At 36.2% G+C, this 72,089-nt stretch overlaps 2 protein-coding genes and 4 long non-coding RNA genes across 15 annotated transcripts; 2 read left to right on the top strand and 4 right to left on the bottom strand.

Moving 5' to 3' along the window:
• Nucleotides 1–14,878: 14,878 nt before the first annotated feature.
• Nucleotides 14,879–16,546, top strand: LOC118487645. The gene is made up of 3 exons (XR_004882371.1): nt 14,879–14,972; nt 16,146–16,386; nt 16,521–16,546. It is a non-coding gene; the product is annotated as an uncharacterized LOC118487645 (long non-coding RNA).
• A 10,755-nt stretch (nt 16,547–27,301) lies between these two features.
• On the bottom strand, nt 27,302–31,490 carry LOC110898697. Of its 3 annotated transcripts, none has more exons than XR_004882370.1 (6): nt 30,754–31,490; nt 30,614–30,687; nt 30,471–30,545; nt 28,331–29,906; nt 27,595–28,243; nt 27,302–27,509 (listed from the first exon to the last, which is right to left on the bottom strand). It is a non-coding gene; the product is annotated as an uncharacterized LOC110898697 (long non-coding RNA). The 3 variants fall into 3 exon arrangements; XR_004882369.1 differs by having other exon boundaries at nt 27,302–27,889; nt 28,091–28,243; nt 30,754–31,488; XR_004882368.1 differs by having other exon boundaries at nt 27,302–28,243; nt 30,754–31,488.
• An 897-nt stretch (nt 31,491–32,387) lies between these two features.
• On the bottom strand, nt 32,388–34,618 carry LOC110898695. 7 transcript variants are annotated; one of them, XR_002569548.2, is made up of 5 exons: nt 33,842–34,618; nt 33,314–33,729; nt 32,988–33,133; nt 32,755–32,880; nt 32,388–32,608 (listed from the first exon to the last, which is right to left on the bottom strand). It is a non-coding gene; the product is annotated as an uncharacterized LOC110898695 (long non-coding RNA). The 7 variants fall into 7 exon arrangements; XR_002569550.2 differs by having other exon boundaries at nt 32,988–33,374; nt 33,449–33,729; XR_002569546.2 differs by having other exon boundaries at nt 32,988–33,477; nt 33,563–33,729.
• Nucleotides 34,619–48,593: 13,975 nt separating this feature from the next.
• On the top strand, nt 48,594–48,983 carry LOC110901319 (cyclin-dependent protein kinase inhibitor SMR2-like). The gene has a single exon (XM_022148154.1). The coding sequence runs from the start codon at nt 48,594–48,596 to the stop codon at nt 48,981–48,983; it is 390 nt and encodes a 129-aa protein (XP_022003846.1).
• A 2,214-nt stretch (nt 48,984–51,197) lies between these two features.
• LOC110902988 lies at nt 51,198–54,026 on the bottom strand. 2 transcript variants are annotated; one of them, XR_004882367.1, is made up of 5 exons: nt 53,889–54,026; nt 52,881–53,809; nt 52,461–52,729; nt 52,240–52,320; nt 51,198–51,402 (listed from the first exon to the last, which is right to left on the bottom strand). It is a non-coding gene; the product is annotated as an uncharacterized LOC110902988 (long non-coding RNA). The 2 variants fall into 2 exon arrangements; XR_002571575.2 differs by having other exon boundaries at nt 51,198–52,320.
• A 113-nt stretch (nt 54,027–54,139) lies between these two features.
• On the bottom strand, nt 54,140–55,185 carry LOC118487496. The gene is made up of 3 exons (XM_035984387.1): nt 54,898–55,185; nt 54,699–54,764; nt 54,140–54,601 (listed from the first exon to the last, which is right to left on the bottom strand). The coding sequence occupies exons 1-3, from the start codon at nt 55,183–55,185 to the stop codon at nt 54,140–54,142; spliced, it is 816 nt and encodes a 271-aa protein (XP_035840280.1).
• Nucleotides 55,186–72,089: the final 16,904 nt, after the last annotated feature.

Raw genomic sequence — 72,089 nt, 5'->3', positions numbered from 1 at the left:
TCATAACCATTTTTGATTCGTCATAAGACTGAATTATTTGCGATTTATTGTAATGACAACCGTTAGTTACGACGGTTGCGTTTATGAGCTATAACTATGGAAATATGAAACCATAATGGTTATGAACGACTTACAGAAGTTGCTTCTTGATTATAGAGCAGAAGAGAATGCTTGGGAGCACTTAGAATGATCAGTAGTTGTGTGTTTTGAGTTGTGTGAATGTTATGTGCCAAACTTGGCTATTTATAGCCAATGTCAAGCAAGCATGATCATTACAAGCACTACAACAGGTCAAGGGTGATGGGTAGGTGTCCCCTGGAGTTATGGGTCAAGTGTAGGGTGCCCATGCCTCATACATTGGTGTTTGATCATTCAAAAGCTCCAAAAGCCAAGTAGTTACAACCATTCTGCATCTGGGCACTTTACGCGGCCCGCATGGGAGTTCCCATGCATTTTAATGCGGGTCGCCTAAAGGTTAAGAAATCAGGCGAATTAGTGAGGAGGCTCGCGGCCCGCCTCAACTAATCCTTAACCTTCACGCGGGTCGCCTAAGGTTAAGATTTCAGGATTTTTAAATCTTTTTGTAATAATTACAGAATCTGGCCATTAATAACGAAATCTTTCGTAATGATTCACCTGACCTTTCGGTTTTGAAGGGGTAACTTTGCGGTTTGGCCCTCGGTTATTTACCGATAGGGGCCTCGTGTTAATTACCCGCATTATTAAGTCCCCGGTTTATTTATTAATTATATTGGAAAGCCTTAACTTTCACTGTTGACGCTTTTAACCCTTCTTCTACGAATTTGATCGTAACTTTCCCGTTTCATATCGAAACTTCGCGAAATTCATATATATTATTTTAGTGAGGGTATAATACCGTTACAAAGTCTTTGGAACGTTAAAGGGTCACTCAGAGGTATTATTAAACATGTTGACACAGTTAACCCCTGTAGTTTGTAATCTCTCACTTTCTTCCGCGTTTTGTTTTTGTACGATCTATAATTTATTCGTTTGAAGGTTTAAGCATTATTTAGGGATACTATACAGTATATTTACCCTTTTGACATTTTTATAACCCTCGAATTTATATACTTTCAAGGTTTGTCAAAATTAGTCCTTTATTTATTATAGATGCCACGTGTAAACAAATGACACGTGTTAGCACATCATTGGACACAAAAATTCGAGGTGTTACACGATCTCCACTGAAGACCACTCACCGAATTAAATAGCATCATCTGCAAAAAGAAGGTGGGTAATGACCGCCCGTCACAAGGAGTAGAAATACCTTTCAAATACCCTGCTTCCTTGGCTTTAGAAATCATGCTCGATAGAGCCTCCATGACCGTTAGTATAACAACCCTCCTAAAATAATTCCGACACTCCTAAATATATCCTAAAATATTTAGAATGTCCCTATACATCCTAAAATACACCCCGTATACGTAAAATGGCCCTAAATACCTTTATTTTTATAAAAATTTAATAAAAATCAAATTTTATGGTCTCTGGCGGGCCGCGAATACCTCACCTTCGTCTTACGCGGGCCGCGAGCGAGTGGACATGAGGCAAGCCCTGGAGCCGCCACGTGTCCCCACTCGTGTCGAAGCTACCTGATGACCGGACAAGGCTAGGGCCTACACCCCCTATCTCGCGGGGCGCGTAAGCCCCTTGTGAGTTTTACGCGGGGCGCGAGGGACTGCCGAAGCAGCCCTATAAAAGGAGGCCATCGGCCTTCAGTTGCAATTCGTTCATTTTCTCGATCTCTCTCTATATTTCTGCTATAATAATAGTAATATCGGGTATTATACCCACTAAAATAGCAAAGTTCTGCCTCGTTGTAAGTATTTTAACCCCCGGTTACGTATTAGATACGCTGCCCGATTGATCTAGCGCTCCGTAACGGCTGTTAAGGCTCTGCCCGACGTAGTCGTTGGAGTTCTGTCTCGGGGAGGGTATAACTAATGTAAAATTGGGTTATTATACTAACGCGTGCGCATTATTTAAAATTTATAGATTATAGCCAGGAATCCACAGGAAATTACCTAAGATAGCAATGTGAGTAATCCTCCTTTTTGCAAACTGTTTTTACAAAACCTCAATTGTTTTTACATTATAGTTAGCAGGTGATTGAGTATTTGTGATTCTACAATTATCGTCGGTATGTAGGGGTTTTGTGTACAAAATTTGTTACTACACTATGAGTAGTAACATGACCACAAGTCGAGTTGACAGTACCGTGGGTGGTAATTAAAGTAGAAAAATAAACAAATGTAATTGCAAGATCGCCCTCAATAACTGTAAACTGATAAAACCTGTCGTGATTAAATTGGGATTCACTCACCAGTATTTCCCACTAACAAAATGTTTTTAAACGCGTTTCAGGTAACAAAATGTGAAAGCCGAATAGAAGCCAGCTGGACAGCACCGAAGGCTTGGAAAAGCGGCTATAAAAGTTACCTAAATAAAAAAGATGTTTTATTTCAATAAAATAGGGATTATCCCTATAAACCTGTTTGTAACGAAAACTTGGGTTTTATCCCAATATAATTATTATTATAAAATGTGGTGTTTTACTCTGATAAAATATTTCCTAACTACGATTGATGTAAATTCCGCTGCCAAATAATGATAAACACCGATACCACCATCTCTGAGTAGGCCGCGGTCGCCCGCCTCCCGAGGCAGGGGTCGGGGGTTGCGACAGTTAGGAATAGAAAAGGAGATAGGGGATCTCCCTATCTCAACCCCTTCTCGCAACAGAACTGGAAGGTAGGAGAACCGTTAACCAGGACGGAGGACCTAGCCGAATGCAGGATACCTTGAATCCATAAGCGCCACTGATTAGGAAATCCCATTTGAATGAGGATGCAATCCACAAACTTCCAGTTAACATTGTCAAAAGCCTTTTCAAAATCAATCTTAAAAAACGCCGCTTTAAGCTTTTTTTTCTTGATTCAAGTCATAGCTTCATTAACAATTAAAGGCCCGTCTAGAATAAACTTCCCTTTTTGAAAAGCCGACTGCGAATCGGAAATAACGCTGCTAATCACCTTTTGCATTCTGTTGGCTATCACCTTCGAGACAACTTTGCTGATAACACCAACCAAACTAATGGGTCTAAAATTGGTTAGAGAAACCGGATCCTTTATCTTAGGAACAAGCGTGATAAAAGACGAGGAGCTATCCCAGCTCAAGCACCCAACATCGTGGAAGCGATTAAAGATTTTCATGAAGTCGTCCTCGAAGATAGGCCAGAAATGTTTAATAAACTTGAAGTTAAGCCCGTCCGGGCCGGGAGCACGGTCACTACCACATTCAAAAACAGCCTCTTTAAATTCGGCTTTAGAGAAAAGTTGGGTAAGAAAAGTCTTATCCTCTTCCTTAATATGTTTCAAATTATCGAGCCAAGGGATCGGCCGATTATGTAAAGCCTCCTTGAATTTATCGCGAAAGAAAGAGAACACATGTTTCTTAACTTTAGAAGGTTTGTTCACCCAAGCACCATTCAAATCAAAACCATGAATTTTGTTAGAAGCTTTTCTTTTGTTAATCACCGAGTGAAAATACCTGGAGTTCTCGTCCCCATCAAAAGCCCATTTCACTCTAGACTGTTGTTTGAGGACCGTGATCTTTCTCTCTTCGACTTCTTTGACAGTTTTTTTATTCGCACCAGATCCACTCTTCTTCTTCACTAAGATCTCCCGATTCCATTTCGAGTTCCAACCGTTCAAGATCAGTAACCGCCGTAGAGAGCTGTTCGGATTCTTTTTGAGGAAATCATCCCTCCATTTTTTTAGAAACAGGCGGATCTGACTAAACTTTTTGGAGAAGGCAGAATCAGGAGGGTCGGACAACTAAAACCCTCAACAGCCGCATAAACCGCCACGTCGAAGCCCCTTATGCCGAACCAGGAGCTAAACACTCGGAATGGCCGGGCCCCATAATTAAAATCCATAGCTGAAAGGGTAGTTGGGCATTGGTCTGAAAAGAGGCCCGAATGAGCATGAACACAAGCGTCAGGCCACAATGAGAAGAAATCACTGTAAAGTTTGAATCCTTCCACAATGTGATCTTGTATTTCATTTCAAATCTTGTAATCGTTGACTTTTTGGATCAATAAAGTTGATTGGAATATTCACGCATTATTGTATTAATCATTTTATATGCTTACGTATACATATTTACCCAAAAACATGCTTATTTACAAGGTTTTAGTATAAAATAACACTAATATCAAACCTCAGGGGCCTAAATGAAAATTTCTGAATTTGGTCTCCATTGCGACACGCGAAGGAGGCTTAGTCCTCCCGCACGTGGCGCGGGGACGCCCAGTTTCAGACCTATTCTTCCAGTTTACGGAATTTCGCCATTTTCCCCAAAAATCTCAAAATTTAACTTGTTTACTTGATTTTAACCATTTATCTTGACCCTAAACATTTACCCAACATCAAACCACCGTAATTAACACTAATCTATTTGTTTTAACCACCAACCACCCATTAATTGCAACCGTCAACCACATTTGGGCGGTTAGACCATTTCGAATTGATCCGCCTATTTCTTTCACCCTGCTTCACCACTCTATAAATTGAAGCCATCCGCCCGTTCATTTTCCTTTTCCTAACATTTCCCCCATTATCGTTGCACACAATTATCCTTGTATCTCACGAATTTTGCGAATCAAAAGTTGAAGGTTTTACTCGAGTTCCTCACTTTAACTTTTCACCTTTGAGCCTCATTCTTCTTGCAAAACGTTGAATTTAGTCTAGAGAACAAAACCCATAAGCATGTTTTGGCTTACCCTACTGGAATCATTCCTAATTTTGCAAAGAAGAAGCTTGGATCTTGTTTGTGTTCATGTTTAAGTTATTTAAAAACCCTTTAACAAACCAAAAAATTAACCCAAGTCTAATGGTTAACTCCTTGTGTTAAGGTTGGATGTTTTGAGAGGTCATGGGTTCTAACTTCTAACCCCACCTCCTACATTATTTTTATTCCCTTTCTATTTACATATTTTTCATATTTAATGTTGTATAAATATATATAATACTAGATTAAAAACATGTAATCTTCCATTTATTTAAATTTTCTATTTTTATTTATTTATTTACTTAGTTAGCCATCTATACTATCTATTAAAGGAGATTAGAGGCTGATGTAATTTTGCCTATGTGTCAACTTATTAGCTATGCCACATTGGATCAGCTGATGTCATAAATCCGATATATATATATATATATATATATATATATATATATATCTATAAATCAAAATAATATAATATAATATATAATACATAATTCAAACTATAATTTCAAAATATGGCTCCAGTTTTAAATTTCAAAATATGGCTCCAGTTTCAAAACTTCAAAATTCAAACCATAATTTCAATATCCCTCTCTCTCTTAAAACATACACCTAAAACACACACACAAACTCCGATCGCTGTTCGTTCTTCAACCGGAACACCGCCCTAACCAGAGTCAACAACAGGTACGTGCTCTCCGATCGTAAACCCTAGAGCTTCTATAAACATCATCCAGCACTCTCAAAAGTTCATCAAACAAGGTTATCTGTTAGGGCACAGTTCAATAAATTTCTACAGTCCATCTGTTTAACAGCGGCGATGAAGAGAAGCACCAAATCTTTCGTGCACAAGGTTCTCCGATCACGAAAACGATTGTTTGCTGATCGATACGATGATGAAGATAAGTGTCTCAGAATTATATCTGTTTCTTTTTCGATACTCAAGTCAACAAGTTTAGTATTTATGATCACAATTTACAAATTGAAAGCTTTGATTTGGAGAAATCGAAGAAAGTGAGTGTAAATGGAACCAATGAGGTTGTTGGAATCGAATTGGTTCATGATAACGCGAGTAGAGTTAGGCGATTTGGAATTGTTTATACGAGGAAACGGAAGCGATGTGTGTCGGTAGATTCGGTTTAAAATTCGACGTTTTTGATGAAAGTTGTGGTTTAGATAAGGTGTATGAGAGGAAGAAGAAGAAGGTTAGAGTTAGTTTGGAGTCTGGTTTTGGTGGAAAATGTGTGTTGAAGAAAGGGCCTGATGTGTTTGCTGTTTTATGTGGTTGTGAACGTGATGAGAATGGTAGTGGTGTTTATCGGTTTTCGTGTTTTGTGAGCTTGGTGTTGAGGTACTTGAGGCTGGTTGAAGTTTTTTCAGGGAGACAGTTTTCATCGTTTTGGGAGTTGGAACCGAATTCGAGTGTTTACTTAACGATTGGTAGTCGGTTTGTGCAGGTATGCTGTGTTATTTATACATTTATGTTTAAGTTAATAGTTTATTATAGATGCATTTAGAAGAATGATTTGCTGATGATGTTTATTGCATAGAAGTTATGGTATTTGATGTCAAATGATTATATTGAGTTGCAATTTGTACGTGTGTTAGAAACATATGTTTAGTTAAGATGTCAGTTACAGTTAGCTATTGATTTTGTGCAAAAAGGCAAAACTTGTATCATGTTACAGAAAATACCCTGTGTAAAATCATAAGTGGTTAGAGAGTTTGAATCATGTATTGAAGGGTTTATATGTTATCTTAGTGATCATAAAAGTTAAGACTTTGGTTTTAAAAGGCGCATGCGGCTATTAGGATAGTGCTTTAGGGCGTTAAGGCGGGCACCTCATGTACTCCTGTGTCAAAGTGGTATAAATTGGGGTTTGTAGGAGAACGGTGTTTCAAAAACAACCAAAACGATGAAGAAATTATGAATGTTTTGCTTGATAAAAAGTGATGCGTGTGGGTGTGTATATGTTTTAGGTATATATTTTAAGCCCTTTTTACACCTTTTTTAGCCAAGTTTTAAATTTATAAAACACGATATTTACTAACACTACACACACATATGGGCAAGTGCACCCATCGTGAACGTAGTATAGTGTTGGTAAGATACCGAGGTCGTCCAAGGACACAAGAGCTTTTAGTACCGGTTTATCCTCAACGTCTAATCAAATCAAAATGTTAGAAAAGATTTTTAAACTAAGAAAATAAAACTAACTAAATGCTGAAAAATAAAAATAAAACAGATAGACAAGATGAATCACTTGGATCCGACTCGTGTATAGTGTAACCTTTGATTATTTTCGCACTTTTGCACTTGTTTAAGAGATTGTCTTAGTTATTGTAGTAGGCCCCTCTTTTGAAGGTGACGTTACCCTCAACCCAGTAGTTTGAGTCAGCAAGGATACAATCCTAAAGGGTCGGATTATTGAAAGATAATTAATTAAGTTATTAATGCAAATTATGGTAGGCCCCTCTTTTGAAGGTGACGTTACCCTCGACTAAGTAGTCTGAGTCAGCAGGGATACAGTCCTAAATAGCCGGGTTATAGTATTAATAGTAGTTAACTTATGAGGGGGTCAAAGAGTTTGGATCCCCGCCATCCAATACCTTTGGGTATTGAAGGAGATCCTACTAAATTTGACCCAGGTCCCTTGCAGGACCTCTAAACGCAGAACAAGGGCAAGACTCTTACCAAACTGTTCCCTTAACCCCCGACCAGGTAGCCAACATACCTCCATATAGACCGTGGAGATATGAATGGTGAAAATCTTTTATTTTATATAGACAGTAAAATAATGTCAAGACACCACGGACAAACAATAAGGAAGAATCACCTTCAACATAAGAAACTAGTTATTAAAGTCATTAATACAAAACCAAATAAAAAGTGCAAAAGATTAATAATAAAAAGTATTACACTAGACACTTGTCTTCACCGAGTGATGTAAGAGACTTAGGCAAACATGGCCTTTGATTGTCAAGAACTCTTACGATCAATCTTGGATCCCGAGACGACTCACACACTCTATGATAAACAATGGATGATGGTGGTGGATGATGGTGTTATGGTGGTGGTGGGTGGTGGGTTAAGTGTGAGAGAGGTGGTGTGCCAAGGGATGAGTTGAAATGGCTCCAAGCACTCCTATTTATAGGCTGAACACAAGCCTGGACACGACCCCGTGCCCGCTGGGCACGGCCCCGTGGCCGTCTGACACTCTCTCTCTTCATTAATTGTAATTCGCAATTACAATAAATGCGCCTGCAGTACTCTGACCACGCCCCCGTGTCCGCTGGGCACGGCCCTGTGGTGGGCAATAGAAGCTTCTATTAGTTTGTCTTTTCTGCTGCTTCTTGGGCACGGCCCCGTGCTCGCTGAGCACGGGCCGTGTTCAATCTTCTGCCTTCTCTGTTTTGCTTGGGAGGATGTTGTCGAGGGGTCGGCCAATCCACTTTTGTTCCTTTTCTTGTATTTATGTTAGATTTTGTTGTCTTTTTGCTTCTTTTGTTAATTTGAGCTCATTTAATCCTGAAAATACAAAAGGAAGACACAAAGACACTTTTTCCAACATTAGTACTAAAAAAGGGTTAGTTTTATGCCACAATTTATATAATTTATATGTTGCATTTTGCGCGTATCAAATACTCCCACACTTGAATCTTTGCTTGTCCTCAAGCAAAACTCTTTATAATGTGGCTTTATTCACTCCCAAATGGAATGGGTAGAAGAGAAGGTTTTCGGGCTTGTCATAGAGTGTCGGGATTTTCCATGATCGTTTAGGTTTTATTTTTATTTATTTACAATCCTATTCGTCATGATTTATTAAAAACATTTCATAAGATAAATTATTTATTAGGGCATAACATACCTTTTTAAAATTTTATTTATATACAAGTTCACATACCTCACGGGGGAAATCACTCACACTTGGCCGAAAGTGTATTTCTAGTGAATCACTCGAGAGCGGCGTGGAACTTATTTCTACCATAAGCTTGCCAAGCAATCAATCCTCCTCCTTTTTAATTTTATACCTTTGTAAATATCAAGAGGACTTTTTGGGTGAAAGGTTAGGCTTGGGTTAAAGGTGGGTGGTTGGGTTAGTGGTTAGTTGAAAAGGGCGAAAAGGCGTAAAAAGCGTTGGTTTTCGTAAAACATTTTGTTTTTGTGACTTTTTATTTTCAATGAAGTATTTATTTAAACAAGCTTTTGTTTGAGGAGCTTTGTTTGTTTATTTTCAACTTCATCACCATATTTTTTTTTTCAAGAGTCACACGAAAACCAAGCTTTGTTACTAAAATAAGGAAAAAAATGAAAAAAAGGGTTTTGGTGGGTAAAAGGATTTTGGGTTACGAAATGAAAAGGTTTAGGCTCAAAGGGGTTAACTAGGGGGAATTTTTGGGTGGGTAAAAAGAAAAATAAAAATAATGGTGTTGAAAGAAAAAGGGTTAGTCCTAATGCCTCCATCATTTACTTACTTGGGTTTAAGTTGGTAAGGACCGGGAATGAATTGTCGTGGCAAGTTCTAGAGTCGTAAGAACCAAGTGGCTATTCACACAAGAAACGAAAAATGAGCATTTAGTGTAAAGATATGTATTTGTATGCTTTATAAAGGCTCAAAACTCACTTTTGTGGGAATGGGTTTTTTACGTGATCAAGTATATATAATCAAATTTTAACTAAGTTTGTCATGCCGTTTCATAATTCTCTTATGTTGGTTCTTTTTATCACGACGCTATTGGTTGTAAATTTGTAAAAATATAACCTTGTTAGAATTAGAATTCCCAACTTAAACTTAGACAAGTAAAAAAATTGAAAATTTTTGAAAAATTTGGGGTGATTAGCGGTTCCAATAGAGTTTTGTGTAGGGCTTGTTATTAGGACTTGCAAAATTCAAGGTTTTAGCATCCCCCCCACACTTAAATTACACATTGTCCTCAATGTGTCCCAAAAATAAGTTTTTAGGTTAAATGAATGTGTAAAATAATGTTAAAAGCAAAATTTTATGTTACTGGCAGTCTGGACACGGCCCCGTGGTGACCGGGCACGGTCCCGTGTTCAGGTGCCAGTGACAAAAATTAAAGAAAAGAAACAGAAGCCTGGACACGGGGGCGTGTTCAGTGAACACGGCCCGTGTCCAGTTACCTGAACTGGGCGACTTTCTGCATGATGTTAAGCACGGGGCCGTGTTGGCTGGGCACGGCCCGTGCTGAGCTTACTGTAATGAAGAAATTGTTGTCGGATGGCCCCTGTTTTCGTGCATGGGCCATGTTTCTTGTTTCCCTTGCTATCCTTGACCATCCCGAGTGTGTTTTATTTTTCATAACACCATTCAAACCTTAAAACCATCCATTCATTAAAAACCATAGAGAGAACTACACAATGTTCCTAGAAAAGTAAAAAAGAAATAAAAACGAAAAATCTTATCTAAATAGGTCAGGAGGTACACAAAGTTATCATAAAGAGTTCTACTTCTTTGTTGAGAGAATTCCGGGAATAGCCTCCCGATGTAGGACTCTTGGCCGATGTTTTTCTTCCTAGATGTTGTTAAAGCCATTCTTCTATCTCTCTTGCGAGGAAGAAGGCGGCTTCATTTTCCTCAACATCTCGCGGAGGAGGGGGAACACCTACCGGGACTCCTTGTACTATCCCTTGCGGAGGTTCCGGGTGTATAGCGTACCATTCGGCGGGTATAATGACTTCGGGAACCACGTTCCATGCCCTTTGGGTTATTATAGGCACCAAAGGAGGAGAGGCGAGAAGGTTTAACCTCTGGTGCAAGAGGTTTACTTCTCGGAGACACCCTTTCAGTCCCACCGTTAGATGGTTGATACGGTCGACCAATGCTTCTTCCACCCCTGTCATTTCATCAATAGCTTCTCTTAGGGCGTAAACATAGTTTACAAGAGAGTCTTCCGCCGTTGACGATCTTCTCCTGTGTCGGTTATTTCTTGATGAAGACGTTCCGCTTGTCCTGCTTGCCATTTCTGAGGAAATAGACCGAAAAGGGCTCAATTTTTACGAAACAGTACCTCGGACACGGCCCCGTGCTCGATGAGCACGGCCCCGTGTCCAGTTGTCTGCAGGTTTTGAGATCAAGGAATCTTGGAGTTTTAAATTATTTTTATGGTTTTTATTCGAGTTTTAAGCACAGATAATTTAAAACAAAGTTACACAACTTACTTTGAGTAAGATCCCTTGGATAATAACCTTACAAACTTCACACCAAAGGTTGGAATCATGGAGTTTCCAAGCTTTAGTGGAGGAGATGTTATGAAAAATTGAAAGAGAAGGCAATGAATAAAAGTGGAAAAGACAAGAGGGTTCTTTGGAACCTTCTTTTAGAACTTACCTAGGATAGTATGAGTGAAGATCCCAGGAATCTTTGTCTTTTGAAGTGGTCAAAAATGAGCAGGAATCAGGCTGCATTTAAAGAAAACGACAGCGCGTTAGACACGGCCCCGTGTTGGTTGGACACGGCCCCGTGTGCAGTTAAAATCCTGACACATTTTGTCCGTATTCTGACAAAATCAGAAGAGAATCTTTTAGGTGGACACGGGGGCGTGCTGACCTGGACACGGCCCCGTGCTTGGAAGCTGTCTTATGGAGTTTGTCTATTCCTAAGGAACTTATCCGGATCGGGTGGTTCCTTACTGGATGGAACAACCCCAAAGTGCCTAAGATACCTTAATTGCTCTGGACTAAGACGAGAACGCAAGAGGTTGTCGGTGAGAGTAATTCCTATGTTTATTTTAGGTGGACAAGTCCAACCCTTTTCCGGGCTCTCGTTAAAGAAGGTATATGCCGAATCGCTCAGGTCTATGTATGCACCGAACGAAGTCGATGGAGAGTCCTTCATGGCACAATCGGCACAGGGACGACTATCGTCTATGTCTTTGCTAGAGTCGAAGGTATTATCGGGAACAACGAGGTTGTTTAAATGCGATCCCAACACTTATTCTTGGTTATGGTCTTGAGATGAATTTAGAAAATCCATCCTAAGTTCTTTTACCAATTAAGAATCAGATCTTCTAGTTGAAATAGTTCATCAAGAAGCATTTCTCCTAAATATCTGGTTGGGCGCTTTCGAGGGAGAGATAAGGATTATATTTACTTTCGCCCCTCTTAAGGATACAGGGAAAGGATGGGTCTATATAGTGGGGCTTATAGTTTAGAAAATAACATTCTAACTCTTTATGTCCGCCTCCACATAATTGACACCATGTACCATAAGAGTGCCGAAAGTAAAAAAAATCGTCATCACTCATGTTTGTGTCAGAATTTACCAACCGTCGGGATCTTACGTTTCTGTTTTCAGCAATGGAATCTTGGGCACGGGGGCGTGTTGAATGGACACGGCCCCGTGTTCAGCTTACTGTCTGACTTAAAACAGGATTGTCAGTTCCAAAGATTGGGCACGGGGCGTGTTCAGCAGGCACGGCCCGTGCTGAGCTCTGCAGAAGCTGAAAAATTAAGAAAATCCTAAAAAAAATAAAAAGAAAATAAAAAAATGATTAGGCCGTTGATTCCTAACTTTCTTAAAATCCTTGTGTCCCCGGCAACGGCGCCAAAAAACGTGATGCGTGTGGGTGTGTATATGTTTTAGGTATATATTTTAAGCCCTTTTTACACCTTTTTTAGCCAAGTTTTAAATTTATAAAACACGATATTTACTAACACTACACACACATATGGGCAAGTGCACCCATCGTGAACGTAGTATAGTGTTGGTAAGATACCGAGGTCGTCCAAGGACACAAGAGCTTTTAGTACCGGTTTATCCTCAACGTCTAATCAAATCAAAATGTTAGAAAAGATTTTTAAACTAATAAAATAAAACTAACTAAATGCTGAAAAATAAAAATAAAACAGATAGACAAGATTAATCACTTGGATCCGACTCGTGTATAGTGTAACCTTTGATTATTTTCGCACTTTTGCACTTGTTTAAGAGATTATCTTAGTTATTGTAGTAGGCCCCTCTTTTGAAGGTGACGTCACCCTCAACCCAGTAGTTTGAGTCAGCAAGGATACAATCCTAAAGGGTCGGATTATTGAAAGATAATTAATTAAGTTATTAATGCAAATTATGGTAGGCCCCTCTTTTGAAGGTGACGTTACCCTCGACTAAGTAGTCTGAGTCAGCAGGGATACAATCCTAAATAGCCGGGTTATAGTATTAATAGTAGTTAACTTATGAGGGGGTCAAAGAGTTTGGATCCCCGCCATCCAATACCTTTGGGTATTGAAGGAGATCCTACTAAATTTGACCCAGGTCCCTTGCAGGACCTCTAAACGCTGAACAAGGGCAAGACTCTTACCAAATCGTTCCCTTAACCCCCGACCAGGTAGCCAACATACCTCTATATAGACCGTGGAGATATGAATGGTGAAAAACTTTTATTTTATATAGACAGTAATGTCAAGACACCACGGACAAACGATAAGGAAGAATCACCTTCAACATAAGAAACTAGTTATTAAAGTCATTAATACAAAACCAAATAAAAAGTGCAAAAGATTAAAAATAAAAAGTATTACACTAGACACTTGTCTTCACCAAGTGATGTAAGAGACTTAGGCAAACATGGCCTTTGATTTTCAAGAACTCTTACGATCAATCTTGGATCCCGAGATGACTCACACACTCTATGATGGACAATGGATGATGGTGGTGGATGATGGTGTTATAGTGGTGGTGGGTGGTGGGTGAAGTGTGAGAGAGGTGGTGTGCCAAGGGATGAGTTGAAATGGCTCCAAGCACTCCTATTTATAGGCTGAACAGAAGCCTGGACACGGCCCCGTGCCCGCTGGGCACGGCCCGTGGCCGTCTGACACTCTCTCTCTTCATTAATTGTAATTCGCAATTACAATAAATGCGTCTGCAGTACTCTGACCACGCCCCTAGGTCCGCTGGGCACGGCCCCGTGGTGGGAAATAGAAGCTTCTATTAGTTTGTCTTTTATGCTGCTTCTTGGGCACGGCCCCGTGCTCGCTGAGCACGGGCCGTGTTCAGTCTTCTGCCTTCTCTGTTTTGCTTGGGAGGATGCTGTCGAGGGGTCGGGCAATCCACTTTTGTTCCTTTTCTTGTATTTATGTTAGATTTTGCTGTCTTTTTGCTTCTTTTGTTAATTTGAGCTCATTTAATCCTAAAATACAAAAGGAAGACAAAAACACACTTTTTCCAACATTAGTACTAAAAAAGGGTTAGTTTTATGCCATAATTGATATAATTTATATGTTGCATTTTGCGCGTATCAAAAAGGTTGATGTGTAAAACAAATGAGAGAGACACAACTTTTAGTTGTACATTAAGCTTATTTGGTTGTACAGGGACACAACGTTTTGCGTATGTTATGCACATGCTTCTTCAAACCAAGCATAAGACATTAAGGGGTTGTTTGTTTACCTCTTAATGGCTCCATTAAGAGGCAACCTCTGAATCAGTTAGATGTATAGGTGTTTGGTTCACCAAATAACCACCTTTTAGGGGCTGTTTGGCAACATTTGAATCAATAAGTGATGAATGAATAAGAGGTCTGAATGTGCAAGAGGCTCTGAACCAGTAAGTGGTTAACCAGTATAGTGCTGTTTGGTTGCACCTCTGAATGACTGTGTAAAATGACATTTTTACCCCTAATTACACACAACATAATCCACACATCAAACTTTTACAACATCACAACAATGTTTGGTTCTAGCAATCGTAAGTTTCGTCTCTCTTCATTTTAGCTATAAATTGTTTTTAGTTGATTAATATATGTAGTAAGGATTCATCTAATCACGTAAGGGGAAACAAAGTGAACTTTAACGTTACGGTGATCAAACAAAGACATAAGTATAAAAGTTTTCTTTTTCTAAACAGTTAAACGGGTTAACGGGTCAACCTGAACCCGACCGGTTTTAATGAGACTGCAAAACAGATTAGAGGCATACGATAGTTCAGTTCCAGAATACCAAGTAGATGTATTTCACTAATCTGCTATAGTCATATAAGACCTAAAGATAATAAATACATATATTTTTTGCAGATTTTTTTGTTGATATAGGAATCATTGCTAGCATTACGGAAAGCCGCCTTTCCCGAAGAAGAGCTCCACGGTCTAATTTCCGAACAGTGGAAGGAAATGGGCTAGCAAGCAAAAGATCCATCCACTGATTTTCGGTAAAAATCTATTAATATATTTATAATTTTATTTTTAAAATAAAAGTTACCAATGATCTGTATGTATTTTGATCATGTGGAGTTTTGTTATAGGCGCGGTGGATTTATCTCATTGGAGAACTTATTGGATTTCGCGAGGAATTTCCCTGTATGTCATTTGTTTCAACTCATAAAAATATAAAATAGCTTTTGATTTTATTGGTGGGCGTTAGATTACTTTATTTTTATGTAGAAATCATTTCAAGATCTTCTTAGAAAACAAGAAGGTGACAGGTCTATGTGGGAATATCCTTTTGCTGTAGCGGGTGTCAATATTACGTTCATGCTTATTCAGATGTTGGACCTTGAAGCAGGTCTGATAAATGTAAATTCCATATTTAATTAACACAAGAATGTTTAAAACCAAATTTTAAAGAGATTTGTATGTAGGGGTGAGCATTCTCCGAGAACCAATTATGGACCATATGAATGAAGTCGGGTATCGGTCCCAGATGAAATCGGGTCATCCGTCTTCCATCAATACCTGGACCTAAACCGACCCGAACCTGAAATGCATATAATAAAGGAACTAAAATCCAACCTTTTTATATGGCTACGGTTCGGTTTCAGGTAATTTTCGGTTCGGGTATTTTTCCAGTACAACCTATTTTTACTCACCTCTATTTGTTTGTGTTCTTGATTACGATATTAGTGAATTTTGATATGGGTATGTGCTATTTTAATATGAATTTTGAAAATGTTGTTTATCGTCAATTAAATTCAATGATGTTTGCCATCCTATTTACAATAATACAATCAATAATCAAGTTTAAAGATTGACTAATCTGTTCTCACTTCAGGTTCTGAGGGATGGTATTGGAATGAACAAGTAGCTTCAATCTTGGTTCCGGGAGATATTATTTGTATCAAATTCGGTGATATCATTCCTGCTGATGCATATCTTCTAGAAGGTGACCCGTTAAAGATCGACCAATCTGCACTTACTGGTGAATTACTTCCTGGGAATTACTTCCTGTGAACAAGAACCCTTACGATGAGGTGTTTTCCGGTTCAACAGCCCTTTGGTTTAAATTTTGATTACTTTTCTGTGGTGAATGTAAGTGGCAATGAATCTATGATGATAGAAAGGTTTAAGTATACTTTATCTAATATCTATGCCTTGGCATCTGGTAGGCAATGAAGATGTTTTGCATATAATATTTCCGAGCATGATAAGTAGTTTTCGATCGATGGATGGTTGTTGATGCAGGTGAACAAGTCTGTGCAGATTTTTAGGGCTAAACAAGAGCTTGCAGACACGCAAAAGGAACTGGCGACACTAAAAATCGCTCGAAAAAACAGTTTTCGAGCCATAATTTGCAGCAGAATGATGGGCGGTCTTCAACACATGAGACGCAAAAGAATGAAACCCGCGGTCAGCCATTAGCCATTGCCCCAGCCCCCAAATACCTCTGGTCCCAGCCGACCAAGCATCGTTAACTCAACCGCAAGCTTATTCTTGCGTTTTTGGTTTTTATTTTAATAATATTTCTTTTGTCTTGAAATAAGGTGGTAATATCGATGCTTTCTTATTAGAAAGACAGGTTGAGAAGATTAAGTTCAGTGGGTGTACTTGGTGAAACAGATGAACTCTCCCATTCAATGCTCACCGATTCTGCAAGCAAGAGAGCTCAGCTCCCTAAAAAGGTGATATAATGATCTCTAAAATGGGTTGGGTAGGTTGGGTCATGTCACACCCCAACCAATGGCAGAAACATCGGGATGAGACGAAGTGTGAAGATTGCTAGAGACATCATAACGCTATTTGCGACAATATTTAATAAACCGATTTCATTTCATAAAGTAGATTGTCAACATTACAAAAAAATTAAAATACAACAAGTTCAAAGAAGTATATAAAAACATAAGCAAAATTGATACAACGATTAAACCTAAACGTCTATATGTGTATCTAGGCATCAATGCTACTTCATTTCATAGCATCATCATCCTCAACCTGTAACATGTTTAAAATAAAGTTCAATGCAAAAGCAAGGGCGAGTATACAAGTTTAAGCATAAGTATAAGTATAAGTATAAAAGTTTAAAACGAATCCACATGGCAACTTAGTTTATACGAGATCAACCTATCGTGGCATGCAATATTTCTAGTCAACCTCTGTTTACGCAAGAAAGTTTAATTAATTCAACATGACCCAAGTTTAAGGGGGGCGGTGCGTTACTCCTATAGGTATAGGTAAAACGATTTGTAATGGCTAATAATTAGAAAGTTCTAAGGGTAATAAGATAAGTTAGGATTTGAATGCTTAAACGAGCTTGATTGTGAACGAGGTTCGTATGAAAGGAAGGAAATAGGAGCATGGGGCGAACAATTGACACTAAATGAACGCAAGTATACGAATGATATGGGCATTAGATAGATGAAAGTAGCATGTTAAGTATGAAGTCTCGTCATGGATAATCGGACATAATGTGTTTGTGAGTTGCTTAAAGCTTGTATTAGGTCCAAGAGGTCTGTAAAACACTGAATTTCCCATGGCACGTTTTACGAAATTTTGGTAACATGGTGAAAACACTTATATATAGGAAGTACCAGCGGCGTATCCACCATGTTTTGACCATGTTACGTCCGTTTCGTCTTCGGTGTCATGTTACGTTCCGTGTATTACCATACGCAGTAGCACACTCTATGGTTCTCATACGCCTATCACTATAATCCCGTGTGCACCCGTGATTATTTTGATCGTCGCATGATCCGCATAGCTTGTACTAGTTGTGTATGCATCGGGTATACATAAAAAAGTTTAGAATGTGTACGTACAAGAATATAGTATATAAGCAAGTCCATGTTTAAGTATGTGTGGGACCCACGCAAGCGAATCCCTCAGGTTACGCTCGCGTATAGGTACGAATGTATGAATCATGAGTAAGGATGAAAGTATGAGCATAAGTTTAAGTATGAATACGCATGTATGTATGAGCATAAACATAAAATGTGTAAGTAGTATGTGTACAAGCAGAAGCGTAAAACGTATAAGTAGTATGTGTATGAGTACAAGCATAAAACGTATGAACATAGGTGTAGGCATGAAAAATAAATATTGCGTATATAGTGTTCGTTGGGACATCACGGATCTAAGTGTAATAAACATTCAAAAGGTCGGGTACGTAAATACGAATGATATAAATGATGTTATCGTGAGGTATCGACCAAAATGTGTACGATGATATGCATGTATAGTTGTTTAAACGAAACGTTGAGTTTATTGAATCAAATTTAGATTGAGCTTGGTTTGAAAGGTAGAATATAGTTTGCATATGTAAGAGGATATAAAGTACTTATTGGTCATGCATATCGTATTTTGTAATGAATGGAAATGCTACCTTTGTTTTAAAAGAGTTTTCGAAATCCGAAGATGGTCGGTCCCCATGGAGTCTTCTTGCCCACGTGTTTTGAAAAATAGGTGTAGAAAAAGGTAAGTTCGTTTCATCAAAACAAGAAATTTTGGAGTTTTTGTGAATACGTTGATCCTTGGAAAAGGGATTTATCAAAGGTCTTAGTGTTCATTTTAAAGGGTTTTGACAAATGGTTCGTTGATGTTGGAAATATTCTTTGGTAAAACGATCTCATAATATCTATAAGATCCTATAGGTAATTGAGAAAGGTTGGTTTGGTTTCAATTAAGAATGGAAGTCTCTAGTATGACGATATAATGTGAGCAAGTTTTAGTGATTAAGTCGAATACGAAGTTCATGGGCAAGAGTTTCATTGGGCCGATTAAATTGATAGGTAGCATTTCGTAAGGTTTTGAAGTTTGCGTAATAAAATGTTTTAAGACATGATTAAGAATCTCGTGTATATGAATTGAGTACGTTTTGACAAATCAATGTATTTTGAAATTGGTATGAGTGGGTATTTTGAATAATGATAAACAATTTGGGTATAAAATATGATCGAGTTTGCATAATAAGATATTTTGAAGAGACGTTTTGGTAACGCTCACCTAGGTAAGGGAATCACCCCTAACTCGTTGGTGAGGTCATTTTTAAGAAAAGGGGAGTGGAGTTAATCGTCAAGGTAAGGAAATCACTCCAATCTCGATGATACCTCTCCACTAGTTGTTACAAGGAATATGAATTTAAATTATATGAAAATCATGCATATATAAATGTATCGAAAAGGTTCGATATGTTGTGCGTGTGAAAAGAGAAATCAAAGGTAAACTCGAGGTTGAAAGATTGCATCGTATAAAATGAACAATAGAAACACATGTTTGACCAAAGTTTGGAGTGTTCCAAAACGGAACTTTGACTAACCAAAGTGTCGAAAAGTCTTTTGAATTTGAGGGGCATGCTTTGGCCTAATAGGTAAAATACTCTCGCCGACAAGTCGGTTAACGGTATTTACCTTTCCGGTTACTACATGTCCCAAATCAATCGAAATTTCGAGACTTGGCGGGATTTATGAAAAAAAAATGCCAAGGAGTGGAACTAGTCGACAAGGTGCGGGTTTCACCCCTAACTTGACGATTTCGTATCCTAAGTGTGGTTGGTACTCGTCGGGTCAAAATTTAATTTCGACGTGTTGACGAGGGTCCACTAGAATTTGAAATTTGAATTTCTCCATCAAGGTGAGGATTTCACTCCTAACTTGGTGGTGAATTCCGTGTAAAAAGAAAGGTAGAAGGATTGAGAGTCATTCACCAAATTGTGGGTTTCACGCCTATTTTGGTGGACTCGTCTCGTTTGTGCAATATGTGTGTTGTCGGATTTAGAATAGTCGAGTAAAACGCGTGAGGAAAAGTGTATATTAAAGATTAAACAAACAAGTATAACATGTCAAGAATATCACAATAAAAGTGAAATGATGAAACGAATATTAATGCATAAAAAGTATGTCAAGAACACACATAAAGGATAAGACGATGAAACAGGTATTAACACATAATAAAAATAAGTATAGCATGTTAAGTGTTAACGCATAAGTGACACATATGCTTACAAGATCAAGAGAATAAATAAAAGCAAATAAGATAGCATGCAAGTAGTTTTTTAGTAAAACGTACGAATAAGGCTCTAGAACTATAGACTAGGTTAAAGCATTCCTACTTTTCCTAATTCCCTATAGTTATGGCTCTGATACCAATCTGTCACACCCCAACCAATGGCGGAAACATCGGGATGAGACGAAGTGTGAAGATTGCTAGAGACATCATAACGCTATTTGCGACAATATTTAATAAACCGATTTCATTTCATAAAGTAGATTGTCAACATTACAAAAAAATTAAAATACAACAAGTTCAAAGAAGTATATAAAAACATAAGCAAAATTGATACAACGATTAAACCTAAACGTCTATATGTGTATCTAGGCATCAACGCTACTTCATTTCATAGCATCATCATCCTCAACCTGTAACATGTTTAAAATAAAGTTCAATGCAAAAGCAAGGGCGAGTATACAAGTTTAAGCATAAGTATAAGTATAAGTATAAAAGTTTAAAACGAATCCACATGGCAACTTAGTTTATACGAGATCAACCTATCGTGGCATGCAATATTTCTAGTCAACCTCTGTTTACGCAAGAAAGTTTAATTAATTCAACATGACCCAAGTTTAAGGGGGGCGGTGCGTTACTCCTATAGCGCTATACATGTCGAAGGGAGGCTCGTGAGAGCTAATGACTAAAACATATCACATAAGTATGGTCCACGTAAGCATCAAGTATCATAACATAGTATTCATGTATAAGGATTGTTTTGTGCATTGCATAAAGAATAAGTTTAAGTGTAGTTTAATAGTAAAACATGTTACACCCCAAAAAGTGGTAAACATAAAAAGGGGGTTGCGAGTATACTCACAAATTTGCATATGCTTTCCGATTATCCAATGTGACGAAGTTGATGGGGTTAGAAAGTTGAATGTGTAGGGTTAAAGTTCTAGTATGCTTAGAGTCGAGATTCGGTATTTAAAACAACATAAAAGTAAGATATGAGAATAGCATGTGAAAATAATCATCTTCAACACTTAACCCTTGTATGACACTTAGTAACCACAAGGGTTATGATAATGTTTTCATGAGTTGAACACCCATAAGAATCACAATAAGGTTTAGGTCTTAAGTGATGTTCTACTACTTTAACATATAAACACAAGTTCAACATCAAAGGTTCGAATGAGTGTATATATATACTTAGGTTAGGTACTACATATTATTTAGTCCAATAATTCAAGTAGGAGGTAGAAGATTAGGATCTTCATTTAGGCACCTCGTATTATCATAGATGTCATGTATGGGGTAGGAAGGACATGCTTCCATTTAGGAACCCCTTGAATGTTCACCACTTCACTTGGTGTAACAACAACCAAGGAGGGTCACGAACTAGGATTTGCACAATAACATAAACAATCTAACTATAGAGAAATCATCAAATCATGTGAGGATTGTATGTAGGACAACCCAAGTCGTTCCATAATCACTCATGTATCAAAGGCTATGTTTGACATGATTTGTGGGTTGAAACCCTAAACAAAACACCAAGTTTATGAGGTTTAATCCTCTGATTTTAAATGTCTCAACCTTGTTTTTAAGCTTAACCAACCATGGGATAAGTTGTAAGCATTAGGACATAGGTATGAGATGTGTTGAACACAAGTTACATAGGTTTAAACAAGTTTTTGATGAACATAAAAACAAACAGAAAGTTTATGGACGATTTCGGGGCATTTCCAGGTCTGATTTCTCCAAGGAGAAGTCTAGGAATCGAACCCCATGATTATCCAAGTAATTAGGAAAAAGAATCAAGTGATTTCGTTAAGAAATGAGTGAGTTATGCTCATTTTCGTGAAGGGGTGTCAATCTGCTCGAACCCTTGCTTTCAGCTACGGTTTGGAGGATGTTTTGAGAGTTTTTAGTGTTGCAAAAGTGGTAGGGAGGCTGGTTATAAGTGGTATTTATAGGTGGGAAGGATTAGGGTTTCAATGGGTTGGGCTTTGGAAGTGTTTAGAAGGGGTTACACATTGAAACTAGCCCACAAAGCCCAACTATATGGGGCTGAATTTTGCTGAATTGGGGCTGCCATATTTCTTTATTTTTTTATTCTTTTAAAACATTATAATGAGTAATTTTGTTAATTAAGTTGTGTAATAATATGCAACAATGTTTCCCCTAACTTGTAACAAGGTGAAATATGAAATAAAACATGATTTAACTAGGTAAAAAGTGTAATGTACAAGTATGTAACATGTTTGTAAGTGACAAGTATATGTCACATATTAGATGATTAACCGTTGTATAAATAAGCATATTATTAAGGGTTTTTAGGTAACAATTTGAGGACAAGCATGGACATGCATCGTGAATAAGTATCGTATAAGTATGAATTACAAATAAGGATTCGATGTACAATGAATTCCAACGTATGAACATGTATGAATATGTAGATGGCGAATTTAAAGAAATACGAATTTTATTTATGATCCAAGTCTCGGATTTTACAACGAAAAGACGACTACAATAATACAAGATTTCCAAAAATAGCATTACAAGGCGAGCTTTCTAATTATGGAAAGTATGAAAAAGCAGGGCGTTACAGGTCAGTAATGAGTTAAAACGGGTAGTGCAGGTTAGGTCAAAACCATTTATAATCATAATGGGTTCGGGTCAAAATGCACAGCGCACCAAATGTGTTGCGCCTTGAAATTCAAAAAAGAACAATCATAACTGTTAGTTTTTTTTTAAATTTAACCGTCGACTTTTTTTTTGTTGCAAAAGGTATGCATTTTTTTTTTAAAAAGCTAACTACTCGTGTTATAAAAATCAAGAATGAAAGTAAAAACTTTTCAACCTTATTATTTGCATTATGTAGGGGAGATCGGATCTAATCTTCTTACTGTACGAGGGAAGTTCGGGTCTTGATTTCATGTTTGAGCTTGATCAGTGCAACAGTGGAAACGTAATTGATGCATCTTGGTATTATTATCTTGACATTTACAAATAATTTGTCTTTATTTTAATTCTTCAATGTGTTTAAATATACCTTGTTATGCAGTCATTTTCTACAATTGGAACTCTTGATTATATGGCACATGAAGTGCTCCTAAAAATGATATGGAATTGAGTGTGACTAGTGGTCACTTGGGGTAATCATGTATGAAATGCTTATTGGTTATTCCCCGTTTAGTTAAGATTATCCAAAAATGACGTGTCGCAAGATCATATCTTGAAGGACCGAAGGTTTCAAAAGAGACCAGAGATGTGTTATATATGCATTTTGTAAGTACAACAGTGGAAAATGGAAGAAGTGTACAATGAAACGTTCTCAACTGAAGAGAAAAGGACCAGGTTTCTCAGTTTCTGAGATGGTGGCTTCAGTTTCTCAAAAGGAGTATCCGGAAGCTCGATTTTAGCCCGAATGGGGTGTGTACGATTGTTCAAGTTATCGATTTTAAGAACTCGCATGGACCGTTTAAGTGGGTGCTTCGTAAAACTACCAATCAGGCATGGATTCATGTGAAAAATGTTTCTGGTCGAATTTTGTTAAATGATTTCGATCATATATTGGTTTTTTCATGTGAGAATTTCATTAGAAGTTAAAGATACAATTTTTTTATTGATTTATGTAATCTTTTAATCAAATTATAAAAGTTTTGATGTCAGATTCTTGTGAAATTTGGCAGAGTTGCATACTTCCGCCATCAAAAGTCTCGAGTGGTCTACATACTGTCTTTAACATTGTTTTATAAAGATATGTAACTAAACGCAAACAATTTAAATGATATATTATAATCTGTTTTTTAGTATTTGATTTCGATCGTTATTAAACATACACGTGTGTTCACACGGGTCTTACAACTAGTTAGTATAACTATAAAATGGCTATGTCGGTGGGGGGCTATTTTTATATTTTTTTCCTTTTTTTTTTTTTGTCTTTTCCTACCAACATTTGAGTTTTCTTTTTTTTTTTCTTTTTTTCTTAATTTAGGTTTTCGGCCTTTATGCTTTGTGTGTTGTTTCTTAAATACCAACTTCTTTTGCAATTTACAGTTTTCGTCAACGTTTAAACTTTACGCTTTTACCCCTTGCACAATTTTTTTCTTCCTTTTTTGTGGTTTTGTTTTTTTACTTATAACCTTTAATTTTCAGCATTGACTCTTACAACCTCTTAACTTTCTAAATACTTTTTAATCAACTTTTACGTCTTTATTTTTATTTACGTGACAACCTTTTTACTTTGTAAATACTTTTCTAATCGAGTTTCCCACTTGATGTAAGACATGTGTCGACATACTTTTGTATCGGATCAAAAATTGGATCGCCCCACCGCGAAGCGCGGGTGTAACACCCTAGTTTGTATATATTATAGACCTATAGTAATGGTTCGTGAGAATATTTATTAGATATATAAATCATTTTTGGACCACTAAACAAATAAACAAAAATCCGAATAAATGATAAATATTTACTTGGGGTTTATATCTCGTATTTAGTCATTCAAATATAAATACCCTAGGTTTTAATTACCAAAAACCTTACATGTAAAACTAGATAATCTTTAAGTTATCAATATTTCTATGATTATTCTTTAGTTGTTTTCCTTCATAGACCAATCACACTTGAGATAATCTTTTAAGTATTAATACTTTAGTGGTTATTACCAAAAGTTGGTTATTTATCATTTCTATAACCATAGTTGATTTCCTAATACTCAACCACGTGGGGATACACTGCAACGATTTTCAATACTTTGAAGGTTATTACCCAGCACGTAGGCTGTAAACGAATCGAATGTTCAGTGAACCGTTCGAGGAAGTACGTTTACGTTCATTCATTTAATAAACAAATGGACATGAACAATAAATTTCGTTTGATTAGTTAAATGAACGAACATGAACAAAGTACGTAATTGTGCTTGATTTTTTATTGTTGATAAGGACGATGAATAGTGTCTTTACTTTTATAATAATATATAGATTTTTATTATTTTTTATTTAATATATTATAATAGTTATTATTATATTTACTTTTAATAACATATTGTTAACTTTTTTTTCCTTTTTTTAAAACCATATATTTCCTTTACCATTTTTTAATAATTCTTTTTTTCTTTTTTTAGAACATACATTAATTTATCGATTAATTTGATACTTCTTTAATAATTTACGTTTATAACTTTTTTTCTAAAAACTTAAGTAAGTAGTTGTGCTTGATTTTTTTCCTGACATTCCGTTATAAGTTTTGTTAAAAACGAAATTGTACTTAAAATAAAATATTTATTTGGTATCATAAAACGATACGATGATAAACTAAACCGTTCTAATGGTTTAGCTTTCCAAACAACATACTTTATTTTTAAATCACGTTTTCTTTATATTATCATTTTCTCGGTTTCGCCGCAATGCGCGACGTAAAAAAAACTAGTAATACGTTTAAACTACAAAACCAAATGTTCTTCTCTATTATCTTTATAACTACAAATCAAAATCTATATAAAATAGATAATTAGTATGTGTGATATGTGTAGGAGGCATGTATGTAGGTACATAATTATTTGAAAGGGTACGCTCGTGTTGTAGTTAAATGGATGTAAACAAATTGTTGGCGTTTTCTCTACGGAGATGTGTGTTTGAATATGTTGAGATTATGGGTTTGCTAACCATATTATTAGCGAGTGTGTTTGGAAGTGCAGGTATATGAACGTCGGTCTTTCGAAGAGACTATACCGTATTGGAATGATTGAAAATGTTGAAAGGATAATCGATTGAAGTAACTTACGCAGATAGAATGTGTTATGGACATTTTAGATTATACAATATTTTATATTTGATTGTCACCACTTACTAACGGGTTGGTTGAATGTGGTGATCGCAGGATTTCACCGATTTTATTTCTCATCATCGAAGACAAGCAAGTGTAAATTGAGCTAAGGAGCAAGGATTGTACGGAACGGATGATCACATAGTTGTCATTTATATCTTTATTGATACGATGAACAAAGATTAATGTTGTAGTTCTTTTAGAGAAAACATATGTCATTTTATAAATGAACTTTCAAGTATGTCAAATCATTTGTAAAGAAAGAAATTTTACGGTTCGTATTCTTCTGCTGCGTCTTTTCGGTTAAAACGTGTTAGGGTTTAACAAAAAAGCACAACACGGAAGGTGGTTGGCGGCAACGGTAGGTCGATAGAGGAGGATGGATTGAAGAGGAGAGGTTTAGTCTGAAGCCTGGATAAAAAGAAGTAAGGTAAAGGCAGATGGAATGTGCACTTGTACACCACTATACAACCCATTAAAGCACATAAAAGCCACAAAGCATGATGTCCAACACATGATGCCTAACTATGTTACAAAATTATAGTATATAATGCGTTTAAACTACAAAACCAAATGTTCTTCTCTATTATCTTTTGAATTTTAACATAAAATATATAATATGTTTAATTTATGACATAAAATAAAACTTCTTTAAAAACTATAAAAATATAACCAAGACTCATATACTAAACATAAACCTAATCTGTATCATGTTCCCCTGTCATTTTAGCATAAAACTAGTGTTATACCACAACCGTGCGTTGCGGCGGAAAATCACGGGTCAAGACTTCACATGTCTAGTAGTAATTTTGGTTACGAGAGTGGTGTACATCAGAAAAACCATCTATTATCCCGACCATGGTGGCCGGAACTACATACAAACATTGTATCATTAATGCATTTGTTAAGTTAAGTTGCAACAAAGTCATAATAGTTAAATCAATTTATAATTGTTTTTTTAATCTTTAGTTTATAAAGATTTTCTTTTAAAAAGAAAAAGGAAGATTGAATGGGACTCGCACTTTCATCAATGAGCTCATCCGTTAACCAAATATTTTTGCTCTTCCTTCGGCAAGGATGAATCCGAACAATGCCAACATTTGTTGTTTCACCCATCCTTCACCACCCTTATGGCATCTATAATCATCCATAGCCCCCACATTATAGCTAGATGCTATAACAGTAACATGCAAAGCTTCTTAGCACATATTACACAAACAAAATCATAAGCATAACAAAAAGAAAAGTAATGAAAATATTATTCCAAAGCCATACTTCATACTGGATACACCCTGAATAATTCTCATATGTTTTGTAAGTCTTCTCTCAAAAAGTATTTCTATGTAGATTGTACTTCTAATTTATTTATCCTATAATTATGTAATATTTTGATTTTTACTCTAGAAAAGAAAAGGAAACAATTCAACCACATTCTCCTGTCTTTCCTACTAAATTACCTGTTTCTCGTTATCATCAAATATATAAAGCGTTTAAAAAAATCATTTGTACAAATCAAAACAACTTTGTCACATTAAAGCGAAATAATGTATATGGATATAAAGATCACTTCGTTCTACTTAAAAAACCAAAAACTTGATCCATAAGACATACATATACAATATTGTCAAAGGAACAATTACACTTTGGTATCATATACTTCTGCTGCATCCGGCATTTGTTAAGCAGCTACAATAGTTGGTTGGGCGCGCCATATGAACCTGTTGTATCCGGCATATGTTTAGCAGCTACAATAGTTGGTTTCACTCGCAAGTGTATCTTAGATTATTCGTTAATAAATCGCACATGTATGTTAAAAATGAAAATCTTTCCGTTGCTGTCATTGACCATAGGCCGTTGTGTTGCTTTTCTTCCACAGTTATTGGCTCCTTCGTTTCAGCACCTTCTCAAAACCAACATTTACATGTAAATAATCACCAAGCAACAACCAACGTTTACGTCGGTACCAATTCATGACACCATCAAATGCAAACTCAAAAATAAAATAAAATAAACATAAAAACAGAACTGAAACTTATCTCTGCAGCCTTATCCCTCAACTCAATTTGACTTTCTTCATTTATTATCAAATATAAAGAACCTGTAGATGAAAATCCAGCTAGAAAATATTGAAGTGCAATACTTTTGAACAAAGCAAGTATTTTTTAATTTCCAATACAAATCAAATGTAGTGTAGATTCATTAGTACCTTTAATTTTATTATTCTGGATTATAAAAACCAATATCAAATGATTCTTCATAAGATGATTTAAAACTACAAACTACAATGACGATTACCGACCTAAGTTCTGATATGGTTCGCGGTAACACCGTTGAGAGTAGGGCAGCCGGAAAGAGCCATTGTGAACTCTAGTTCATCCTTCAACATCTCGATCACTGTTTTTACTCCATACTCACCCTTTGTTGTTAAGCCACACACAACCGCTCGCCCAACCTACAATATTAGAAAATATCACCATGTATAATTCTAAGAAAATCGCTAAAATTTTGAGTTTTTTCTCCCATTTGTTGGTAAAATTACCATAACCGCTTCGCACCAAGAGCTAAAGCTTTGAATACATCTGTTTCTTGTCATATTCCTCCATCAAATGGAACCTGGTATTCTTCTCTGAACTGCAAGTACCACTTGTAAGCCCTGCAAATTTCTTAATCGATGTTGATAATCACAACGTGGTAGGCAAAACTGTGCTCGTGACAAGCCCGCTAACTCGTGCCATAACAACTTCAAAACTTTACCATGTGGCGAATCAAGTCGACCATATGGTTACTTCAAATACACCAACAAAAACCATCATGTCAGACTAAACCAAAGATCAGTGGAGCGATTTGAAGGTCTGATGATGAATAGTTAGAAAGCATACATGTAACCTCATTCTCTCAAAGTTGTTAGAGCAGCATCACATACTCGTTAGATGAGTATATATACCAAACTAATTCACAAATCAAGCACAAATAATAATACCTAAACGAAAAAAATCGAACCTTATAAAGAACGCGACGGACGGTCACCATAGGCATTTCCGTAATTCCCATTCTCCCGCCGGCAACTCCTCCATCTCCTCCCTCCATGCCTCTGGCTGGCCATATTCCGGGTTCTGTGACTCACACTGGTCTTTTAGGCTTGGGAATCCACCAGAATGTCAAGCGAATCCTAGAAGCCACAGCCGTCACGGTCACCCTCAAGGCCTCAACCACCACCATGGGTGTCCGGTCGGAGGCATGGCCGGTTTTTCCATCACCGCCGCTCCTCTCTCTCCGTCCACCGCTGCTCTCTCTACCGTTTTCCGCGTCAAAAGCCGCCGATCATCATCACTGCCAAGAGGGTGGCCAGCTGGAGACGACGGCTCCGATCCTTCTCCACCTCTAATCTGTCTCTCTCTCTTACTCCTCTGTCTAAACCCTATTCCTATTCTGTCATATGTTAGAAGAAAGCCATTGTTTAACTTTCTTCTAAATAATAGACTATAGAACAGTCAGTCGGAGGCCATAGCCGGCAACCGTCACTCCCTCTCATCTCTTTGAAAGAGCAAAGCCGGTTGTACCACCTATAAAGCAGAAGGTACAACACACAAAGCATACAAAACTTACAAATACATATCTACCAGGCATCACAATGACTTCTCCAAAATCAATCACCGGTTCATTCTTGATTCTTACCAGCCAGTCCACGTATAGTAACCAAAGTTTATTCAGAATGCTCAAAATCTGGTAGATCATTTTACTTAAAAAATTTACTTGTAAATCGTAAGTAAACATCTATCTTAACTAATTATTCAACACGTCCATATCGTCACTTTACCGCATGAACACAATAACGTAATGTGACCCGTGCTCACTACCCACCTTTAAATTTGGATTGGCCGCACGGCCCTTCTCGGTAGCCATCTTGATCAATTGACCCACCCCTTTTTGGCCAAGAACTAATGAACCATCAAATGAGATTTGTGTCAATAACATTTACTCACAATATCGACAATCTGTATGTAATTCATTTTGGTTATCAGCTTAACCTTATTTTCTTTGTGATAGGTGTTTCAAATCATCATATATATCTTCAATTTCGGCCTCCATTTGGTGTGTCAGCTGATCCATGTTTGCTACATCACATGAAAAAAAATATGATGTGATCTTGACATATGATAACATATACCACAAAGATGCCAACACGCTAATGTTACACATCAAACATACGCCTTAAAGTTGCGGATGCAGTTTAAGTACGTCTTTAAATAAAATAGTTCCCCATTTCCATATTTGAATTGTATAAGGTGCACTCGATTTTGTTACTTGTTCCAGAGACATCTCCGTCGCAGGTGGTCACTATTGTAGACCACCCACATAAACGTCAACAACCACAACCACAACTTCATCACCAGAACCAATCTTTACATGTTTATTTAATATGTTACGTTTTAAATTAATATAACAATACATCAAATAATTATAAGGTACATTCTTAAGATATTAAAATATCTTTAGTTTAGTTAATATATATATACACACACACTATATTGAGTTTTTTATGTATAAAAAACATAAGTCAAACGAATTATATCAATGCTGACCATGGTGCAGCACTAAAACTGCACCGTTAATAATTGTCGGAATCATCATCAATAACTTGAAACAACGAAAATGAGTATAGAGCCCAAAAAACTAACCTTTGTGGTTATCGATCTACACTGGTGTGGAACTCGCCAGAGACTCTAAATCGGTCAGCAGAGCACCTACGGTTACTGAATCAACAAATATCATCGGTTTAAGAGCCAGATGACCACGACCTAACTGTAGTTAAAAGACGTACATCTGAATCAGGGTACCGAAACTTTGCCGGACCTTCACCGGAACCCTAGCATCTTCTCTCCGTCGCTTAAACTCCTTCAAAAACACCGATCTTGGTTAAAAAACGACATGCAAAAGAAAAGAGGCTTACCGAAGACTCACCGGAAAATATGTCGGAACTAACTCGTATGGCAGTCGTATTCATCCCCGTTGAATCCGTTAACCATTGGTGCTGGTTACTCAGAACACCATCAACGCCGCCGCCATATGAGGTCATGACGGAACCCTAGGTTCGCCGGACCGTTACGGGCATCACCGGAGAGTTCAAGCCATGTTTGCCGCCACCAAAGACCACGACAATCATACCGTCACAAACCCTACTCTGCACACCAGAGACTACCGCCACCATAATGATCAGAACGTCATCTTCGAGTGTTGTTGACGCCGGCGAGCAGGTTGTAACACCATCAGACCGTCATCATCGGCCTCTTTCTCTGCGCGCTCTCTCTTTCTCAGACACATCTTTCTCTCTCTAACGGCGGGCTCTTTGACGGTGTTCTTTCTCTCTCTTGTCTGCCTTTAAGCTGGTTATAAAACGAAATGACGAGAATGACCTTTTACACTGTTCATTCAGTTTTGTTACTATCATATAGTAACTAGTTTAATACCCGTCCGGTGGATGGGTACGTTAACAGGGTAACAAACAAAGATATAAAGACGGGTCTTTACCCAAAAAAAGATATAAAGACGGGTTGGGTGTTTTGAGGGTCAGAGAATAAAAGAGAATAAAATGAAGGTATACTACAAAATCCAACCTATCCGGCAATCTCGAACTCCCAAATTGGTATGATTCTAAACTTGATTTCTAACTCTTTGTGTTAACAAATATTAATACAAATCACACAAGGCTTTTGGTGGGCCAAAAATGATAAGGGAAAATACACCAAGTGCCTAATTAAGACAACTTTTAATTTTATTAACTTATGGTAAGTTTACTAAGAACGGCAATTTTACCCATTCACCAAAAATGGTATTTTGACTTGCTTGCTAAAAATGATGGGTTTGAACCATTTACTAAAAGGGTTAGTTTGACCCGTTTGTTAAAGTATCTCCTTCTGACTCATTTGCTAAAAATGGTAACCTTCATCCCTTATTAACATGGTAACCTTGACCCCTTTACTAAAGATTGTAATCTTGACCCATCCGAAAAATGGTAAAGGTTGACCCATTTACTAAAATGGTCATGTGACCAGGTCACTAAAAACGATAATTTGATCCCGTTATTAAAAATTGTAATCTTGACCCACCATGGTTACCTTGGCCCGCTTACATAAAAAAGTGATATTGACCTGTTTATTAAAAGATGGTAATTTGACCGTTCTGTTTACTAAAAAATGGTAACCGATAAAAGTCGACCATCTTTTCTTATGCATCTCATATTCCTATCTTCCAACATCGATGCTATACTATTATCTTATAGTATAATTTTTGTAATGCAATTTAAGACATTAATCATTTATAAACTTAAAAGATGAATAGAATTTTTTTTTAAAATAAATATGTGAAATATACTGTTTACTTTGCATTTTTGAATCCATGTATTTTTTTTTAAAAAGCCCAATTAGTGGCCTTATTTTTAGCAGCCGGGAATGGGCTTAGTGTTCTAGCAGCCAGAGTATTTTTAGCAGCCCATTATTAGTAGCCCATTTCATAACCTGGATACAGATTAAACCGACCTTATTTGAGTCGGTATTGCGTTGAAGTTGAAGTTTCAAACCCCAAAACTTGACTTGAAATAACCAAACATTAAATTCATATTAAATAGGATTAGGGAATCATAATTGGAATCAATTCATAAATTCTTGAAAAACCAAAAATCAATTCATATTAAAATTAGATTGCTTAAATGATGATCACTAAAAGTAGACTTTTATCACCCTGGCGGCATCTTTTTTTTTTCTTTAGATGATGCTATAACTCCTCTCGTTCTTTGTCAGGCAGTCAGTCACTGTAACAACTATAGGACATTGGAATTAATATTTGATCAACAGCAAATATCAGAATATTAAAAGAGGTACTATGGTAGCAATGATTCTCTCAGAAATAAAAGAAGGCTGGTAACACTAACAGGCCATTTAAATTATTCAAAAGGGGGAAACTCACATGTCAGATCTCTTATATTCAACCTTCTGGAATATTTCTTCACCAAATGTGTGTGTTGTTAGAAGATGACACCCCCCATGTCTTTAAGATTATTATATACATCATCAGGAGATGAAGCTTTCTTAGCTGCAATAAAGTAAAAAAAACGAATATGTCTAAATCATGATTAAAAGAATATGGCATGCCAATTTAACAGCAATATATGTACAAACATAGGTTTGAAGATAACTTACATAAAGTAAACACATGTTGAACCAAGGCGGGTTGCGAATATCCCAAGACGGGCATCAACTTATCTAATACCCAGGTCTTCAAATCACTCCCCATTTCGAAATACATACACATCAACTGATCTCTTCAAGTCGCTCCCCATTTGTAACTGCATTCAAAAGGGGCACCAACATTAAAATCAGCATACACACAAGATAATCTAAAAACGGGTCGACTTTGGTTGTGTTTCATCTCCAAGGGCCAAATTAAGAAAACCATGTCTTGTTACTGGAAAAAACAATTTTCCGATACCAACATTATAAACTTATAGGTAAAGTTCTATGATTACTGGAATAGAACTTGGAAATTCATGTTCACCGTAGAAGACGTATACCAATAGGTGTCGCACACTAAAATAGAAAACATTGATTAGATGTACATATAGAGGCAAAACAAACTTAAAAGAAAATTACAACCTCCACACCTTATTCGTCATGCCAAAAAACAAAGAACCTTCAAATAAACAGATATTAGTATTAAGTTTTGACGAATAAATAAACAGATTCAAGGAAAAAGATAACCCTTTTCTAGCTCTTACTTTTTTGAGCTTGAGGAATATTGATGCATACCCATAAAGATGTGCAAATGAAACACCGACCTTCTGATCCGTCCACAAATTAGAAATCAAACCCGAGTTCCCATTCACATCAAACGCGTCTACTCTCTCCAACAAAGTACCAGCTTCAATAGATGATTGAAAAGTTCCTGCACAATTAACCCCTCAATATATATATATATAATATATATATATATATATATATGTGTGTGTGTGTGTTACAAATTCATTGATTAGTGCTTGAATACAAAAGATAAGTACAGTTGTAGAAAACTTGTCGATGAAGTTGTAGACGGATGTGAGCATGTGATAAAGAAGTAAGAACAGTTTTGTTGGCCGGATGAAGATCTGATCAATTAAACAACTTGGAGGGATGATGACCAAATCAGCAATGGCGTTGTTGGGAAAACTGCAAAAAACAAAAACCACTACAACCAAATCCACGAAGGAGACATCAACCTGCATAAATCATCACTACCACAAACAAATCCATCGAAAAATCAACCAATTCAACTTGGATATAGAAAACGATACCCATTACAGCAAATTGTCGGTTCTGTTAGTTTAGGACCTGCCATATTGTTGTCGTCCCCATCTCTCAACTCAACATAAGAGTTACATGCGATAATTTTTTCCTTCTGTTGAAATCAGTGTTTGATTTTGCCCCCCTTAGAAATTACATAATCATCACCCAAATCCCTTCTTTGTTCAAACTGAAGTTTGATTTTGCACTAACATGGAATGGCGATTCACAGTGGTTCACCGGAGGGCTGCGAACATAGTGGTCTGGTGGGTTTCAGAAAAGATAGTGAAATGTGTGTGAGTGACGGTTCGATATGGATAAAGAACCCTAAAACCTCTTCCACTATACGAGAATTATATGGGAGGAGAGGGGATAGTGGGGAGTTATTTGGTAACCTGCTAAAACTGCAAGTAACTGTCAAGAACCGCCATCATAGCAGTTGATTTTGGGAGTTTATGTGGCTGAGATTTAATCTCAGCCAAATCCAACGGTAGAGGTTGATTCAGGAGTTGGTTACACTTAATGAGATCCATATATATATATATATAATGTATAATATGTTTAAGTTATGACATAAAATAGGGTTATTGTATTTTATCACCCCCTCACTACTGGCCGCTGTCACCCTCAATTATCACTTTGACGCCCGTCACCCTCAACTTAACACTTAATATGTTCTGTTACCACGTCGTTAACTGATTACTAACTTTTGATACTTTACTTTTGGGGGTGTCCTAAGATCCCTAAAACCTTCCTAAGATCCCTATGACACCTCCAAAAGTATAGTAACAGAATCAAAAGTTAGTGATCAGTTAACGACATAGTGACATAACACACTAAGTGTTAAGTTAGGGCTGATGGGTGTCAAAGTGATAGTTGAGCTGGCAGCGGCCAATAGCCAATGGTTATGGATGATAAAATCCAATAACTCCATAAAATAAAACATCTTTAAAAACTTTTAAAACTATACGATCAATCAGGACTCATATACACTGACTAAACATAAACCTATAAAATCTTTATCATGTTCCCGTGTTATTTTAGAAATTCACACATCATCCTACTTGCATTGAGGTAATTAAGTTTAGAAAATTATAAAACCATGTGTAGTGGAAGGAGAAGATAATGCCCCCACTCTAGGGTATTTTACGTTATGTGACGGTCCAGTCAGCAAATGGGCATTATTGGGCGTTTTCTAAAATGGGTGTAGTGGGGATGGGCCATTATTGGGCATTATTGGGGCATTAAATAAAAAAAAAGAAAAAACACCTAAAAATCTTATTGGATAACAAAAAGGGAGATGAAAAATGATTGGACAAGGAGAAGGGGGCAAGGCGTGCTTCAAACCATGCCAAGGGGGTTTTTTTGAATTTTTTTTAAAAAAACGCCATGTGTAATGGTTATTGAGCGTTTTAAGGCATTTTTTTGAATTTAAAAAAAAAAAAAAAACGCCGAGAATAAACAATGAACTATTCACTATTGAGAACTTAATAAATGCTATAATAAGATTAGGTTTAAACATGTGATTAATACAATAACACTTATTTCAAATTAATGAAAATACGTAATTAGAAAAATTACACAGAAAATCAAATAACCATGTATTGTGCAAAGTGAATAATAACCTTTAAAGGCATTAAAATGTGGTTGTACTCAACATTGATAGATCTCCATGTGCAAGTAACAATGGCTGGCTGGCCCTTCCATTAGTTGCTGGCATTTGACCCGATTAAGTTCCTCTTTAATTTCTTTAACTAAACGACTAGTGATTTTATACTATACATGATTCAGATGAATGCTTGGTTGTTAATTCTGGTTGCTTTTCAAAAAAGAGAATTGTATAGCAACTATTCAATTAATCATCAATGTACTTGGAATTAGTTATCTTGTAAAATTAATTTTTGAGGTTCTTATTTGTCCAAACATGGCATGTTCAATACGTGGTCCAATCGTACGTTGAGTGTATGTCCTACGGCGTTAGATATGATCATGAATAAACTGACCAAAGTTTCCTCGGTTGAACCATGGTCGAGTTGTTATTGATCATATACCGTATGTCTACTTTTTCTTGACTAATTGATGTTGGAAATTTGGTGAATGGATATTTAATATATTTATAATTTAATGAAATTATAAATATTAATTAGAATCTTCATTTGGTAAATAAAAGAGAAACTCTTGAGTAAAGCTTCTTGATGACATTTAATTAGTTTTATTAGAGTTTTTAAGTCTCTAATTAAGTGACTAATTAAGTGAAACCTTTCACTAATTCTTAAGTCTTGTACAAATAGTAGGCTATGTGCTTCTTTTGTTACTACAAGAATATGGTATTGCTTGATACATGAAGAATACTAGAAGGAGGATGAACACTTGAAGACCAACTAGAGAGATGAGTACTCTCTACTTGTTTTCCACCACATGAGTTCAAACACTACAATTACCGGATGTAACATTGGGCCCGTGTGCCATCTTCGACAGTACAAACTGCTTCGGCTGTTGTACCCTGGGAGACAGACGCGTTGTCTTTAGTAGAGGCGCGAAATCTGTTTTAAGGGAAGCGTGTTGAACACGTGCCTCAACCAAAATCGTCAATGTTTTAGTGTGCTCTTTGTTGCAGTCAAGGAATATTTTTTAAGACTCAAGATGATGAATACTCGAGTCTATGATGCTATCAAGTGCGCGTGAAGGACCCACCAAAGATGCGGCTTGAATCAAGATTGGTATATATAATTATATTTTATATTCTTTTTATTTAGTTATTGCAACCGGTATTGTACTATGATATTTCCTACGAATAACGAGAGTCTCGTTATTATATATTTTGTAAACAACACGGAATCAAAAGGTTCTTTTATTCAAAACTATTGCAGTACAATGGAAGTGCAGAGACAAAGGAAAAAATGAGAAAGATACAAATCACCAAGGCTTAATCACTCTCAAACAGGGGCAGATTATCAACAGATAATCTGTATACACAGCGACCAAAACAAAGGCTCTCGAACACAAGGGTTACTGCAGAATGTTCTAGAGAAGTGCCTAAAAGGGAGCTGAGAGAGAGACGTTTTCTTGTCTGCTTCTACGATCCCAATGAGACTGAATATAAAGGGGGCAACTAATAGGGTTAACGCGTAAAGAGGCAGCCCACTTGAACCGGAAGTAGCCCATCAGCAGGCATGAGCCCAACAGCAGAAAAGAGCCCAGCGAGCACAAAACCCAGCAGAACATGAAACAAAAAAGGAAAATATAAGGAAGGATAAACAGATATAAAATATAACGGAATAGAATTGAGTATTTTAACACCCCCCCCCCCCTCAATTCAATATTTAAAGTAATCAGATATGTTGAGAAGTTGACAAACCTTTTCATGAGGGCCAGGAGATAGACCCTTGGTAAGAATATCAGCAGCTTCGTCTTCTGATTTAACACCAACTGTTCGAATAATTCCTTTAGCAATTTTTTCTCGTAAGAAGAAAAGGTCAATCTCAAAGTGTTTGGTACGCTCATGAAAGACAGGATTGGCGGCAATGGAAATGGCAGCAGTATTATCACAATACAGCTGGACAGGAAGCTTAGAATCAATCTGTAATTCCTTTAATATGTTTGAGATCCAAATAATCTCGCATGTAGCAGCACACATGGATCGGTATTCTGCTTCAGCAAAAGACCTTGAGACGGTGGACTGCTTTTTACTTTTCCATGAAACAAGATTATTCCCTAAGAACACACAAAAACCAGTAATAGATTTACGAGAACTTAGGCATTTAGCCCAGTCTGAGTCAGAAAAGGCTTTTATATTTAAAGAATCTCCTTTTTTAAACAGGATTACTTTTCCAGGAGCACCTTTTAAATACCTTAAAAGTCGTAAAGCGATTTTGGAATGAGCTTGCAAAGGAGAATGCATAAATTGGCTAAGATAATGCACAGAGTATGCTATGTCTGGTCTAGTGTGTTAGAGATAGATCAATTTTCCCACAAGTTTTTGATAAACTGTTATATTGGTTAAGGGTTCATTATCCTTCTCACAAAGATGAGATAAAACGTGATTTGCCTTGATAGGACAACCGACTGGTTTACAACCAGTCATACCGAATTCAGCAAGCAAATCTAAGCAGTATTTCCTTTGGGTTAAGCATAAGCTAGTTGAGTCTCTTATAACTTCAATGCCCAGAAAATACTGCAATTTTCCCAAATCTTTTATAAAAAACTTTGATTTGAGTAACTGTTTGATGTCATTAACTTGTTTTGAACAATTACCAGATATAATAATATCATCCACATAGACAAGAAGGACAATAAAAACAGTGTCTTTTGTCATGACAAACATGGAGTGATCACACTTACTCTGTTTGAAACCAAGATCGACAAGAACAGACACAAGTTTCTCATTCCACATCCTAAGAGCTTGTTTTAATCAATACAAGGATTTTTTTAATTTACATACTTTAGATTCAGAAGAAGGATTATAACCATCAGGTAAGCACATATAAATTTCTTCATTAAGGTCACCATATAGAAACGCATTGTTAATATCAAGCTGATATATTTCCCAGTTAAAGTGAACAGCCATAGATAACACACACCTAACTGTAACCATTTTAATAACAGGGGAAATGTATCAAAGAAGTCAATGCCTTCCTTTTGACTAAACCCATTCGCAACCAGCCTAGCCTTATATCTCTCTATTTCACCGTTTGATTTATACTTAATCTTATAAACCCACTTGCACCCAATAGCTTTCCTATAAGGTGGTAGGTCTACAATCTCCCAGGTTTTATTTCTAAGTAAAGCTTCAAGTTCTGAATTCATAGCATCAACCCAATTAGCATCATTTTTAGCTTCAAAGTAATTTTTAGGTTCACAACTTTTATTTAACACAGAAGCAAAGCAGAAACTTTCAGGAGGTAAATTAGCATAATTTAAGACCTTTTCAAGACCATACTTGACTTTCCCATCTACTATAAAGTCATCAAATTTAGAGGGAAAATTACTGTTTCGGGAGGATCTCCTTAAAACCGTGTTAGTTTGTTCACCAATATCTCCCTCAGAATTATTATTGTCTTCTTGTTCAGTATCATGCTCAGCCATGTCCGAATTCGATTCCATATTGCTTGGTTGCTGATTTTCAGCCATGCCTAAAGCAATTTCTACATCGTTTTCAAACTGCTCAGACCCATGACCTGTTGAAGTATTTGTATGTGTATTCTCATCATCGGGAGTTGGGTCAACTTGGGGTCTTTAAGTGAAGTTTAAATCAGATAAGTCAAAAAAGTTAAGGGTGTTAACTTCAGTAGGAGTATTAGGATCTGAAAAAGTTTTCTTTTCCTTAAAAGGGAACACAGTTTCATAGAACCTAACATCCCTAGAGAAGAAAATCATTTTTTGATCTAAACTCCAAAGTTTGTACCCCTTTTTTCATTTGAATATCCAACTAAAACGCATTTTTCTGCATGTGTGGTAAACTTATCAGAGTTGTTTAACACAGTGCTGAAACAAAGACACCCTATAACCCTAAGTTGACCTAGAACAGGAGAAAAACCAAACACAAGTTCATATGGAGACTTTCCACTCAAAACAGATGAAGGTGTCCTGTTAATTAGATAAGATGCAGTTAGAATACACTCAGACCAGAATTTATGGGAAAACCACCTTGAAAGAGTAAAGTCCTAGCTACATTCAACAAATGTCTATGCTTTCTCTCAACTACCCCATTTTGCTGTGGTGTATAAACACATGAAGTCTGATGTAAAACCCCATTTTCATAACAAAAATTACTCATTTGTTTGTTTGTAAATTCAGTACCATTGTCACTCCACACAGCTCTAGAGTAGTCATCAACCACAGTGAGAAAATATCGAAACCCATCCCTACTTTGGACTCTATATGGACTCCACACATCAAGATGAATAAGATCTCCTAGAGCTTCAGATTTATGATCACTTAAAGGGAAAGGTTCCCGATGCTGTTTAGCTCTATGACATGTTTCACAAGGATTCAGTTTGGCACCAGTTTTAATGTATAGATTATTTTTAAGAACATGCAAAACAGGTTCATCAGGGTGACCTAACCTAGCGTGCCAAAGATTAATATCACAACTAGAGTTACCAACCTTATTTGAAACAGAAGAACTACCACAGAAGTATAGACCATCAAACTGACTACCAGTCACCTGGACTTTCTTTGTTTGAGAATCCTGAATATAGCAAGTTTGTTCATCAAAAGAGACAGTAAGCTTACAATCTCTAGCAAGTTTATGAACATAAATTAAATTCACACAATAATCAGGCACGACAAACACATCATATAGAATGACCTTATCACTTAATTTATTATCACCAATTTTAGTTACCAAGGCACTAGTGCCATTGGGATGTTTAACTTTGATACTGAACTCAGTTACATCCTTTTGATTAATTAGACATTCATCCATCATTACCATGTGTTGATTAGCACCGGAATCAACTATCCATCCTACCTTTTTTCCATTATTGATAAAATTTGAAAAACAGAAAACAGGTTTGAAATCACAAATAGGTTTAGAAGACAGATTCACAAAACTATTTAGACAAACAGGATTAGCACACATACCAGCAAATCCACTATTCCGAGGTTTACCCTTAGGTTTATCATTCAAGAGACTAAGCAACTGAGCTATCTGATCATTGGACAAAGAACTCATAGCAAGGGTTGTATCAATTGTATCAGCAGTAAAATTATTACTAACCTTGTTACCCTTATTCCCACCAGGTTTTGTTTTTATCCAAGAAGGGTAACCAACAAGTTCAAAACATTTCTCAATAGTGTGTCCAGTCTTATTACAATGAGAACATTTGAGATTAGGATTAGGAGTTCGGTTATTTCTTTTCCTTGAATCAATAGTTTGACCAGTTTTAACAGAAAAGCCAACAGGGTTATTAGGAGTTTTATCAAAAATGTTCTTAGAGTGAATGTGAGATTCTTATCTAGAGATGACTGAAAAAGCATCCTTCACAGAAGGAAGAGTTTCTTTGGTTAATAAATTTGTTCTCACAGACTGGTAGGAACTATCAAGACCCATTAAGAATTGCATAAGCTTAATAAGGTGATTAAAGTCATTAAATTGTTTGGATGCATCACAAGAACAGGCAGGCAAGGCAAGTAATTGGTCTAATTGCTTCCACATACAATTCAACTTATGATAATATTCAGAAACAGGCATGCCATTTTGACTGAAGGAGTTAATCTTTTGATACATGTTAAACACAACAGACCCATCTATCTTATCATAAGTATCCTTTAAGTCTTTCCACACATCTGAAGCAATTTTAGAATAAACAAGACCAAGATATAATTCCTCAGATACGGAGTTAAGGATCCAAGTAAGCACAATAGAGTTGCACCTATCCCATTGCCTACCCAAAACCTCATCGGTTTTAGACCTAAGACAAGAGCCATCAACGAACCCTATCTTGTTTTTTACTTGTAAAGCAAGGTACATGGCATTGGACCATATCCTATAGTTTTCTGACCCTTTGAATTTTACACTGACTATAGATAAATTAGCAGAGTCACTAGGGTGAAGAAACAGCGGATCACCAGCATCAATTTTGCTAACCAAGGTAGCACTAGGGGAGGTTATAACAGTATTATCATCACCAGACATGCTGATTACTCAGGTAAAGAACAATAACTAAACAGCACAGATAAAGCTAGAGTAAAAAATAAAAAAAAAACACAGAGAACAGCGAAGCCTGAACAGAGGTCCGATCAGAGGTTCATCACTCAAAGGTGCCTCCGCAGACAGTATTCAGGGAGCTTTGACACACAAACCAGACAAATGCAACAAATAAGCAAATAAGACTCGATCAAGTGCCGGTCCGACTAGTCCGGTAAACAGAGGATGCCTAGACACACTGACTCAGTGATACAGGAAACATAAAAGTAAAAGTCATAGATAGAACAATCTCACAGTGGTTGCGTTTAACTCCTGTTAATCACACTTGTAACCTTCACTTAGGGTTACAAGTCTGATTTCAAGCAAAGAAGACCAGGTACAAAACTTTGTTGGTTTGCTCTGTAACAGAGACCAACGAGAGCCCTTTCAGATGCACAACCAGGCGGTCACAAGTCACAACGACGATCCAGAATATCCCCAACCACGACTGCTCACAAACCCTATATTTAGGGTTTCTGAATCTTAAGCGGCGCAAAACCCCAGGCAGCAAACTTCTTCAAGATATGAACTCAGTATCAAGGCTATTACCCAGATCTACAGAAAAACCACAAGAAATAACCAGATTTGAACAGATCTGGTACGAAAATGTAGCGGAACAGTGATCGAAAACTACCGATTTCAACCCAAGAGCTTATCTAAGCTCTGATACCATGTAAACAACACGGAATCAAAAGGTTCTTTTATTCAAAACTATTGCAGTACAATGGAAGTGCAGAGACAAAGGAAAAAATGAGAAAGATACAAATCACCAAGGCTTAATCACACTTAAACAGGGGCAGATTATCAACAGATAATCTGTATACACATCGACCAAAACAAAGGCTCTCGAACACAAGGGTTACTGCATAATGTTCTAGAGAAGTGCCTAAAAGGGAGCTGAGAGAGAGAGAGAGAAGTTTTCTTGTCTGCTTCTACGATCCCAAGGAGACTGAATATAAAGGGGGCAACTAATAGGGTTAACGTGTAAAGAGGCAGCCCAGTTGAACCGGAAGCAGCCCATCAGCAGGCATGAGCCCAACAGCAGAAAAGAGCCCAGCGAGCACAAAACCCAGCAGAACATGAAACAAAAAAGGAAAATATAAGGAAGGATAAACAGATATAAAATATAACGTAAATATAGAATTGAGTATTTTAACATATTTTGTAATTATATTTTACAAAAGGTGAACCTAATTCCTACAATTGATTCCTTTTGCCTGTTTGGATATTCTAAATAATGATTTAGATATATATGATACCGATACTAAATACTAAATATTAATGATTATCAGAATAAGAAATGTACTTTTTGTGAATGTCCAAGGATGTGTATGTATATTGTTGATTTGATTCATAGAGTTTGGTATATGTACTTTTTCTTGATCTTAAGTTAGCTATATGTTGAGAACTTAGAATTCAAGATATGAACATGTGATTATTTATACTTAATATTTGCATCGTATTATATACTATTATTCTTATAATGATGAAATAATAATAATAATAATAATAATAATAATAATAAGTGTACATATTATGATATATAATCATGTATGAGCTAAACATACAAATCGAATAACAAACACAAAAGACATAATTAGTCACTAATTATGGTTTTGGAACAATATGAAAAGTATTTGTAATTAAACACGAAAACAACCTTGCTACTAATCACTTCAAGTTTCTTTGAGAACCTCTAGCAAGGGATAATATGTGATTACCATGAAAGCTACTTAAATTATATGGTAACTTAATTATGGGGACGAACTTAGTATAAAATAATTCATTTACTACAAATTATTAAAATAAGCAATAAATAATGTAACATTAATAGAGATGCTAATTAAGCCATTGAACAATCAAAATAAAATGTAAAATTTTATAAAACCGATAACATTTAATGAGACCATATTCATTTATTTTATTTTTTCGTTTAACTGTAAAGTATAATCAATTTAAAATGATTGTAATTGTGCATAAAATATTAAAAAATAAGTTAAAGAAAAATCCATATTGCATGTACTTGAGACCTCGCACTAATACGTTTTGTGTCAAGTTCTATATATTTTAGTAATGTTTAATTGTTTATAGCAAACTACTAAGGGTGTAAGGGCACTCCTCTAAGTGGGGAGTGACCTTTCTTACCTACAGCCAATTAGTACGCGTCACGTCAACTCTTCACTTAACTCCATCCACACCCTCAATTTGATGGCGGCACTCCTCTCTCGGGGGGCTTGTTTTTTTTTTGTTTTTTTTATTTGTTGTAATTATGCATGTATTATAAATTAAACAAATATTAATAAAAATTAAATAAAATTTAAGAAAAGACATTTCATTAAATTAAAAATAAAAATTACATTCTAACTAGAAAAATAAAAAAACAAACTACTCGTCGTCGGAATTCGCTTCAAGGTGAGGTAGATCTAAACGTCCGAGATGCTCAACGAGATCGTGTTTTAGTCTCCAATGCGTTTCTTCGTCAATGAGCTCGCTAAAAGCAGTATCATCGAAGACGGGTTCGACTGGAGGATCTCGAATGTGTACCGGTGCTATCGCCCTTCCGTCGTCTTTTATAATCATGTTATGTAAAATAATGCACGTATACACGATGGACCTTATCTTTTTCACCGTTTTGGAACGCATTGGACGATTTAGTATTCCCCACTTCGCCTTTAACACATCAAACACTCGTTCCACATCTTTTCTTGCGGCCTCGTGTTGCCTCTTGAACTTTTTTTATTCGGGATGTGAGGATATGGAAAAGACTTCATAAACACGGACCAGCTACGGTAGATCCCATCAGTAAGATAATACCCGCGTTTGTATAAGTGGTCGTTCACCTGAAATGGACAATTTGGCGCCGTTCTGTTTCGTTGAGTAAGAAATAACGGAGATTGTTGGAGCACGTTGATGTCATTTTGTGAACCCGCTGGGCCACAAAAAGCATGCCAAACCCACAAATCTTGAGACGCCACCGCCTCTAACATAACTGTCGGGTATTGATGATCGCCTCTCATATATTATCCAGGCAATTCGGTGGGGCACATTCTCCAGACGAAGTGTGTACAATCCAGACTACCCAACATATCAGGTGGGTGATGTCTCTCCTCATGAGCCTGATACAATAGCGCAACGTCGTGGCTCGTTGGTCTACGTAAGAATTCACCAGCATACATTCTACAGACCGTCTCGCAGAAATAATCAAGGCACTCATGAGAGGTCCTTTCAGCCATATTTAAATACTCGTCGTTTTCGTCTGGTGGGTTACCGGTTGCAAGTTATTTAATCGCAGAAGTAACCTTTTGTAACGGCATGAAACTTTTCTTCATTCTCCCGTCCAAGCCCTCTTGAAACCACTCGTTATTCGCTTCCACGTCACTAACAATTTTTAGGAACAAAGACTTGGACATACGAAACCTCTGATGAAAAATATCGGCATTAAATTTTGGATTATCGACAAAATAATCGGCCATGAGTGTTTCGTGGCCTCCCACACGATCTCGACGGACAACTTTTTTTTTACTAGACGATGCCGTGTCTAGTAGCTCCGCTTGTTGGATGAGATTTTGGAAGAAAATTAAACTACTATCGCTTGACGATGAATCTTCATCGTCGGGAAAGTCGGGCAGGAGAGAAAAAATGGGAACTCGGAATCCATTTTTTTTAAAGACTGGGTAAAAAATTATACGAGTTGAAGGGTTTAGGAGAGTAATGTAGTGGGAGTTGTTTTGGGTTTGAAAAATAAAAAGATTGAAGTGGGTTAGTATTTATAGGGTTTAGGAGATTTTTTTTAATATATAACGGCTATATAGCCGTTTTAATATAAAAACGGTCAAAAATTACAAATCTCAATCGGTGAACACAACTCGCTCCCCACACCCCGATTTGGGTCACTGAAGGGATGGTGGTGGTGTTCCCGAGCGGGGTTCACACTCACCGCCCCCCTCCCCGAGGGCGCCCCGTTCACCCTTAGCTTTTTTTAATAACATAAATTAGAAGAACAATAATGATTTTTGTTTGCTACGCACAATACATCTTTTCAACACAATTTTAGATATTTTAAAATAAATAAATTAATAATTTAGACATATAGCATACTACTTAACCACCGGGATATTGTTATGACACACAAAACACTTGATATTAAGTTTTATATATATTTTTAATACACTTGGCAATGGCAATAAAATGTGGTTGTACTCAACTTTATACTTGATAGGTCTCCATGTGGCCTTTGACCCGATTAAGTTCTCTTTAATTTCTTTAACTAAACGACTAGAGATTTCATACATGGTTCAGAGGAATGCTTCAGCTGGCTGCTTTTCAAAGAAAGAGAATTGTATAGCAACTAATCAATCAATGTACTTGGAATTTATTATTATCTTTCAAAATAATTTTTTGAGTTTTTTATTTGTCCAAACATGACATGTTCGATCCATGGTCTAATTGTGCATTAACCGTATGTCCTTTGCCGTTAGAGATGATTAATTCGTCTAAACTGACCAAAGCTTCCTTGGTTGAACCATAGCCGAGTTGTTATTTACAAATATGACACAAATAATAAAATAAAATATTAAGTATCACCAAATAAAAACGTGTACTTCACAGTTTGTGAATGTCCAAGGATGTATACGTATATTGTTTACTTGAAAATCCAAGTTTGATTTATACAATTTGTTAAGTGTACTTCACAATATTATATATCACAATTTGATTTATACAATTTGATAAGACACTAATACATTGTTTCATCACAGATTCCGTTTTTGTACTCCTTTCTTGAGATATTCTATGTTTATTATTATTGTAAAAATGATGAAATAATATTAATAATAATAATAATAATAATAACAATATTATTATTATTATTATTATTATTATTATTATTATTATTATTAATAACAATAATAAAGTAGTCATAAAAATGGAATAACAAAGTCAATAGACATAAGGTTGTCTTATGAGCAAGGGCTACCTATTATAATCACCAATTAGTCACTAATTATGGTTTAAAACAATAGGAAAAGTATTTGTGATTAAAAGACGAAAACAATATGTGATTACCAATTTCGTATTGTCATCAAATACTACCCTAAAAGACTTTAAAAGGTGGGAACACCACCCTAAACTAATCAAACATTACCCTAAAAGACTTTAATAATGAGCAACACTACTCTAAACTAAGAACCCACTACTTTTACTATCCCCTCTCTCTCTCCCTCCCTCCCTCCCTCATCACACACACTCACTTCATCGGTAACCTTCACCCGCTGAAACTATCCAAGAGCCCCTACTCAAGTGACCGGCGGTGGTGTTGCCGTTCCCTAATGACAAATCAGGGAACGCCCCAAGCCCCGTTATATGGTAACCTAATTATGTAGACAAAATTAGTAGAAAATAATTTATTTACTACACATTATGAAAAATGAGCAATAAATTATAACGTAACATTAATAGAGATGCTTATTAAGTCAAATAATAATCAAAACTAAATGCAAAATTCTATATAACCGATACAATTTAATGAGACCATATCGATTTATCTACTTTTGTCATGATTAACTGTAAATTATATATATAATCAATTTAACTTGATTGTAATTGTATATAAAACATTAAACCAACTAATAAAATAATCTAACAATCCAAATACCCATGTTGTATGTACCTGAGACTCCGCAATAATATTTTTTGTGTCAAGTTCTATATACTTTAGTAATGTTTATAACAAACAACTTAGCTTTTTCCAATTTAATTACATAAAAAAATTAGTTTGATATGTAGACAATACATTCTTTAAAAAGAAATACTTTTTTTAGATATATAAATCAATACCTACACATAACAGACTAGTTACACTTAACACGCTTGAACTTCTAACTTTTTGATTGTAAAGCACAAACTTTAAACATCGACGTCCTTTTAACACACAATACATCTAATATTAGGTTTTATATATTTTGATACCGTTAAAATTTTTATTACAAAAAAAATACATTAAAAAGTTACAAATTTTCTTACTTTTAACAATAAAAACCTTCTTTTTTTCTTTAAAAAGAGAAGTTCATCCCTAATTTAATGAGATGGTTTATAAAGTAATAAAACAAACAAAAGGAAATGTGATTATGTCACAACAATCCTACCCCCTTTATTACATAAACAAACAAACGAACGAAAATGTGATTATGTCACACCAATCCTACCCCATTTATTACATTCTTCTCAATCCATCAAACTCCTTATTTACACATAAAAATTTCACTACACAAAGTACAACTCACATCTTCTTCATCATATTCACTAAATCCATCAGTAGCAAAACTTAGGTAGGACAGTCTTACCTTTATTCCGTAGGAACACAGAGTCTACTTCCAATGAGACCCCCAACTCGATTATAGTTTTGTATCATGCCTTGGACCTAAGGCACACAACACTCAAACAATCGGAACAAAGACCGATTGGTGCATACACTCCCGTGTCTTTCAGCTATCAACGTCACCACATAATGCATGATTAAACATCCGCCGTTTTTAACGTTATTTTAATTAAATTTTAGTAAAATAACGTTACAATTAGCAGTTAGTACCATTCCGCTTTTGCCCCCCAAACGTCTACACGTATAGATCATACAAGTCACATATCTGCCTTTTACAATTCCACCTCTGGAAAAAGCAATTCCTCTCTCTCTAGAAACCAACATATAAAGCAAACTCATCTCTATTTATTCTCCACATCTCTCTTCATCTTCATCTTCCTTGTTCTTCAAATCTCCTAAATTTTCATCAAATTCACACCAAATTATGTCAACAGATCTACAATTACCGAACAACAATCTACCTTCAATCCGACTCAATCCGATCAAAATCAAGCTTCCAGAATCATCATCATCAACAACAGAGAACGACTCATCATCATCATGCACCGTTGAATCTGAGAAATTAGGTCTAGAAACTGTACTCGAAGAATGTCAAACGCCGACGTCATCAGAGCATAAGATACCTGAAATCATGACGTGTCCTCCGGCGCCTAAGAAACAGAGGATGTATGTTCCGTCGTGTAAGCGAAAGATATCCGAATTTGAATTGTTTGAGATCGTTGCGCCTGATGAGATCCAATCGTTCTTCAACTCTAGCATTGAAATAATCGATCGGAATTCTGTTACGAATAAGAGAAGGTGTCATAATCTGTAAAGTTATTGAAGATTATCACAACAATTTGTTTGAATTCAAGCGGAAGATTGATTTACGATCGAACTCGTTGTTTTATATATGAATCTGTACGTAATATGAAGATTATCACGAGATTTTGTTCGAATTCAAGTGGATGAAGATTTCACGATCAAACTCTTTTATATATATGAATTTGTAGGTAATTTTTGTTCTTAAACTTTTCTGCTTTATATGTTTTATTATATAATCTGTTATGTATATGAATTTGTAGCTAATTTTTGTTATTAGGCTTTTCTGTTTTCTCTGATCTGCTTACCGAATATTATTACAAATTTTCTTTTCGAATTCAACGATTGAACTCAGTTGTTATATATATATATATATATATATATATATATATATATATATATATATATATATATATATGAACCTGTACGTAATTATTTGTTCTTAAGCTTTTCTGTTTTATATGATCTGCTTACTGGAGATTATTATGAGATTTTGTTCGAATTCAAGTGGAAGAAGAATTCAGGATTAAAATCCTTGTTATATATATATATATATATATATGAATTTGTAGGTAATTTTTGTTCTTAGAATCCTCTGTTTTAATTGATTTGCTGGTTATATTGAAATCTGAAACGTAATTCAGACAATTTAGATCTGAATTGTGTTTGTTTTGGATTTGCTTCCACATGTTTACGACGTCGTTTATCTTTTTTTTTTTTTTTAATTTGGATATATTTTTTTGAACATTAGTTTTGGATTATTCTTCATAGAGTTTGTATAAATAGCTTTTTAATTTTTAAAAAATATCTGCTGCTGAAAATAAGTGGAATAATTTTAAGGTACTTTTTAGCTTTCCGGTTTGGTTTTCCTTATTTTATTGAAGCATAGATGATGAGAATAATAGTTACGTTTACCCGATAGGATATATTTTTTTTATTTTCATTTCAAATAATTTATTAATAAATTATTTCAAAATTAAGATATAAGAAAACGATAAAAATGTATATTTTTTTAATGGCAAATTAGATCACTAACGGACCACTTAAGTATCATCGTGTCACGAGCAAAACCACCCGTTCAAATCCATATCCATTAGTCTATAATGTCTATACATCAGTTCAGTAAGAAACCTAATAAATCTGGGAAAAACTCCTTTGTGGGAATCGAACCCAGGATCTCATAGTTTCTAAGCCTGATCTCATCCTAAAATACCACTATGCTATAATGGCATGAGCATAAAAATGTATACTTAGGTTTGTTGTTTAAGACACGGTTTAGACGGGCTTGTAACTTATTCAAACACATATATGAGAGAGAGGTTGTTAGGGTGAAGGGGGTGCTCACCTAATAGGTGAGTCCCCTCTCTTACGCCAAACCAATCCCCGTGTGCCACGTCAACTCCCCTCTTAAACTCCCCTAACACCCCAATTTGATGGCGCCACTCCCCTCTTAGGTGAATTGGTTTTTTTTTTTTTTTTTTTTTTTTTAAAAAAAGAAAAGAAAATCATTGATTGGATGGCAGCTCCCTCTCTCCTCCCCCTCTCTTCGGTGCCTCCACCCCCATTTGCTTCCCCGATTCACTCCCCCGCCTTAATGGCGGTACCCCCCTAATCGGCAAAATGCCTCCCCGCTTGAAGTCCCCGAAGACGCCCCCATCACCCTTATGTGTCAGTAGCTTTTAATAAACAACGATGATCCAAATCTATTGTAGGTTTTTACTATCACACCATCAATCTTTGTTTGGGGTTGGTTCGTAATGTATTTTAGCAACAAAAAGTTGTAGTACACAAGTGAGGCTATTACGTAATAAAAGTAGATTCGCATATGACGTAGATAATACTGTTAATGTATGATAAACATGTATTTAATGAAAATAACGTATGCTACGTGAGTGAAAGTAGATAAACGGCAAATAGTTTATGTTATATGATTGTACTAGTCTAAGTTCCCGTGTAATACACGGGTGGCTAATAAGAAAAATAACTACTTTAGTATACAAATTCAAACTCATTAAAACAAAGTGATCATTATTTACTTTAAAATGACTTAGCGCGTTCAACTAATTATCTAATACTAATCGCATGAGCACGACCGGTTCATGACTTGAGTAAATGGAGTTATATTGATAGAATCAGCTTTATTAAACATGACATAATTTCATGTACAAAAATGAATAGAATTACTACAAACAAACAAATATACACCAAAAGATCAATAGAAGCCCTTAAAGAAATTCAAGTAACATATAAGCAAAGTGTGAAAAAAGTCAACATGAAGTATCTTACATTTGTAGTAGTTTTACTAACGGTTTTCCCCATGAAGATGTGTTGTTATTAGAGTAATCATCTGCTGCAGGTGGTAAAATATTCCTTGAACGTCGTTGCAATTCATTTGTAGCACCAGTAACTTCCTGTACTCTACCCCTTTAAAACTAATAGTTAAGTTAATTAAGGGCCAATAAATCATCATATGGTTTCAACTAACAAAAAAGGCCAAACATATCTACTATCTAGAGACCAATTTAACCCTATGTTTGAGGTTAGATAACTTATCCTAATATGGCAATTCCATTCTAGACCAAGTATCACCAAATGTTTATATAGATTATTATCATAATCATACTTGAAATCATCACAATTGTTAATCTTGTTTTTCATTTCAATAAGTAAACATACTATGTGATTTTGGATACGAAAAAATAAACTCTTAAGTTCCCTATATCGGTAAGTGATTCGTAGTCACTGACAAAAGGCTGTACCAGTTTTATGCTTTTCAATATAGCAATCAAGTGTGTGGCTCCTTTTATCTTGCACCGTGTTCCTACTATTATCTAAGTCAATCAGAAAACGGCTTACCTATAAATATAAGAATAATAAACATAACTTACAGAGTTGATTTTTTGGATATCCAACCATCTCAAAAAATCAAAACTCGTTAGTACCATGTTACGAAATGTTGCATGTTAATACATGTTTTCCAAAAGACTAAAAGTGAAACCAGCAAATTTGATCAAAATTCATGCCAATAGCGACCCTTTCACTTTGGTAGTTAAAGGGAAAAGTGTGCGAATCAACATATCAAATAATCAGTGACAATCACTCTACACCTATGTAACAATAAATTTTTAAAAAATAACCATGTTGTTTGTTTTAAATACTAATCAACATTAATGGGTTCGGTTCCTTCTTTCAGCAAAAGAGTATAACAATACATATGGTTGACCGAAAAAGTAATTTCGGTGTAATAAATTAGAGAAAAATAATCCAACCTGGATGATATAATGCATGAAGTTGTAGATGTGCAGCATGTGTATCTAGAAAATGAAGAAGATCCTTCATAAGAATAGCACCTGCAATTGTTATAAATCATGTAACTAACTGTTGTGCAAGAAGAAAACCTAATAATATACCATAAAAACCCAAGATTCTTCATGAACATAACACCACTGAATCAAGAAAACAACAAATTAGGCACAAATTAGTGGCAAACCTGTCATAAATACCAGTCAAAGACCAAACATCAGACGCCAAATCGTTCAAATCTTTCTTCTCTGCCGCAGCAAAATAAAATAACCCACCTGATCTCTGTTAACAAATTCCAAAATAAGATTAGCAAATTATCAAACAAAATGCAAACTGAACTCGATTTTCATAACAAAACTAATGGAAGCTCTGGACGTGATTGTTCAGAACAAAACTAATCATCGATATGAAGAAGAGGTTACAGTCGTCCTCCTATTATGAAGAACATGACATATTCTGCAACAAAATTTTCAAAAAAGAAAGTTTAGTGAATCAATAAATTTCCAATTTTAAGTAATAGTGTTTTAATAACAATCTCAAATCGTAATCATTATAAAAAAATCTTACATAACAGTATTGTTCTAATCTTGGAAAAAAAACAACTAACCAAATTGTGTTGAGGGTTCATCCTTTAGTTGGTGAAGAAGCAAGAAATCGGACTCCGTTTTGTTGTAACATTGAGACATGAAGCAAAAACAAATCATGAGTTTCTTCTTAACATCTAAAGCATCAATTTCCTGAGCTGTAAAAGAAAATGAAAATCTTACAGTTGGACCTAATTTTGAGAAAACCTAGTAACCATTAACAGGTAAAAAAAATTCTAATAAAAGTGAATAGTTTAGAAAACCACCAATACTCAATATACTTAATACCCCAAGACTTCAAATGCATAGAGTCTTTCTTCATGCATATCTTCCGTCATAACGGGTGGATCCTATAAAATAAGCAAATAAAATAGAAAAAAAAAATGGAAGATTATTGAATACGAAGGAGTAAGTGAGCATGTAAAAACTGATTAACCTTAGTGAATGGTGCATGCATTCAGTTGGGTTAGTTCTCTGTCAGGTATATATTTATGTGAGTATATTTATGGCAAGCTCCAAATTACAGAATAATTAAGTAGTTTTAATATAGAACTATACGTCATGTATCATATTTCTAGAGCTTGTGGTTCAACTGTGCGTCCTTCAGTAGCTTTCCGACCACCCAAATATGCTAAATACTGCATAAGCATTTTGGTTGTCTCCATTTTACCTGTTCCACTTTCACCACTGACCAGAATGGAATTACTTTTACCCTCCTAAATCATAGCCCTAGTTTCATTAAAGACATAATTATATTTTGAAAAAATGCAAAATAATTGTTAGGCCACTCAATAAATGACAGAGACCTGTAAAACGCATTAGCTACTGCAAATACATGCGGACTTAGTTCTCCAAACAATGCACCCTTATATTCTTCCTTCATATGACCATCGTACAAATGAGGTACCTTTTGGAACGGGTTTATTGCAATTAGAATGTTTCCGGTGTAAGTCTGCAATGGTTTTGAAACATGTGAGGATTAAACAAAATAATTATATGTTTCAATATAAGAAGGTAGGTAGGTAGCCTACGTAAATTTCATTGAGTTCGTATCTAATTCTTAAGTTCTGCAGGACTCCTGGCTCATGCAAATATGATAGTTTTGTCATGTGATCAACACCACCAGCTGGAGCTTCTGTGTCCTTTCGATATACATTTGATAACTTAGCAACTACCTGAAAGTAAACCATAACAAAAATGTATACAATCAGTTGTTAGTTGTTGATATAAACATGAAAATAATATAATTAAAATAAAATATAAACTACCAACCTTTTTGAGTTTAGGAGTCTCGATCTGTTCTATAATGCTCTTTATCCAGCTCGATGTTTGGTCTACCTATAATTGGATAGTAAGTGAGTGTAAGCGAGCTTCTACCTATAATTGCAATTATTTTATTACATAAATAATATATTAAACAATATATAAACTCAATACAAAATAAATAAATGAAAAAAATTAAGATGATAACCGCCTTTTTTCCACCATTTGCAATGACCATCTGTTCTATAATGCTCTTTATCCAACTCAATGTTTGGTCTCTTAAATGAACGTGATAAAACACATTTTTAGTAAATGCCCATGAAGAAAATTTGGCATAAAAAATGTCATTGAGTTCGTATCTAATTCTTAACTTCTGCAGGACTCCTGGCTCATGCAAATATGATAGTTTTGTCATGTGATCAACACCACCAGCTGGAGCTTCTGTGTCCTTTGGATATACATTTGATAACTTAGCAACTACCTGAAAGTAAACCATAACAAAAATGTATACAATCAGTTGTTAGTTGTTGATATAAACATGAAAATAATATAATTAAAATAAAATATAAACTACCAACCTTTTTGAGGTCAGGAGTCTCGATCTGTTCTATAATGCTCTTTATCCAACTCGATGTTTGGTCTACCTATAATTCCATAGTAAGTGAGTGTAAGCGAGCTTCTAACTATAATTGCAATTATTTTATTATATAAATAATATATTAAACAATATATAAACTCAATACAAAATAAATACATGAAAAAAATTAAGATGATAACCGCCTTTTTTCCACCATTTGCAATGACCATCTGTTCTATAATGCTCTTTATCCAACTCAATGTTTGGCCTCTTACCTGAACGTGATAAAACACATTTTTAGTAAATGCCCATGAAGAAAATTTGGCATAAAAAATGTCATTGAGTTCGTATCTAATTCTTAACTTCTGCAGGACTCCTGGCTCATGCAAATATGATAGTTTTGTCATGTGATCAACACCACCAGCTGGAGCTTCTGTGTCCTTTGGATATACATTTGATAACTTAGCAACTACCTGAAAGTAAACCATAACAAAAATGTATACAATCAGTTGTTAGTTGTTGATATAAACATGAAAATAATATAATTAAAATAAAATATAAACTACCAACCTTTTTGAGGTTAGGAGTCTCGATCTGTTCTATAATGCTCTTTATCCAACTCGATGTTTGGTCTACCTATAATTGGATAGTAAGTGAGTGTAAGCGAGCATCTACCTATAATTGCAATTATTTTATTATATAAATAATATATTAAACAATATATAAACTCAATACAAAATAAATACATGAAAAAAATTAAGATGATAACCGCCTTTTTTCCACCATTTGCAATGACCATCTGTTCTATAATGCTCTTTATCCAACTCAATGTTTGGTCTCTTACCTGAACGTGATAAACCACATTTTTAGTAAATGCACATGAAGAAAATTTGGCATAAAAAAGTCAAACAATGACATCTAACAGGTCAATTATAGGTCAACATAAGTAGATTAGAACAAACCTGCAGCTACAACATCTACATCACAACTCACGAGTGAAAGATCAAGCTTCTGTCCTAAGGCTCTCAGCTCACCATTCATTCTGCAGCTTTGAATCCCTCAGCAGCAGTATCTCCACCAGCAATCTTTAGAATTAAAATTGTGTATTCAGGTCATTTCAATTTTTTAATTTCTTATAATCTCTAAACAATTACCAACAAACACAAAATAATAATAATTCAAAGCCAAATGACTATCCAATCCAAATTTCTCATCTTACAATTATCACTTCACAGCAAATTGATCTACAAATTTTATTAGTTAACCACAAGAGCAATATACCCATCAATTACATCTCGTAAATAACAGTATTCAACAAACTTAAAGTTTAAGAATCTAATTGGGGCTTCAAAGTTCAGAAAACCCAAAACAATAAAACCTAAAATCTAAACAAAATAACAAAGTTCAATAACCCAAAAACAAATCAAAAAACAAATATAGATAAACATCTAACAATTTTTCAGAAAAAAAAAATCGTCAATTCAACACGAAATCAAACCTGGATGAACATTCAAACATGAATTGAAGATTCATTCGCCTTGTGAGAAGAAACATGTCTCCTGACACGATTAAAATCGTTGAATGCCTACACTCACAATTAATTTCACAACTCCCACAAATCTATATGCATATCAATGATTAGTTCCACATATCTATACATACATACATACATACATACATACATACATACATACATACATACATGGACAAAATGAAAAAACAAACAGAAAAATATTGTAGAATCAAAGAATTTTAAGAGTAAACATACATGGAGCAGATTCGACTTCGACTGGTTTTGAATTAGGGTTTCTGAGAATTGCCTGGATGAGAATCGGACAAAGACGCCATCTGAACTGAAGTAATCAGAAAATATGCAATTGAAGATTTCGAATGAAAATGAGAATCGGCCGATGCTCTAATCGGATTACATCATAAAAATCAAAGAAAACATACCTAGATGAGAGTTCGAATGATTGAGTTATAGGGATTTCTGAAGTGGGTATGGCCAGGTACAATCGCTACAGATGAAGCCGTAGATGAGATTTAGGGTTTGTAAAATTAAACGTGGGTGAAAGAAATCAATTTGTTTAGGTTTTGAGATTTAAAGAGAAATCAATTTGCCTTACTGATTGAGAGAATTGATTAGGTTACCAAAATTGACGAAGAGTAGGTAGGAAGAATCAAAATGGCGCTGAAAATCCCAATTCTCTGGCTAAAGAGATATGCCACCTCAAGGTCAAAAAGTCAACCTTTATTTTGCTTTAGTAAAGATAGATATTATTTTCTTCTTAAATAGCTACGTAGGTATAAAACACTTTGAAAAATATTACGAGTTGAGTCACTAATTAAATTGGTTTGACCTCTCAAAATTCAAAACTAGATAAATAAATTGGATAAGTTTTAAATTTAATATAGGTTTGATTTTGGCAATAATGATATAGTAGTTTATAAAGGGATAAGATAAGATTGTAGTTGGTTAATTAGAAGGAAGTAGGTGTTGTTTGGGTGAGAACCTCATGTTTATTTAGTGGCAAACGTGTCTAATACTTTACTACAGCTATGCTTCAATTATTCATCTTTTTTATTATTATAATATGACATGTTGTATTTAAAATCTGTGTATATATTAACCAACTATTAGTTCCTTCAAGTTACTTAATTTTGGGAAATTAACATGAGTAACTAGATTCCCGACATAAGGTAAAGTAAGATTAATTTGGTATAATTTTAAAGTAACATTCGTGGTTAAAGAAAAGTAACACAACTTACACAAGTAACTAGATTTTCTTAATGTTTTATGAAAGTTATTTAAGTACTTTAACTATAAAAATGTTTAAGGTATGATAATGTTTTATTATCTAGGTATTTGCATGATTCGTTAAAACTTAATGATCAATATGTTATAAATTAAATGTCTAGAATACATATGATTTTATTATAAATTGTTGTGTGACGCTTTTCTATGTTATACTATATCCAAATAATATAAAACACTATACCTCAAATTTAAAACACAACGCCTATAGACTTCTTACATTTTTTTACGAAACATGTCCTTTTTACACTAACCTTACTATATATATATATATATATATATATATATATATATATATATATATATATATATATATATATATATAGGGGATCGCTAAAATGAAAACTATCTCTAGTTGTAAGAACCATGAGAACCACTTTATGGCCCTTAGATCAACTAGATGAATGGATTTGATTAAAAGTAGTTAATATTAATATTAAAAGCTTTTTATCTTATTATGTCTTTAATATTATAATCCAAAAGAGTATTTAAGTAAAATGACTCTATTTTGTCTTTTTATATATATTAATTTTAAATTACCTTTTTTGTCCTATTCATTAAATACTTTTTATTACTTATATTTTTTAAACATAATTTATTTATTAAAAACATTTTTAAATTCAGATTTTTTTTAAAGATTTTTATAATTTTTACAATTTAAGTTTTACGTTAAACTTTTTACGTTTTTTTGACGCGCCATTTTTTAACGCGCCTTTTTTAACGCCGTTTTTACGCGCCGTTTTTTACCCGCCGTTTTTACGCGCCGTTTTTTACGTGCCGTTTTTACGCGCCGTTTTTAACGCGCCGTTTTTTAACGCCGTTTTTACGCGCCGTTTTTACGCGCCGTTTTTTACGCGCCGTTTTTACGCGCCGTTTTTTTAAGGCGTCGTTTTTCTCAATCGGCGTTTTTTTAACGCGCCGTTTTTCCAAAGTTTTTTAACGCGCCGTTTTTTACGCGCCGTTTTTTACGCGCCGTTTTTTAACGCCGTTTTTACGCGCCGTTTTTTACGCGCCGTTTTTTACGCGCAGTTTTTTAACGCCCCGTTTTTTTTCACTTTTTTTAACGCGCCCTTTTTATACACTTTTTACGTTTTACGTTAAAAATTTTAAACTTTTTACGTTTTACGATTTACGTAAAAGTTTTTACGTTTTACGTTAAAAGTTTTACGTTTTACGTAAAACTTTTTACCAATTACGTTTTACGTAAAACGTTTTACGTTTTTTTAACGCACCGTTTTTTGCCCGGATTTTCCACGCGCCGTTTTTACGTTTTTTTTACGCCCCATTTTTTTACGTGCCGTTTTACCGTCATGTTTTTACGCGCCGTTTTCTACGCCCCGTTTTTCACGCTTTTACGTCCCGTTTTAACGCGGTGTTTTTTTAAGGCGCCGTTTTTCTCAATCGACTTTTTTTAACGCGCCGTTTTTTAAGGCGCCGTTTTTTACACGTTTTTTAACACGCCGTTTTTTCGACGTTTTTTAACGCGCCGTTTTTTACAAGTTTTTTACGCGCCGTTTTTTCCACGTTTTTTAACGCGCCGTTTTTTACAATTTTTTTACGCGCCGTTTTTTGAACGTTTTTAACACGTTTTTTAACACGTTTTTTATGTTTTACGTTTTATGTTAAACTTTTTACGCTTTACGTTTTACGTTAAACTTTTTACGTTTTACGTTAAACTTTTTACGTTTTACGTTAAAAAGTTTACGTTTTTCGAAGTTTTTAACGCACCATTTTTTACGTGCCGTTTTTTCAAGCGTCGTTTTTTTAAATGCGCCGTTTTTTCCGCGTTTTTTAACGCGCCAATTTTTTATACGTTATTTACACGCCGTTTTACCGCGCCGGTTTTTTCACTTTTTTTAACGCGCCCATTTTGTACACTTTTTTCGTTTTACGTAAAAAATTTTAAACTTTTTACGTTTTAAGTTTTACGTTAAACTTTTTATGTTTTACGTTTTACGTAAAAGTTTTTACGTTTTACGTTAAAAATTTTTCGTTTTACGTAAAACTTTTTACGTTTTACGTTTTACGTAAAACTTTTTACGTTTTACGTTTTACGACCGCCAAAAAACTTTTTACGTGTTGCGTAAACCTTTTAACGTTTTACGTAAAACTTTTTACATTTTGCGTTTTACGTTAAAAAGTTTACATTTTACGTTTAAAACTTTACGTTAAACTTTTTACGTTTTACATTTTACGTAAAACTTTTTATGTTTTACGCTTCATGTTTTTACGTTTTAGGTTAAAAAATTTAATGGTTTACGTTAAAAAGTTTACGGTTTAATTTTTTTTTTACAAAAATTTTTTTACGCAAAAACGAACACACCCATAAATCGCAAACTCGGGAGGTGTCTCAGATATATTGTTATCATCATCGACGCCTCAAAAAAATAGAAATACCCAACAAAACAAAAATAAAAAAAACGAGTGGAATCTTAAAAAAAAACAATGTTTTGGCTCAGATTTTCCGATAATCAGAGGCTGCAAAAGCAGGGTTGCAGGTTCAAAAACCTACCCTCCGCCGACCTTGCCACGCCATCGTCATTAAAATCTAGGTTTTTTTTTCATCATCGCCACCCAGATCCAACCGATCAAATAACCAGCATCATCAAAAAATCAGTGGTAAAACAACATTCACCCAACAAAAACATATTGAACCTTTGGACTCACGAAAGGTTGACCGGCCGGGGTCCGCCATCAGGTTGCTTCAGGGGTGTGGGTGACCGGCCGGAGGTTAACCGGCCAGATTCAAACCAAGATTCACCCAAAAATTAAAAACCCACCTTCACCCATCATTCACCTCCAATTTAAACTAGTAATGATCAAAAGAAACCCACCTTCACCCATCTCATCACAGAAGGTTGACCGGCCGGTGGTTGACCGGTCAGATTCAAACCAAGATTCACCCAAAAATTAAAAACCCACCTTCACCCATCTCATCACAGAAGGTATATCTACATCTTTAACACAAATCAAAAGAAAATCCCATCAAATCAAAGAAATCATGAAAACCCCCATCTAAATGTGGAATCATAAAAAATGAAGAAAAAAACCCATCAAAATGTGCTTACCCTCATCACAGTAGGTGTTCCACACCATCTTTAACATAAAACAAGAAAACCCATCTCACACAGAAGGTGTTCACACCATCTTCCTCCTCAATGAGAGAGAGATGAGAGAGAGCACATCTTACTAGAGAGAGAAACAACCTTCAAAGTCATCCCACCGCCGGCATCCCACCACCGCCGTCCTCTTTCTCAGCTGGAGCTGCAACGCCACCCCGCCGCTGCAACGCCACCGCCACCGCCGCCGCTGCAACGCCACCGCCATATTTGTGTCTCACAAAGATATTTGTGTCTTACCGACAACGACTAACAAGGAGGAGAGAGGGTATTCCATCAAAGGTTTCACACCGACGAATATTTGCAGACGTGTTTTTGAGGGGGTGAAACACCGGCGAATATGCAGATCTTTGTGACGGATGCGGCGGCGGAGGGGTAGCTGTGGGGTGGCGGAGACGGCGGAGAGGAAGGGAGGCCGGAGATGTGTCCAACGAATATGCAGATCTTGGTGACAAAGAGATAAGAGAGATGTTTTGATTTTTAGAGAGAGAATGATATGATTTTGAATATTATAGAGAGAAGTGTCTGGTGGTATTTAATGAAGAGAGACAGTGAGGGATTAGACATTTGGGGAAAAAGACCAAAACACCTTTTTTGTTGGCAACACCTGATTGGTGGAGACTGGTTCTTATGGTTCTTACAACTGGAGGTGGTTTTCATTTTAGCGGCTCCCTATATATGTATATATATATATATATATATATATATACATATACATATATATATATATATATATGTATATATATATATATATATATATATATATATATATATATATATATATATATATATATATATATATATATATATATATATATATATATATGCACGGAAAGTGTGTTTTGCCTAGAAAGTCTAGGAAGCGATCTAGTCCATCCGATTGGTGTGTTTAAGGGTTGAGATTAAATCAATGGCAATCTTGTAATATTTGAGTTTAATTAATTGATTGTTTTAAATGAGTAGGGGCAATTTTGTCAATGGCCGTGTTTTAAATCAATTAGATAACCGCCCAGTTCCTAAATTCAAGCGATTTTCCCCCTCTCTCTCTCCAAACTCATCTTGGAAACCCCAATCCCTACCAAAAATAACTACAATCATGGAAGAAGATAACTTTAGAAACGATGGAGAGCACCGGATCAAATTAAAACACTTCTTCAATCTCCACCATCTGCGAGTTCATCATCACCATTCAAATATTGTTCTTATCATCTCCGTTTTCTTGACGATGTGTTTTAACAGCAAGAAAATTAATACAGTTGTGTTTTAGCAGCAAGCAGATTCATACAGTTGTGGTTTAGCATCCAGATTCATACAGATGTGTTTTAACAGCAAGCAAATTCATATAGTTGTGTTTTAGCATTCAGATTCATACAGATGTGTTTTAACAGCAAACAGATTCATACAATTGTGTTTTAACAGCAATCAGATTCATACAGATGTGTTTTAACAGCAAGCAGATTCATATTGTTGTGTTTTAGCATTCAGATTCATACAGATGTGTTTTAACAGCAACCAGATTCATACAGTTGTGTTTTAGCATTCAGATTCATACAGATGTGTTTTAACAGCAAACAGATTCATACAGTTATGTTTTAACAGCAAGCAGATTCATAAAGATGTGTTTTAACAGCAAGCAGATTCATACTGTTGTATTTTAGCATTCAGATTCATACAGATGTGTTTTAACTGCAAACAGATTCATACAGTTGTGTTTTAACAGCAAGCAGATTCATACTGTTGTGTTTTAGCATTCAGATTCATACAGTTGTGTTTTAGCATCCAGATTCATACAGATGTGTTTTAACAGCAAGCAGATTCATACAGTTGTGTTTTAGCATTCAGATTCATACAGTTGTGTTTTAACAGCAAACAGATTCATACAGTTGTGTTTTAACAGCAAGCAGATTCATACACTTGTGTTTTGGCATTCAGATTCAAACAGTTGTGTTTTAACAGCAATCAGATTCATACAGTTGTGTTTTAGCATTCAGATTCATACAGTTGTGTTTTAACAGCAATCAGATTCATACCCTGTGTTTTACCATCTTTATATTGTGGGATCTATAAAAAAAATTGACTTTAGCCCTGTAAACTGTTAAAACACAGCACCAAGAACATGCTGATAAATTCCAGTAATCTTCTGAACAATGGAATATGCGATGTAATGTGACATGGAATTTTAGTTAATGAACACATTGACTTCCGGATTTGAATTCGAAAATAATAAAAATTCCGAAAATCATGGAATTTTAGTTAATGAAGATACATTCCAAAAATAAAATTAAAATGTGAAATTACATGATAGCCCTTCTACTTAAAATCCCTCAATGAGACATGTCCAATTCTTATTTCTTCCTAGACTTTCTAGGAAAAATAGACTTTCCACCCAACTCCTACTCTAGGGTAGGGATATGGTAAAAAGTGTCAAAAATGTAAGAAGGGTAAGAAGTGTTTTAAACCATTGGATATTTGATCTAATGGTTGAGATCAATAGGGTATAAAAATGTAAATTGTGTTTTAATTAGAGGGACCTTATGTAAAATTGAAGGGCAATAGTGTCTTTTTGAATGTTTGAAATATGGTAACCATATCAAACACGACCAAAAACTCCTACATTCACTCCTTTTTCCTTAAATATCGGAATTAAGATTCACCTTAATTGTAGGAGGTCTTTGGTTGCATATTCGTCATACATTATCATAAAAAGAACTGTAATCAGATTCATGGCGTGGTGTTTTAAAACAACTGGATGAAATTGACTATGATTCAAGTCATGGTGTTTTATCTGGAGACATTATTCATGGCGTGGTGTTAGACATCTATGATTCAAGTCATAGTGTTTTATCTGGATACATTGTTCATGGCGTGGTGTTTTAAACATCTATGATTCAAGTCATGGTGTTTTATCAATACACAACATTCCCAGATTTTAAAACACCATGCCTATGATTCAAGTCATGGTGTTTTATCTGGAGACATTGTTCATGGCGTGGTGTTTTAAACATCTATGATTCAAGTCATGGTGTTTTATCTGGAGACATTGTTCATCGCGTGGTGTTTTATCAATACAAAACATTCCCAGATTTTAAAACACCATGACTATGATTCAAGTCATGGTGTTTTATCTGGAGACATTGTTCATGGCGTGGTGTTTTAAACATCTATGATTCAAGTCATGGGTTTTATCAATACAAAACATTCCCAAATTTTAAAAAACCATGACTATGATTCAAGTCATGGTGTTTTATCTGGAATCCAAAAAACATTGTATAAGGTTTTTGCGAAAGATGTTGTGGGGTTGTGTCGAAAAGATAAGAACAGAAAGGGTGTTACGGTGTGTCAAGGTGGTGAGAAGGTGTTTCACCGGATAGAAGGGAGGGGCTTTTGTGGGTGTCGGCTTGCCGGAAATACGGACGAAGAAGGTCGTCGGACTTTACTTTGGTGACCGGAGTCTAGAGAGAGGCAGATTGTTTCATCTTGGGGGCTATGGTTTTGGTGGGGATGAGGGAGAAAGAATCGTAAAAAAATAATATGTTTCCTAAAATTTCTCCTAAAATAGTTAACACATGATCTAATTTTCTTTAATTGACTTTAACTACTATTAGGAGTAAATTACATTATTACCCTTATTCATTAATATAATTGATGGACACATGTCAACACCAGATTATTTCTTACACTTCTTACACTTTAGCCACTTTTTACAGGATCCTTTACCTATATATATATATATATGACATGAGATTAATATTAACTGATTTTTTTTCTAATAGTTTATCTTCAAGTAACATATAAGTTAAAAAAATAGCAACCAAATCTTAGAATATGTTTGGTGCGTTATTAACACAAGCAAATCCACATTTTTATTAGTATTCTTATGTTTAGATTTTTGGATGAGTAAACTGCCATTTTGGTCCCTGTGGTTTGGCCAGTTTTACCACTTTAGTCCAAATCTCAAATTTATTACATATGGGTCCATGTGGTTTGGTTTTTGTTGCCATTTTGGTTCAAAATCCAAAAACCCCCTTTTTGACTGTTAAAAGCTGTCTATTTTGTCCTTTAATGCAGGGGCATTTTGGTCATTTTTTAAATTTCATTTTTTTTCAATAAAAGAGAGATCAAAATAATCATCTCTCTCTTCTCTCTCTCTCTCTCTCTCTCTCTCTCTCTCTCTATAGCACCACCACCACCGCCACCTCCTCCCTCTCTCTCTCTTCTCTCTCTCTATAGCACCACCACCACCGCCACTCCAAACATCATCATCAAAACCCAGATCAAGAACATCATCAAAACCCAGACAAGAACATCATCAAAACATCATCAAAACCCAGACATCATCAAAACCATCATCAGAACATCATCAAAACCCAGATCAAGAACATCATCAAATATCATATTTGCAATAAAACCCAGATCAAGAACATCATTGAAACCCAGATTCCAACACCACCCACAAACTTAAAAAACAAACCCACAAACAAAATCAAATCTTGATCAAAACCCAATAACCGTATCCAAATTACAAACAAGCCCACTAAATCAAATCGAAATCAGATCAACTATCAATACCGATTTCAAAACAAAAGAAAAAAAAATGAAAAGTTCACCTGCACTAAAACCCAGAAATCAAGAACACCGCAACCACCACCGCCTGAGATCAAGACCCAGAAATCTAAAACCCAGGAGAGAGAAAGAGCCGAACTAAAACCCAGAAATCAAGACCTCGTTCTCTCACGGCGCACCACCACCACCACGCCAACATATCTGAAACAAGCACCATCCCCCACCACCATTCTGCACTAGAAAGAGAGAGAGAGAGAGAGAAACAGGAGAGAGAGAGAGCCGAACGAGAGAGAGAAACATGAGAGAGAGAGAGGAACGCCGGCGGCTTCTTTTGGCCGGTGTCGGCGTTGCCGTTCTCAGCCCCATCAATCACCACAGCCCCGTCATCTTGTCGTCTTCAACATCATCATTATCTTCAAACGTCATCAACAGAAAAGAAACGGTCGGAGCCGATTCCGACCAGATCACCGTGCACGGTGGCGCTGACGCCGGAGCTGTCGTCGTCTCTCCCTTTCGTCTCCATGTGCGGCTGTGAGAAAATATAAAGTAAATGAGGGTTGTGAGGGGTGCGTGTGTGTGTAATTTGGTACCTAAGTGTGATGAAGAGGTGGGGTTTGGGGGATCTTTTTACTGGGGAAGATGAAGATGGACCAGAGTTAATTTGAAAGGTGGGAGGGGGTGAGAGCAGAGAAATGAAGTTATGAGGGTAGATGAAGATGAAGATTATCTGTTGTTGTGTATATTTATTAGAGTTAAATGAATTAAGTATAATTAATCTAATTATTAATATGTTATAATAAATTAAGATGGACTAAAATGCCCCTGCACTAAAGGATAAAATAACTTGCTTTCAACAGTCAAATAAGAGGGATTTTGGATTTTGGACTAAAATGGCAACAAAATGCAAACCACAGGGACCCAGATGTAATAAGTTTGAGATTTTGGACTAAAGTGGCAAAACTGGCCAAACCACAGGGACCAAAATGGCAGTTTACTCTTTTTGGATTATTAGTATTCTTATGTTTAGATTTTTGGATCTTTTTTACTAGGGTTGGTTGGACATCTAATTTAATCGGTAACAAACACTGTTAATTCCATATTCTGATTCAACCCATACTAACTTAAAATCATCTTGGTTTTTTTTTTATTTATTTTTATTTTTTTTATTTTTTTTGCATTACCATATCATAATTCTAAAATTACGATACTAAACTTAGAATATATGAGGTAGGCTCAAGTCACCAACCACGTCAACATTTAGACTATACGGAGTGGGATGGAATGAAGAAAGTGCATGAAGCGTCATGTAGCAGCCACGTCAACAGATGGTGTGGTAAAAAAAACACGGAATGGGAGAGGCGTGAAAGTGGCGTTCTAAAAATAAAAGAAAAATTAAAAAGAAAAATAAAAATCAACCAATCAAAACAAACGAAAACTACACCCAACAATCAAAACTCTTCATATCACCAAACATAAGCATCCCACACCGGTGAAGAATCTCCCACCCTCATCACCACGCCACCCTCCACGCTATGTGATGTTTCTGACGTTGAGGGGCTTCCATATCATCATCACGTCAACCACTTTGTATGGTCTTCTGGCGTTAAAGCGTTAAATGCCAAGTGTGGTAAATGTATATCTCTTAACAGTCTAACGTTTTTTTTTTTTGAACGACCGACAAAAGATTTTTATTCATTGTAGCAAGGAGCTACCACCAAATATACAACGTTTACACCAAGAAACCATTATACATCGCCAAACTATTACATTAGATCAAAGTGCTTAAATTAAAATGACTCCATTCCTCCCAAGATAGCGACGCCACTTTTGACCTGCTTTTTACCCATAAAAATGTCATCGACTTGATCTCGTCCAAGTTCCTCGTCGTGTTAGGAATGAGTTGCCGAAAAACGACTTCATTCCTAGACTTCCAAATACTCCAAAAGGTCACCAAAACGAGAGCATGTATTACTTTCCTTTTTTTCCTCGATGCCGAACTCGAAACATGTAATGTGAGCAGATCGTTAATACCAAACGCAATGATCGGTGGGATCATACACCATGCCGCCAAATTTTGCCATATGGTTTGTGCAAAATGACACGAGACAAAGACGTGATCACATGTTTCTTCATAATCGCCACAAAAAACGCAGAATTGATTCTGAACCGGGATATTCCGCCTAGCCAACGCCCACTTTGTCGGCAACCTCTCCATTTCCGCTCGCCATGCTACTATTCCGATTTTCTTGGGCACCCAGTTATTCCACTCAAAAATCTGCTCGGGCCTGACTCGATTAACAGAACTAAGCAGTTTTTTAACACTTGAAACAGAGAACTTACCATCCTTTTCATGTCGCCACTTCCATATATCTGAGCCGACTGAACTAGCCCAACCTTCGAGCATAACTAACAGCAGTTGAAGCTGATCTGCAGCTTCAGAACCGAGTACAGGCCGAGACCAGGCCCAGCTTAAAATCAGCCCAGGACTACCTCGAACGCACCGGTCAGCTACCATACATTGTTTTTCCGATTCTTCCTTGAACAGGGCTGGAAATTTAACATATAGAGGCAATTGATCTAACCATTTATCCAACCAAAAAAATACATTATTCCCGCCGCACACCACCGCTGAAAAATCCTGGTGTAGATCGATATTGGCATACAATAATGACTGTCTAACACTGTGAATACTCTTCCACGGCCCCGGTAATGAAACCTTCACCGGGATGTCGTTCCATTCCCTTGACCTATGGTGGACTGCCCAAACAATCCGTCTCCACAACCCATTTTTTTCTGTTTTGAACCGCCACCACCACTTCGCTAACATAGCCAAGTTTGCATCCCTAAGAGATCCAAAGCCCAATCCCCCGTATTCCACCGGGCCAATCGTTTTATCCCAAGCAACCCAGTTCATTTTCGCCTTTTCTTCTGACCCACCCCAAAAGAAGACTCGTCTAATCTTGTCTAACGCATCAAGAACTTTTATTGGTGCGTTAAACAAAGAGAAATAATAGGTCGGTAATGAGTTTAACACCGATTTTATAAGTGTTATCCTCCCACCGTAGGAAAGTGTTTTAGCTTTCCATATTGATAGTCTACTTTTGAATGTATCAAGTACCGGCTTCCAATTCCGAGCCAAATTCATATTCGCTCCTACCATTAAACCAAGGTGTTTAAACGGAAACGTACCTTGTCTACATCTAAGAAGGAGGGCCGCATCTTGAACCTCCTCTTCACCAACTCCCACACCAAAAATGCTGCATTTAGCTAAGTTTATTTTCAACCCGGAAGCTAGGTAGAAGCACCTCATAATCCGTCTTAAATTGACGGCATTTACCCTCGACCACTCGCCAAAAAACATCACATCGTCTGCATATAACAAATGAGAAAGAACTGGCCCCTCACTAGAGATATTAATCCCTTTGAACAGACCAATAGACACTGCTTTTTTCATTATTCCAGTGAGGGCCTCCATAACGATGACAAATAAGAAAGGTGATAGTGGATCACCCTGACGGAGACCTCTAGAGCAATCGAACTCTCTCGTTGGTGACCCGTTTACCAGTACAGAGGCTCTGGCAGAATACAGCGTGGCCATAACCCATCCCCTCCACCTGCTTGGGAAGTTCATTTGTGCCATAATCGAGTTGAGAAAGCTCCAGTTGACAGAGTCATACGCTTTATTAAAGTCTACTTTAAAGAACATCCCAATCCTCTTTGTCTTCTTTAGCCAACTGAGCACCTCATTGAGAATAAGTGGTCCATCCATGATGTTCCTTCCGGCCATAAACGCTGATTGCTGCTCTGAAATCAAGTTTCCCATAAGCCCTTTTAGTCGATTTACCAGAACCTTTGAGATCACTTTGTTGATCACACCAATTAGACTAATTGGTCTAAAGTCCACCGGACCCGACGGGTCTTTTACCTTGGGGATCAAAGCTATGAAGGATGAAGTGCAGCTTTTATTAAGGGAACCTGTTTCATAAAATCGGTTAAATAGTTTCACAAAATCCTCCCGGAGTCCCGACCAACATCTTTTTATGAAACTAAAATTGAAACCGTCCGGTCCAGGTGCTCTATCCCCGTCACACTCCCATATTGCTTCTTTAATTTCCTCCACAGAAAAAGGACACTCCAACATAGCTGCCTCATGGTCCGAAATGGTAGCCAGATTTGGACATACCAATTCCGGTCTATTGGGCATTGGTTCCTTGAACTGATGGTCGAAGAATTCAAACAATGCTTCCTTAATTGCCAGAGGGTTCGTAACCCATACCCCATCAATCAACAATCCATTCAATCTATTTGTAGAGATATTCGCGTTAATTATGTGATGGAAATAGGCAGAATTTTCATCACCATCTATGGCCCACTTGGATCTAGATTTTTGCCTCATATCTAGTTGTTTTAAACGGTCAAATTCGGCCACAAAGTTTTTACACTCGGCTCTTTCCGCCAGCTCTTCTTCCAGAAGCAATCTTTCCTCCGCCAGGCTTTCAATACTAACCAACCTCCTTTTTTTCATACCATAAATACCCTCCCGAGCTTCCTTTTCCACTTTTAGCCAAGCCTTGATTTTATTTTTTAACCACCTCAACTTAATGGCTAGAGCAAGATCCTCCGGACCTGAAAATGAAAATTCCCCACATATCTGTACGGCGTAGTTAGCAAAACCTGGGTACTCAAACCAAGAGTTAAAGAATCTGAAAGGTATATGACCAAAATCAGACTGAACTGTTGACAGGACAATTGGCCTATGATCCGATGCACCTCTGTCTAGGGCTAGAACTGCTGCATTAGGCCACTGCTCCCTAAACCCCAAACACACCAGGAATCGATCCAGCTTACTAAGCTTTTGCCCATTGTCTGATATGTATGTGAAAATGCCCCCGCCCATATTATATTCAACCAACCCAGCGGAAAGAATGAACTGATTAAAAGCTTCCGCGTTTGCTTCAGAGAATTCTGAATTCATACGCTCACTCGCAACCCGCACCTCATTAAAATCGCCCATCACAACCCATAGACCTTGTATTGCATTTCTTACACCCAAAATTTCTGACCACACTGACCGCCTACTTGCAGCCTCATTAGGAGCATACACATTTATATAATTAATTCTACAACCTGACGGCAATAGATAACCAGAAACCACGATAAAGAATCTATTTCGGATTATGTCAACACACCTGAATATGGACGGGCACCATAGACATGCGAGACCACCTGACCTACCTTGTGAATTTACCGTAGCTAGATGATACTCGGATCTACCCCATAACTGATTGAACATGAACGAATCAGAATCTTGCAGCTTCGTTTCCTGTATGGCAATGAAATGTAACCCATGACTAGTCTTGAGTCCCCGAATCCATTCCGACTTCCGACTGTTCCTGACCCCCCTAATATTGATTGACAGACAATTCATCGAAAACCATTTTGAGCACCTTCATCAACAATAAGCGTCTCTGTCTCCGCCACGAAACCGTTCAGATCCAAACCAATAAGAGCCCCAACCTTAATTGTATCCTCTACCTCTTCATCGAAATCCGGGTTCGGAACGGGTATACTTGAATCTTCCTCCCGCCCGTCTCTCAAACCGTTACCCTCTGGCTCCATGTTACCCGAAATCTCCCGATTAGGAGTATTGAGATCCAAAGGTTCACCGTCATTAATTCCAGAATGATTGAAAATACGCTGTGAAGGACCCTGTGTTGACCCAATGGAGGGTGGACTTCTTTCACCTCTATTTCTTTTACCCAGGTTACTTACCGACATTGGTCCCAAGTCTTCCGGCCCATCATCTGGGCCATTATGATTAGTATCAGCACCATTAACAAAAGGCCCAGAGTTTTGCATACCCTCAATAGCCTCACTTGGCCCACCACAATTTATTTTGGTTGACTGATCAGAAGTCGGCGCGTGTGAAACATCATCATTCCGCACGTGCGCCTCCCCCATCTCTTCCCCATGCAATTCTTGAAAACCCACGTCTGCATTAAAGCCCCCAGACCCTTGGACTTCCGACGACTCCTGCTTTCCAACTGATTGGTCTCCGATAACCGGAACATCTTCCGGCCGATCAGTCCTCCGATCATCCTCCTGACTCCGATCTACGTTCTCCGTTTCTTGCCTTAGCTCTCCCTCCTCCAACTCCTCCATATCTTCTAAATCCACGCCTTCCGACTCCATGTCTGAATCCGAGTTTGAATCCAAATCATTATCCTGGGAATCCATTACTGAATCATCATCCTTAACTGACTGCCAATGGTTATTAGACTCCACTACCCAGATTGCGGTTGTTCTATTATTCCACTTAATGACTGTTAGGGCTGGATTTTTATTATAGGTGATCCTTACACATGATCCTAACCAGTGATCCTTGTTTCTTTGGCAGACAGTGATCCTCAGCAGAACTTCAGGATCAGGATCATGGGACATTATGGTGATCCTCATACTAACGGCCACTTCCGCTCAATATAATATTGTTTTGCAGGAACATCTAGCAGGATATGCTCTAGACATCATGATCCAGGGACGCGTCTTCACAAATATGGCAAGAGCTTAATCGAAGAAAGACGTTGCACAGGATATGGAAACTAGGCTTGATTTATGGGCGGCTATTTAGGCTAGATTGTATCTCATTCCTAAAGGGGTAATGAGCTGAATATTAGTTTAGCTACCTAAAATAGGTCACCTACACATGTATAAATACCACTCTTCCTCATTCGGAAGAACACACACGACATACAACGCAACTCTCACACACTTAGACACCAAAAGCAATAGTGATCCTTGTACTCAGCTCATTATCATCCAAAGTTGTAATCATATTTTTGTTATATTGAAGTTGGTGATCGGTGGTTGCCATCACCCGAGGTTTTTTATGCCGGAG

This window comes from Helianthus annuus, chromosome 15, assembly GCF_002127325.2.
Source record: "Helianthus annuus cultivar XRQ/B chromosome 15, HanXRQr2.0-SUNRISE, whole genome shotgun sequence".
In the NCBI taxonomy this organism is placed as follows: domain Eukaryota; kingdom Viridiplantae; phylum Streptophyta; class Magnoliopsida; order Asterales; family Asteraceae; genus Helianthus; species Helianthus annuus.
Note: the sequence above shows the minus strand (reverse complement) of the source record. Positions and strands in the feature narration are given on the sequence as shown.

Coding starts and splice junctions, on each gene's coding strand:
- LOC110901319 (XM_022148154.1), top strand. CDS start 48,594: ATGTCAACAGATCTACAATTACCGAACAACAATCTACCTTCAATCCGA.
- LOC118487496 (XM_035984387.1), bottom strand. CDS start 55,185: ATGGTTTACTTTCAGGTAGTTGCTAAGTTATCAAATGTATATCCAAAG. Junction 54,765..54,897: donor CAAATGGTGGAAAAAAGGCG/GTTATCATCTTA, acceptor ATGGAATTATAG/GTAGACCAAACATCGAGTTG. Junction 54,602..54,698: donor AGACTCCTGACCTCAAAAAG/GTTGGTAGTTTA, acceptor GTTTACTTTCAG/GTAGTTGCTAAGTTATCAAA.